Source organism: Pseudophryne corroboree, chromosome 10 (genome assembly GCF_028390025.1).
Source record: "Pseudophryne corroboree isolate aPseCor3 chromosome 10, aPseCor3.hap2, whole genome shotgun sequence".
NCBI lineage: Eukaryota > Metazoa > Chordata > Amphibia > Anura > Myobatrachidae > Pseudophryne > Pseudophryne corroboree.
In genome coordinates, this window is record NC_086453.1 from 295,583,443 (window position 1) to 295,655,531 (window position 72,089).

Here is a 72,089-nt window from a genome sequence, read left to right on the forward strand (position 1 = left end):
TTACGGTTCTTAAGCAAGGGCGACGGCCAGCTGAGGTTTATAGTACAGAGTTTCGGAGGTTGGCTCATGATACCCAGTGGAATGACCCAGCCCTGAGAAACCAGTACCGAAGGGGCCTTTCTGACCAGATAAAGGACCAACTGGTACAATATCCCTCGCCTAATAGCTTAGATCAGCTCATGCAGTTGTCCATCCGGGTGGATAGACGGCTGAGAGAGCATAGGCTTGAAAGGGAGACCGCAGTTTCCTTTTTTCCCAAGGGAACCTCAGACTCTGAGGAATATTCCGAGGAGCCTATGCAGATTGGGGCTACCCGCCTCTCCTCGCGTGAGAAGACGCGGAGGAGACAGCAGGGTTTGTGTTTGTACTGTGGGAATAAAGGTCATGTTGTAGTATCATGCCCAGAAAAACCGGAAAACTTCAGGGCCTGAGGGTGATGGGAAATATCCTGTCAGGCCAGAAGTCAGAATTTCCTAAAAATACTTTTCTCATTCCGGTGACTTTGGAGATCCTCGGTCAAACTGTCAAGACTGAGGCCTTTGTTAACAGTGGGGCCGATGAAGTTTTCATGGACCGTCAATTCGCCCTGGAACACTCTGTTCCCTCAGTACCTTTGGCATCAGAGATTGAGATCTGTGGGTTAAACGGGGAACCATTGTCCCAGGGTAAAATTACCTCCTGCACCAGCCAAATTCCTTTGTTTATTGGAGCCACACACTCTGAAAAATTGTCTTTTTATGTGACTGTCTGTTCTTTTGCCCCATTGGTTTTGGGGTTACCCTGGTTAAGGGCCCATAACCCTCAAATTGACTGGGTCTCTGGGGAGATTCTTAGTTGGGGTAGTGATTGTTTCAGGAGTTGCTTGAGCCTTCCAGTCAGGCTCTCGCAGCTAAGTTTGCCAGGATTGCCAGGATGTTATGCAGATTTTGCGGATGTGTTCTCCAAAAAAGTTGCGGAGGTACTACCTCCCCATCGCCCCTATGACTGTGCCATTGATTTGTTGCCGGATGCTAAGCTTCCCAAGAGCAGGTTGTACTCCCTGTCACGTCCTGAGACTCAGGCTATGGCAGAGTACATTCAGGAGAACTTGGCTAAGGGATTTATCAGACCCTCACAGTCCCCAGTTGGGTCGGGGTTCTTTTTCGTGGGTAAAAAGGACGGTTCGTTGCGACCCTGCATCGACTTCAGGGAATTGAACCGTATCACGATTAAAAACTCGTACCCACTGCCTCTCATTTCGGTTTTGTTTGACCAGCTTCGTACTGCCACCATTTTTTCTAAGATTGACCTACGCGGTGCTTACAATCTAATCCGAATAAGAGAGGGGGATGAATGGAAGACTGCCTTTAATACCCACTCAGGGCATTATGAATATTTGGTGATGCCTTTTGGGCTCTCTAATGCCCCGGCAGTCTTCCAGGAATTCATGAACGATGTGCTCAGGGAATATTTGGATAGATTCTTAGTTGTTTATCTAGATGACATCCTAATCTTCTCTCATTCCCTGGAGGAACATCGGAAGCATGTACGCTTAGTCCTCCAGAAACTCAGAGACCACCAGCTTGGGGCGAAGCTGGAGAAGTGCGAGTTTGAAGTCCAGCAAATCGCATTTCTAGGGTATATTAGCTCCTCAGAAGGTTTCCAAATGGAGGGTTCTAAGGTACAGGCAGTCCTGGATTGGGTGCAGCCCACTAGTTTGAAGGCGCTTCAGCGTTTTCTGGGATTTGCAAATTTTTATAGACGGTTTATCGCTGGATTTTCGTCTATAGTGGCCCCCTTGGTGGCACTCACTAAGAAAGGGGCGGATGTTGCTCACTGGTCTTGTGAGGCCAAAGCGGCCTTTGCCCGTCTCAAAAGGGCATTTGTCTCGGCCAAGGTGCTGCGACACCCAGATCCAGAGCGTCCTTTTGTGGTAGAAGTGGATGCCTCTGAGATAGGTATTGGGGCAGTGCTCTCTCAGATGGGGGTGTCTGATAATCGCCTTCATCCCTGTGCTTACTTTTCTCGTAAATTTTCGTCTGCCGAGATGAATTATGATGTGGGTAACCGGGAATTGTTGGCTATAAAGGATGCACTTGGGGAGTGGAGACACTGGCTTGAGGGGGCTAAGTTTGTGGTCTCAATTCTCACCGACCATAAGAATCTGGCATATTTAGAGTCAGCGAAGCGGCTCAATGCCAGGCAGGCACGATGGGCTTTGTTTTTTGCTCGCTTTAATTTTTTGATAACATATCGCCCTGGGTCAAAAAACATCAAGGCTGATGCGCTCTCGCGGAGTTTTGCTCCAGTTCAAGAGACCACCGAGGAGCCATTGCCCATTGTGTCCCCATCATGTATTAAAGTGGGCATTACCCAGGACCTCTTGTCATTAGTCCTTAGAGCACAGGAGCAGGCTCCTCCAGACCTTCCGGTAGGTCTCTTGTTTGTGCCTCCTAGGTTAAGACAGCGAGTGTTCCTGGAATTCCATGCCAAGAGGTCGGCAGGGCATCCGGGTATTGCCAGAACTCGGGAGTTGCTGTCTAGGGCGGTGTGGTGGCCCTCGGTGGCTAGGGATGTGGATCAGTGGGTTCAGGCATGTGACGTTTGTGCCCGAAATAAAACTCCTAGAGGGGTTCCTGTCGGCCCATTACATCCACTCTCTATTCCGTCTAAGCCATGGACCCACATTTCCATGGATTTTGTGGTGGACTTGCCCAAATCCTCAGGGATGACAGCCATTTGGGTTGTCGTTGACAGGTTTTCGAAGATGGCGCATTTCGTTCCACTGGTTGGGTTGCCATCGGCCAGACGCCTGTCTGAGTTATTTATGCAGCATGTTGTGCGCCTCCACGGGTTGCCACTTGATGTGGTCTCTGACCGTGGATCCCAGTTTGTGGCCAAATTCTGGAGGGCATTTTGTTCTGATCTCCAGATTTCTGTGAGCTTGTCGTCAGGCTACCATCCACAGTCTAATGGGCAGACTGAGAGGGTGAACCAGTCCTTGGAGCAGTTCCTCAGGTGTTATGTCTCCAAGTGTCATACTGACTGGGTTGCTCATCTGTCCATGGCGGAGTTTGCCTATAACAACGCGGCTCACTCTGCTACAGGGATCTCTCCCTTCCTTTGTGTGTATGGGCATCATCCTAAGGCCAATTCTTTTGACCCCCTGGATTCCACGCCTGGTGGATCCTCTGTTGTTTCGGTTCTTAGGGGTATTTGGAGGAAAGTGAAGAAAGCCCTTGTGTCTGTGTCATTAGTGACCAAAAGGGTTTTTGATAAGTGGAGAAGACCCTGCAGCTTCAAATTAGGAGACTTCATCTGGTTGTCCACCAAGAATTTGAAGCTGAGACAGCCATCTCATAAGTTTGGCCCCCGGTTCATCGGCCCTTATAAGATCACCAGGGTTATCAATCCGGTGGCATTTCAGTTAGATCTGCCCTGTTCATTGGGTATCAATAAAACATTTCATTGTTCCCTTTTAAAACTGGCGGTTAGTAATCCTTCTTCCAGTGGAAGACCTTTTCCTCTTCTGATACGGGGTCAGAGGGAGTTTGTGGTTGAAAGGGTTCTTGACTCCAAGATGGTTCGGGGTCGGCTGTCATTTTTGGTGCACTGGAAGGGGTATGGCCCGGAGGAGCGGTCGTGGGTGCGCAGTTGTGATCTTCATGCCCCCAGACTGATACGCTCTTTCTTCTCGTAGTTCCCCGATAAACCCGGTGGTAGGGGTTCTTTGACCCCTCGTCAGAGGGGGGGTACTGTTAGGATCTCCTGCTCTGTGCTGCCACGTCGCCATGGCAACCGGGAGGCAAGTGTTAGCGAAGTAACCTGAGCGCAGCTGATACTCCGGTCCGGGAATCCGGCGCTGGTTTTGTGCTCATAGTCTGTGAGGTCTGAGTGGGGCGTGGACAGCACCTGCTATATAAACCATCCTCTCAGGCTAGGCAAATGCTGCTGAATCTTTGTTTGTTAGTCAGTTCCAGAGAGTTAGCTAGTACTGTGTGACTTTGTATTTACTTGTTGCTTACTGCGAATAGGCCTTGGGATTCGGTACTTCATTCTGCCAATCCGGACCTAGCAGTAAGACTGGAGTCAGTTGTTTGACCTGCTGGGGTTCTTTTGCTATTCTGTGAACCCAGCAGGTTTGCGGCTGTACTCTCAGACCTGCTTGCTTAATCCTCCCTCACTGTGCATGGCGTCCAGGTGTCAGTTTAGTGGCAGTAAGCTGAACCTGTGCCCTGCAAGTGGGGGTTAGGACTGTGGATACTCTCCTTGTGTCTATATTTCTATCTCTGACCAAGGAGTTTATTCCCACACCCGTTGGTAACCCTTTGGGGTTTTTTCTGTTGCTCTTAGCAACATCATTTCAGGTGCTCCACATGTTAAATCACTACACATCGCTTCATTGTCCGCTCTATTCCATCTGAGCATTCCTGACACTAGGGAGACACCCAATTCCTGAGCCTTTGGGCTTCTCTTTGTGTTTATTAGTTATTCCATCACCTCCTGTGTATGTTATGTTATACTGTCTGTGAGTTCGTTTGCTTCGCTTCCCTCTCTGTTCATACACCGGTATACTCCTGTTAGCACTGGTGTGCGTAACACCCTGTTTGTGGTCCCGAAACCGGACGGTTCGGTCAGACCCATTTTAAATATAAAATCCCTGAACCTATACTTGAAAAGGTTCAAGTTCAAGATGGAATCACTCAGAGCGGTCATCGCCAGCCTGGAAGGGGAGGATTTTATGGTATCCCTAGACATAAAGGATGCGTACCTTCATGTTCCAATATATCCCCCTCATCAGGCGTACCTGCGATTTGCGGTACAGGATTGTCATTACCAATTTTAGACGTTGCCGTTTGGGCTTTCCACGGCCCCGAGGATTTTCACCAAGGTAATGGCGGAAATGATGGTGCTCCTGCGCAAGCAAGGTGTCACAATTATCCCATACTTGGACGATCTCCTCATAAAAGCGAGCTCTCGAGAGAAATTACTGAACAGCGTGTCACTTTCATTGAAGGTGTTACAGCAACACGGCTGGATTCTCAATATCCCGAAGTCGCAGCTGGTTCCTACGACTCGTCTGACCTTCTTGGGCATGATTCTGGACACAGACCAGAAAAGGGTTTTTCTTCCAATGGAAAAAGCTCAGGAACTCATGACTCTGGTCGGGAACCTATTGAAGCCAAAACAGGTGTAAGTGCATCACTGCACTTGAGTCCTGGGGAAGATGGTGGCATCATACGAAGCCATTCCCTTCGGCAGGTTCCATGCGAGTACCTTCCAATGGGACCTACTGGACAAGTGGTCCGGGTCACATCTACAAATTCATCAGCGGATCACCCTGTCCCCCAGAGCCAGGGTATCTCTCCTGTGGTGGCTGCAGAGTGCTCACCTCCTAGAGGGCCGCAGGTTCGGCATTCAGGACTGGATCCTGGTGACCACGGACGCAAGCCTCCGAGGTTGGGGAGCAGTCACACAGGGAAGAAATTTCCAAGGTCTTTGGTCAAGTCTAGAGACTTGTCTCCACATCAACGTCCTGGAGTTGAGGGCCGTATACAACGCCCTACGTCAAGCGGAGGCATTACTTCGCGACAAACCAGTTCTGATCCAGTCAGACAATGTCACCGCAGTAGCTCATGTAAACCGCCAAGGCGGCACAAGGAGCAGAGTGGCAATGGCGGAAGCCGCCAGGATTCTTCGCTGGGCGGAGAATCATGTAAGCGCACTGTCAGCAGTGTTGATTCCGGGAGTGGACAACTGGGAAGCAGACTTCCGCAGCAGACACGATCTGCATCCGGGAGAGTGGGGACTTCATCAGGACGTCTTCGCGCAGACTGCAAGTCCGTGGGGACTGCCCCAAATAGACATGATGGCGTCCCGTCTCAACAAGAAGCTAAAAAGGTGTTGCGCCAGGTCAAGAGATCTTCAGGCGGTAGCTGTGGACGCCCTGGTGACACCGTGGGTGTTCCGGTCGGTCTATGTATTTCCTCCTCTTCCTCTCATACCCAAGGTGTTGAGAATAATAAGACAAAGTGGAGTGAGAACAATCCTCATTGTTCCAGATTGGCCACGAAGGACAATGGTATCCGGATCTGCAGGTGATGCTTACAGAAGATCCGTGGCCTCTTCCTCTAAGACAGGACCTGCTGCAACAGGGGCCCTGTCTGTTCCAAGACTTATCGCGGCTGCGTTTGACGGCATGGCGGTTGAACACCGGATCCTAGCGGAAAAAGGTATTCCAGATGAGGTCATTCCTAGACTAATAAAGGCTAGGAAGGACGTGACATCAAAACATTATCACCGAATATGGCGAAAATATGTTTCTTGGTGTGAGGCCAGGAATGCTCCTGCGGAAGAATTCCATCTGGGCCGCTTCCTTCACTTCCTACAAACTGGAGTAAATTTGGGCTTAAAATTAGGATCTATTAAGGTTCAGATTTTGGCCTTATCCATTTTCTTTCAAAAGGAATTGGCCTCTCTTCCAGAAGTACAGACGTTTGTGAAGGGAGTACTGCATATTCAGCCTCCTTTTGTACTTCCGGTGGCGCCTTGGGACCTTAACGTGGTGTTAAGTTTCCTTAAGTCACACTGGTTTGAACCACTCAAAACGGTGGAGTTAAAATATCTCACTTGGAAGGTGGTCATGTTGTTAGCCTTAGCTTCGGCTAGGCGAGTTTCAGAATTAGCGGCTTTATCACATAAAAGCCCCTATCTGGGTTTTCATGTGGATAGGGCGGAATTGCGGACTCGTCCTCAATTCCTACCTAAAGTGGTCTCGTCCTTTCATATGAACCAACCTATTGTCGTGCCTGTGGCTACGCGTGACTTGGAGGATTCCGAGTCCCTTGATGTGGTCAGGGCTTTGAAAATTTACGTGGCCAGAACGGCTAGAGTCAGGAAGACAGAAGCACTGTTTGTCCTGTATGCAGCCAACAAGGTTGGCGCTCCCGCTTCAAAGCAGACTATTGCTCGCTGGATCTGTAACACGATTCAGCAAGCGGATTCTACGGCAGTATTGCCGTTACCTAAATCGGTTAGGGCCCATTCCACTAGGAAGGTGGGCTCTTCTTGGGCGGCTGCCCGAGGGGTCTCGGCACTACAGCTGTGCCGAGCTGCTACATGGTCGGGGTCAAACACATTTGCAAAATTCTATAAGTTTGATACCCTGGCTGAGGAGGACCTCCTGTTTGCTCAACCGGTGCTGCAGAGTCATCCGCACTCTCCCACCCGTTTGGGAGCTTTGGTATAATCCCCATAGTCCTTACGGAGTCCCCAGCATCCTGTAGGACGTTTTAAACCTACCGGTAAATCTTTTTCTCGTAGTCCGTAGAGGATGCTGGGCGCCCGTCCCAAGTGCGGACTACTTCTGCAAGACTTGTATATAGTTTTTGCTTACATAAGGGTTATGTTATAGTTTCATCGGTTTTGGACCTATGCTATGTTGTTTTTTCATACCGTTAACTAGATAGTTTATCACAAGTTATACGGTGTGATTGGTGTGGCTGGTATGAATCTTGCCCTTGGATTAACTAAAATCCTTTCCTCGTACTGTCAGTCTCCTCTGGGCACAGTTTCTCTAACTGAGGTCTGGAGGAGGGGCATAGATGGAGGAGCCAGGGCACACCCAGATCCAAAGACTTTCTTAAAGTGCCCATATCTCCTGCGGAGTCCGTCTATCCCCATGGTCCTTACGGAGTCCCCAGCATCCTCTACGGACTACGAGAAAAAGATTTACGGGTAGGTTTAAAATCTTATTATATATATATATATATATATGTTAATTAGAAATGAGCGGGTTAGGATTTACTTGGTTCTTTACGCCAGAATTATCGCCATTTCTTATATTCTGGATTTTTCTTATTGGCTATCTAAAACACGTGACGTCCGATAGCCAATAAGGAGATTTGGGTAAATCCGAGTAAAACCGAACCCACTCATCTCTAATGTTAATGAAGGGTACTATTATGCAGTGTAATGAGGTTAAGGGTGCACTACTGTGTAGCATACTTTAGTTTTGATTTTTTTTTTAGTTTTTTTATAATTTTTTTTATTTTATTTTGCGTGTGTGTGTGTTGGGTGTGTGTTTGTGTGTGTGTTAATTACTGCCTTGCCCCGGGTGCCGAAAATCCTACTTTCAGCCCTGAAATCACTGAAACATATCTGTAATGTGTGGGCACAGATTTGTGGATTGGGGAATCTTGAACTCTGGGGAAATAATCTCAGAATCTGCAGATTGTTGTTTTTGTGATTGCTGATGTAAATATACACCAGTAATTGATTGGGGCAAATTGTGGTTTTGCAGATGATTGTGCAAATAAATCTGCAATGTATGGGGTTCACAGATCGGGGATTCTGACCAAAAATCAATTGGGATTGTTAAATTGGGTTGTCCAGGTTGCTGGATTTCACAGATCAATCGGAACTGTAGGTTGCTAGTGTATGGCCAACAATCAGCAGATTTGCAGACCGTTTCTAGAAAACTGATGAGTCTTCAAAAATGGCAAGATCAGTATATGCTGAAAATGATCTGCAAATTGCTGAAAAATATCTGTAATGTGTGGGCGCAGGTTGGTGGATTGGGGAATCTTTAAATCTGGGCAAAAAATATCAGAATCTGCTAATAGTTTTTATGTAATTGCTGATGTTTGGGGGTCTTAAGGCACAGGAGACTTGTGACATTTATGCTCATTGATTTAAAAGGGGCCAAGGGCTCTGATCATGAATGTGTACAAGACATTTATATCATGTTGTAGTTTATGTTTTCAAAATATGTTCCATGCGCAGCAATTTACTGTATACTGACAGCCGAAAGTGACTGTCAACGTCAGCAGCATTACTAAATCTTTGTAGGGAGTATTTGGCTGGCAGGATGCCAACTGCTCTTCTGGTTATTTCCTTTGTGGCGGCTCGGAGGACCCTGCTCACAAAGGACAGCTGGAGCTTGAAAGGGAATTATGAAGGAAATCAATACAATGATATTATGCAGATGAGTCCATTCATGTCCTTGGCAGTTTGGCTGTTGTGTTTTCTGACAGAGCTATGCAAGTCAGTAAGCAGGCTTGACTATAAGATATCGCTAAGTCGTCCTTTCTCATCTCATTGTGGGCACAGTAAATATAACTTTGGGCCTGATTCAGAGGTGGACGCAATTATGATATTTTTGCAGTAGGTCGATGTACACTCCAGCCACACCCTCTCTGCATCCAACCACACCCACTGACACTCCAACTATACTCCCACAACACTCCAAACACACTCCCATGACACTCCAACCACATTCTTATGACACTCCAAATGCACTTTCACTACACTCCAGCCACACCATCTCTGCATCCAACCACACCCACTGACACTCCAACTATACTCCCACAACACTCCAACCACACTCCCTCTGCATCCAACCACACCCACTGACACTCCAACTATACTCCCACAACACTCCAAACACACTCCCTCTGCATCCAACCACACCCACTGACACTCCAACTATACTCCCACAACACTCCAAACACACTCCCTCTGCATCCAACCACACCCACTGACACTCCAACTATACTCCCACAACACTCCAAACACACTCCCTCTGCATCCAACCACACCCACTGACACTCCAACTATACTCCCACAACACTCCAAACACACTCCCTCTGCATCCAACCACACCCACTGACACTCCAACTATACTCCCACAACACTCCAAACAAACTCCCTATGCATCCAACCACACCCACTGACACTCCAACTATACTCCCACAACACTCCAAACACACTCCCATGACACTCCAACCACATTCTTATGACACTCCAAATGCACTTTCACTACACTCCAGCCACACCCTCTCTGCATCCAACCACACCCACTGACACTCCAAATATACTCCCACAACACTCCAAACACATTCCCATGACACTCCAACCACATTCTTATGACACTCCAAATGCACTTTCACTACACTCTAGCCACACTCCCCCTATACTCCAACTACACCGTATGACACTCCAACCACATTCTTATGACACTCCTACCACACTCCCCCTACACTACACTCCCCGTACATTCCAACCACACCCAATGACACTCCAACCACAATCCCACAACACTCCAGTGGTGGGATTCAGCCGGTTCGCACCGGTTCTTCAGAACCGATACCTAAAGATAGGTATGGTTCTTAGAACCGGTTGCTAATTGCGTGGGTGCTCCCGGGCCCGAGCACCCATGGACCGTGAGGAGCACCCATGGAACCCGCCGCTGCCCCCGCAGTAGATTGAGATGCGCTGGGGGCTGCGGAAGTGCTTCTGTACCATAGCAATGTAAAAAAAAATAAAAAAAATGGCCGCCACCAAGGAGGAGACAAATGCTAGAGGTCACATTTGACCTCTAGCGCCTGTCTCCTCGGTGGCGGGCATTTTAAGAGGGTGTTTTTTTTTACACTGCTGTGACTGCTATGGTACAGAAGCGCTTCCGCAGCCCCCAGCGCATCTCAATCTACTGCGGGGGCTGCGGGGGCTAGCAGTAACCAATGAAGATCGCACCCACCCTTCTTAACTTTACTGGGGCAGCGGCCAGGAGATACCTGGCAACACGCAGGAAACCCCTGACAACGCACAGGAGACCCCTAGCAACGCGCATGAAACCCCTGGCAATGCACAGGAGACCCCTAGAAACATGCATGAAACCCCTGGCAACGCACAGGATACCCCTAACAACGCGCATGAAACCCCTGGCAACGCACAGGAGACCCCTAGCAACATGCATGAAACCCCTGGCAACGCACAGGAGACCCCTAGCAACACGCATGAAACCCCTGGCAACGCACAGGAGACCCCAGGCAATGTAAGTGGCATTATTGTGTGTGGGCATAAAATGGTGTCAGGACCATAACTGTGTGTATCATAATATGTAATTGGCATTACAGTGTGTGGCATAACGCATAATGGGTGTTATTTGAGTATTAAATGCATGCATTATTAAACTACCTTTCGGTATACTTAAAATGGTCATTAGGACATAGAACCCGTTGTTAATTTATTTGAATCCGACCACTGCAACACTCCGACGACAGGAGGTGTCAAAGGTGACACTTGTACCGGGCCCCAAGTATCAGAGGGGCCCCAAGGATACACCACTTAGTGCACAGCAGGGATGTGAGCAGTCTTGTCCAAATAGGGCAGCGAGCTGTAGGCGGTGTGGGAGCAGCCTCAGAGTGACAGTTCTCCCAGGGGTAAGAGTGGCTTTCTGAGGGGACACAGGGCTTTGAGATGGGTGGAGGAGCTTGGAATGCAGCATGGAGTCATTGGGGAGAGACAGACTGTGGGGTGAGTGGGGGAGGAAGGAGAGATATACTGTACATATTTATATATATGTGTATATATATATATATATATATATATATATATATATATATAAACAGTTTCTTATATAGTACAGCAAATTCCATTACGCATACACATATATGTATATATATATATATATATATATATATATACCAACAAATATAAAACCACAGCACTCACCACCCCAGAAGCGGGGTGCAGTGTCTGCACTCGCCACTCATAGGGTGGGGTGCATGTAGCCCATGGCCACCTACTTACAAATATACAAACAGAAAGTTCAGCACTCACCAAAGCAAGCTCACTTATTTACACAACATCAATAAACAAATGATGGGGGTTTAGTTAGTGAATTGGCCAATGCACGGAAGCCTGCAAACCGCTCGCCAAGGTACCCCATCTTCATGCAGGTCCTACACTATCACAGAGTCTCAAAAATTAAAACCTAGCAACTGTATCACATAATATAACTGCAAATATACCCACTTGGTTTACTGTGTATCTGCCAAATACTCCATGGCTTTTAAAGGTACACTAGTCACCTGACACTGGCTGATAAATTACTAAAGAACAGCTGACTCAGGTTTAAGATAATTGGGCTTGCATAGGGGTGCATGAACAAAGCTTGTGGCCACAGTTAATATGAGTTAACCAAAGATTAACCCTTCAATAAGTGAGCTTGCTTTGGTGAGTGCTGAACTTTCTGTTTGTATATATATATATATATATATATAATCTGAGGGGGCCCCAGAGGTATCGCTGTACAGCAGTGACGTGCGGTGGGGTGAGGCAGGTGAGGCAGAGCTTTTCCTGTCATACTTACGTTTGTGCCAGAATTTTTACTTTATTAAGTATATGAAAAATACAAAAAATATGTTTGAAATATCTTCTTTGCATTATTCTAATAATTTTTATAGACAAAACTCTGGAGTAAAAAGTCTATGGCAGGTGAGGCAGTGCCTCACCTGTGTATCTTTTCCGCACATCTCTGATCAAAACTCACCAGATTTCCAGGAGTTTATACTGCTGCACCTGTGTATAATGCCCAGATGTACCTTTTGGCTCATATATTGCATGTAAATCTGGCTCTGAGGCTAGCCAGTGCCTCCTGAGCCATTTAGCTCACCGCACGTCCCTGCTGTACAGGGCCCCAAGATTTCTGTTGCTGGCCCTGAACACTCCAACCATACTCCTATGACATTCCAACTACACTCTGATGGCACTCCAACCACACTCCCCCTATACTCCAAACACGCTCCCACTACACTCCATCCACACTCCTATGGCACTCTAACAACTCAGGACACTGATGGTTAGTGTCACAAATATACCTCTCTCTGCTGGTCAGTGTAACAGATATACCTCTCTCTGCTGGTCAGTGTAACAGATATACCTCTCTCTGCTGATCAGTGTAACAGATATACCTCTCTCTGCAGGCTGATAATGGAGACAACACATAATCCTCCCCCCCCCCCCTGCCCTGCGCTGTCTGCTGTCCTCCGAGTCCCGGCTCCCGCCCGTGCTCATTTCTAGACAGTAGACAGAGTAGTGGGTGCCCTGCTCTGCCGCCCTGTCATTTTCGACCGCTGGAGGACAGTAGTCTCATCCTCCTGCCCGAGCCTGCCCTTCAGAATGTGAGTGAGAAACTCACTCACTGTCCCTGTGTGCACCAGGGCAAAGTTCAGGCCAGGCGGGGGTGGGGTTGGGATAAAATTTTGTACAGGAACATAAAGGGTTATTATTATTACTATATATATAGAGAGAGAGAGAGAGAGAGAGAGAGAGAGAGAGAGAGAACAAGTAAAGCGGCACTCTAAGTCTGTCAAAAGTCAAATGTATTTCACACACAAAGTGATCCGACGTTTCGGGGTCCAAGCGCCCCTTTGTCAGGGCAGGAAGAGTTAAGGAGAACTCAAAACGCGTTGGCGGCATTTGGAGATCCATCTACCTGCATTCATAATAACGGGAGAATCTTACCGGGTCCAGTGGCCAGCAGATCACGTGGAGGGAGGAGGGAGGAATTCCGGAACCTTCCATATATATACTCTTTTCACTGCTCCTTGCTGGGAGCTTGGCACGGTACGGTTCCAATTTTTTACTTTAAAGTGAAGCTGTCACTTTTAATTGGATAAAAGTATTTTTAATGTGCTTTATTTGAATAAAATTGTTAAATTCTTTGACGTACAACACTATATACGTTATCTTCTTTTTTTATATGATGAACATCTTCATATAAGGAGAATTGGAAGTGCACTGAAATTGGAAAGAACAAAATTCAAAAGAAGAAATATTGTCAGTGAAAGAAAGTTTCATTGGGACATTTGATCAGGACTATCACGTGACATTTGTTTGTAAGGTGGTAGCGCCTAAGGTGTATTCAAAATTATTTGTTTTTCCATTAATGTTTCTGGTGATTTGGAATCACTAGAATACATCTGGGCGGCTTTTCTTCCACCAAGCGCTATTTTCTGTTCCACATATATATCTTACATGTTATATGCTTGTCCACCTCATCTTAGTAGGACGCTCCAGTCCATATACAGGTCAACGTTTCATTTAATTGCATTACATTTTGTCAAGACATACAAAATTTTATGTAATGAAATGTTGACCTGTATATGGACTGGAGTGTCCTGCTAATGTGAGGTGAATAAGCCTATATGTGAAGAAAAAGGAATAACCCAAGGTACTCGGGCGCTTAGATATGAGGTGCTGTGCCGAGCAGCAGCCGTAAAAACCGGGAAGTCACTCCCACAGTATAGGTACAAAAGAAAGGTATGGCTGCGCTAAATTTTAGCATAGAATAACAATATCATCTGATAATAGAAATTTTTAATATTAGAAGTGAATTCACTATAGTATAAAAATATAGACCATTAATGGTAAGTTCCAAATAATAAACATTAAAAAATGTACATAATACAATAAATGAAACTGGGGTTACCCAATAGGCCAGGAGTGGAAATGTTGAAATAAAGAAGTCCGTTCCAAATTTGTTCCCCAACGTTAGATATGTCCAGCAGTTTGTTGATATAAAGGAGGTGTGTAAATAGCCAATTGTGTGGCTTTGCCGCTAGAGGTTATGGTGCTCCAAGATGATAAATAGTGAGCTCCTCATGCAGTGCGGTGGGCAGGATTCAGCAGTTCAGCCAAGGTATAAACATCCTCCTATTGGAATCTTGTGCTGGAAGTTTGTAGGGGATGGTCCGGACTTTCAAGTGCAAATTCCTGGCGAGGGTCCCAAAAGACTGACGCGTTTCGCTGCACTCATGTGGCAGCTTTTTCAAATTTGGAACGGACTTCTTTATTTCAACATTTCCACTCCTGGCCTATTGGGTAACCCCAGTTTCATTTATTGTATTATGTACATTTTTTAATGTTTATTATTTGGAACTTACCATTAATGGTCTATATTTTTATACTATAGTGAATTCACTTCTAATATTACAAATTTCTATTATCAGATGATATTGTTATTTTATGCTAAAATTTAGCGCATACCTTTCTTTTGTGAATAAGCCTATAACCTGCTTATGTATTACGAGACCTGTAAGTGCCGCAGCCTTTCACTGACTATATTACTGAATGCACCCAGGTATAATTAATGTTGTGGAATATGGAGTCCTATTCATTTTCTGTGTGTGTGTGTGTGTATATATGTATGTGTAACCCTCATTTTTTTTTCTTTGAAGGGACATGCAGCAGGACTGTCAACGCAGTACTAGCAGGAGCAGGAGGTCCAGCCAATCCTGCGCCTCTTCTCACCTTTTCTTCTCTCTGATGCTGTTGCCCGACGTCACAATCCAATGGAAACCAGAAGAGGGGAACCGCTGCTGCCAGTGCTGAAAGGGGCAACCGCCGCTGCCTAAGGTACCCAGTGCCTCTTGTACTGAAGGGACACACACACGGTGTGATGCTTGTACTAGGGGGTACAGGGTCAAAACGAGGTACACAGTAACCACCTGTACCCCCTCTCTCTCTACCCTGACCCCCTCTCTCAACCCTCTGTCTCAACTCTTTTTTTTTCTTTTTTTTTAATATTTAGTTTGCATTGACTGCTAATATACGGTGCTAGGCACACCCAGTAGGCGGGGCTAGGCAGCCACTCCAGTCGTGCACCCCCTAATAAAATGTGCTGCGCACGCCTATGGGGACAGCTCACCGCATTGCAGGAATCATGGCTGACAGAGCTATGTTTTTATACACAATTGCATCTTTAACCCCTTCAGTGGCGAGTTCTCAATTTAAAAACACACCCTGGGGGTGTGTTTTTAAATTGGCGTGGGAGTGGTGGGAAAGGTGTAGGGTGGGCGAGCGACAGGGCAAGGTTATCGCCTGGTGATTGCCTGGGGACAGTACCCGCAGGGATCGCAAGCCCCAGCGCTGATTTGCAGCCACCTTGTGGCGCCCGGGAATCAGCTTAAGCTATTATACAGCTAAGCCCACACCCCTGCCAGAAGGAGTCATGAGGGCGGGCTTAACTCCATAATGGAGTATGCTGATTCCCGGGCGCCGTGCATGCTGCACTTATATCACCAGGGAATCAGCAGGTAGAATGCACGGAAATCTTCCGGGGGTTGCCAGCACTGGCAGTGCTGGCTACCCTGGAAGATTTCCGGGCATACCACTGAAGGGGCTAACTGCTCCAGTAACATATCTCCCAACTGTCCCGATTTTCGTGGGACAGTCCTGTTTTTTTGGGGCCGCAGTGTCCCTTGGTTGGGGGGGGGGGGGGGGGGAGGGGTGGTGCAGCTCGGAGGCTTCTGTCACTGCTGCTCTGCTTATCATATTCACAGGTGACAGAGGTGGCATGCCAGCAGCTCAGAGAGTGCTGGGCATGCCCGCTCGGTGATGGAACAAAGGGGTGTGACTCGTGATTGCGGCTCTGCCCCCTATCATATAGGCCATGCCCCCTTTCCGGGCACATGCGCATTTAGCACGCGCCAAGGTCCCTCTTTCTACTTTTAATAAGTTGGGGGGTATACAGTAAGCTGCCTAGCAATCTCTGCCACACCCCTAATTCTTACTAGCTCTAATTGTTAATGCTCTGTGTTCTCTCCTGTGTAGCAGGGCTCAGGCTGCTGACATCATCAAGGCACACAAAGAACAGCCAATCAGCACTTTTACATGAATGCAGGGTTGAATAACCCGTGTTGGACACTTTAGAGTGCATATTGACCCGGATCCAACCCGTGTCTAATACCCCTCTCACACCACACAAATAACCCGGTATCGACCCGGCATATTGCCTGGTCGACACGGGTCAGTGTGCGGTGTGAAAGCGCCAACTCCGAATTCCTGGGTCGCCTGACCCGGTAATTCAACCCGGGTTATAAGCAGTGTTATTCCCGGGTTGAATACCGGGTCAGTGGCTGCATGAATGGATTCGACCCGGGACCCGTTTACTAGATAGGGAGAGGCGGCGCGGAGATGAGCTCATCTCCCAGCACCGCCTCCACCTCTGCCCCCGCCACCAGCTCCACCCCCTGCCGCTATGGCAACCGACCCGGCATATTGCCTGGTCGGACAGCCAGCGAAAGGGGTAGGGAGAGTCTCCAATGTCGGATCCCACCCGGGAAGGACCCGTTTCCAATTCCCGAGTGGGATCCGGCATTGGAGATATGAAAGGGGTATAACACTGCTTTTATACCTGGTTGAAATGCAGGGTTACTCAACCCAGGATATTGAAAAGTGGTGTTTTTAGACTGCACCTCGACCTAGCAATATCCGTGATATATTTGCAGTGTGAAAGGGGTATAACAGATATACCTCTCTCTGCTGGTCAGTGTCACAGATAATGATATACCTCTCTCTGCTGGGCAGTGTAACGGATATACCTCTCTCCGCTGGGCAGTGTAACAGATGTACCTCTCTCTGCTGGGCAGTGTAACGGATATACCTCTCTCCGCTGGGCAGTGTAACAGATGTACCTCTCTCGGCTGGGCAGTGTAATGGATATACCTCTCTCCGCTGGGCAGAGTAACAGATATATCTCTCTCTGCTGGTCAGTGTAATGGATATACCGCTCTCTGCTGGGCAGTGTAACGGATATACCTCTCTCTGCTGGGCAGTGTAATGGATATACCTCTCTCTGCTGGGCAGTGTAACGGATATACCTCTCTCTGCTGGGCACGGCAGTGTAACGGATATAACTCTCTCCGCTGGGCAGTGTAACAGATATATTTCTGCTGGTGAGTGTAACAGATATATATCTCTCTGCTGATCAGTGTAATGGATATACTTCTCTCTGCTGGGCAGTGTAACGGGTATGCCTCTCTCTGCTGGGCAGTGTAACGGATATACCTCTCTCCGCTGGGCAGTGTAACGGATATACCTGTCCCTGCTGGACAGTGTAACATATATATCTCTCTCTGCTGATCAGTGTAACGGATATACCTCTCTCTGCTGGGCAGTGTAACGGATATACCTCTCTCTGCTGGGCAGTGTAACGGATATACCTCTCTCTGCTGGGCAGTGTAACAGATATACCTCTCTCTGCTGATCAGTGTAACGGATATACCTCTCTCTGCTGGGCAGTGTAATGGATATACCTCTCTCTGCTGGGCAGTGTAACAGATATACCTCTCTCTGCTGGGTAGTGTAACGGATATATCTCTCTCTGCTGATCAGTGTAACGGATATACCTCTCTCTGCTGATCAGTGTAAGGGATATACCTCTCTCTGCTGGGCAGTGTAACGAACATATCTCTCTCTGCTGATCAGTGTAACGGATATACCTCTCTCTGCTGGGCAGCGTAACGGATATACCTCTCTCTGCTGGGCAGTGTAACGGATATACCTCTCTCTGCTGGGCAGTGTAACGGATATACCTCTCTCTGCTGGGCAGTGTAATGGGTATACCTCTCTCTGCTGGGCAGTGTAACGGATATACCTCTCTCTGCTGAGCTGTGTAACAGATATACCTCTCTCTGCTGGGCAGTGTAACGGATATACCTCTCTCCGCTGGGCAGTGTAACAGATATATCTCTGCTGGACAGTGTAATGGAGTTATCTCTCTCTCTCTACTGGTCAGTGTAACGGATATACCTCTCCCTGCTGGGCAGTGTAATGGATATACCTCTCTCTGCTGGGAAGTGTAACGGATATACCTCTCTCTGCTGGTCAGTTTAATGGATATACCTCTTTCTGCTGGGCAGTGTAACGGATATACCTCTTTCTGCTTGGCAGTGTAACGGATATACCTCTCTCTGCTGGGCAGTGTAACGGATATACCTCTCTCTGCTGGGCAGTGTAACGGATATATCTCTCTCTGCTGATCAGTGTAACGGATATACCTCTCTCTACTGGGCAGTGTAACTGTTATACCTCTCTCTGCTGGGCAGTGTAACGGGTATACCTCTCTCTGCTGGGCAGTGTAACGGATATACCTCTCTCTGCTGGGCAGTGTAATGGATATATCTCTCTCTGCTGATCAGTGTAACGGATATACCTCTCTCTACTGGGCAGTGTAACGGTTATACCTCTCTCTGCTGGGCAGTGTAACGGGTATACCTCTCTCTGCTGGGCAGTGTAACGGATATATCTCTCTCTGCTGATCAGTGTAACGGATATACCTCTTTCTGCTGATCAGTGTAAGGAATATATCTCTCTTTGCTGGGCAGTGTAACGGGTATACCTCTCTCTGCTGGGCAGTGTAACGGATATACCTCTCTCCGCTGGGCAGTGTAACGGATATACCTGTCCCTGCTGGACAGTGTAACATATATATCTCTCTCTCTGCTGATCATTGTAACGGATATACCTCTCTCTGCTGGGCAGTGTAACGGATATACCTCTCTCTGCTGGGCAGTGTAACAGGTATACCTCTCTCTGCTGGGCAGTGTAATGGATATATCTCTCTCTGCTGGTAGTGTAACGGATATATCTCTCTCTGCTGGTCAGTGTAATGGATATACCGCTCTCTGCTGGGCAGTGTAACGGATATACCTCTCTTTGCTGGGCAGTGTAATGGATATACCTCTCACTGCTGGGCAGTGTAACGGATATACCTCTCTCTGCTGGGCAGTGTAACGGATATAACTCTCTCCGCTGGGCAGTGTAACAGATATATTTCTGCTGGTCAGTGTAACAGATATATCTCTCTCTGCTGATCAGTGTAGTGGATATACTTCTCTCTGCTGGGCAGTGTAACGGGTATGCCTCTCTCTGCTGGGCAGTGTAACGGATATACCTCTCTCCGCTGGGCAGTGTAACGGATATACCTGTCCCTGCTGGACAGTGTAACATATATATCGCTCTCTGCTGATCAGTGTAACGGATATACCTCTCTCTGCTGGGCAGTGTAACGGATATACCTCTCTCTGATGGGCAGTGTAACGGATATACCTCTCTCTGCTGGGCAGTGTAACGGATATACCTCTCTCTGCTGGGCAGTGTAACGGATATACCTCTCTCTGCTGGGCAGTGTAATGGATATACCTCTCTCTGCTGGGCAGTGTAATAGATATACCTCTCTCTGCTGGGCAGTGTAACGGATATATCTCTCTCTGCTGATCAGTGTAACGGATATACCTCTCTCTGCTGATCAGTGTAAGGGATATACCTCTCTCTGCTGGGCAGTGTAACGAACATATCTCTCTCTGCTGATCAGTGTAACGGATATACCTCTCTCTGCTGGGCAGTGTAACGGATATACCTCTCTCTGCTGGGCAGTGTAACGGATATACCTCTCTCTGCTGGGCAGTGTAACGGATATACCTCTCTCTGCTGGGCAGTGTAACGGATATACCTCTCTCTGCTGGGCAGTGTAACGGATATACCTCTCTCTGCTGGGCAGTGTAATGGGTATACCTCTCTCTGCTGGGCAGTGTAACGGATATACCTCTCTCTGCTGAGCTGTGTAACAGATATACCTCTCTCTGCTGGGCAGTGTAACGGATATACCTCTCTCCGCTGGGCAGTGTAACAGATATATCTCTGCTGGACAGTGTAATGGAGTTATCTCTCTCTCTCTACTGGTCAGTGTAACGGATATACCTCTCCCTGCTGGGCAGTGTAATGGATATACCTCTCTCTGCTGGGAAGTGTAACGGATATACCTCTCTCTGCTGGTCAGTTTAATGGATATACCTCTTTCTGCTGGGCAGTGTAACGGATATACCTCTTTCTGCTTGGCAGTGTAACGGATATACCTCTCTCTGCTGGGCAGTGTAACGGATATACCTCTCCCTGCTGGGCAGTGTAATGGATATACCTCTCTCTGCTGGGAAGTGTAACGGATATACCTCTCTCTGCTGGTCAGTTTAATGGATATACCTCTTTCTGCTGGGCAGTGTAACGGATATACCTCTTTCTGCTTGGCAGTGTAACGGATATACCTCTCTCTGCTGGGCAGTGTAACGCAGGGGCGGAACTACTGGCGGGGCAGGCAGTGCATTGCACTGGGGCCCCGCCGCACTCAAGGGCCCACAGCCGCCGTCCGGCATTACATGAATGAGTCACAATGACTCATTGTATGTCATGCCGCAGCCGCACACCAGTGCTCCCGTGACCCGCCCGTCATAAGGAACGATTCTGGCCACCCGCACACGAAGGAGGGAGGAGGGTCCGTCCCTCCCTCCCTCATATACAAACAGGTCACAGTCTCTCAGTGAAGGAGAGAGCCGCAGCAGCGCTTTGTTACTGGTGGAGGCGCTGCTGCTGCTGCTGCTCCTCTGCTTCACTATAGGCTGTCTCTGAGAACAGCCTATAGGGAAGCAGAGGGGCAGCAGCAGCAGCGCCTCCACCAGTAACACAGCGCTGCTGCGGCTCCCTCCTTCACCTCCCTCCTCCTTCTTCTCTACTGCCCGGGAAGCTGCACCGAGGAGCCTGAGCCAACAGAGAGGGTAAGTATAATTTTTCTTTCTTTCTTTTTCTTTCTTTCTTTCTTTCTTTCTTTCTTTCTTTCTTTCTTTCTTTCTTTCTTTCTTTCTTTCTTTCTCTTTCTTTTTTTATTTGTTGGGACTGCCTGCCGCAATGTGTAAAAAGGGGGGACTGCCTGCCGCTATGTATAAAAATGGGGAATCTGCCTGCCGCAATGTAAAAAATGGGGAATCTGCCTGCCGCAATGTAAAAATGGGGAATCTGCCTGCCGCAATGTAAAAATGGGGAATCTGCCTGCCGCAATGTGTAAAAATGGGGAATCTGCCTGCCGCAATGTAAAAATGGGGAATCTGCCTGCCGCAATGTGTAAAAATGGGGAATCTGCCTGCCGCTATGTATAAAAATGGGGAATCTGCATGCCGCTATGTATAAAAATGGGGAATCTGCCTGCCGCTGTGTGTAAAAAGGTAGAATCTGCCTGCCGTAATGTGTAAAAAGGGCACGCTATCTGCCGTTATGTGTAAAAGTGTATGGTGTCTGCCGTAATGTGTAAAATGGGGACGCTGTCTGCCGTAATGTGTAAAATGGGGACGCTGTCTGCCATAATGTGTAAAAAGTGCACGCTGTCTGCCGCTATGTGTAACGAGGGCACGCTGTCTGCCGCTATGTGTAACGAGGGCACGCTGTCTGCCATTGTGTAAAAAGTGTATGCTGTCTGCCGCTATGTGTAACGAGGGCACGCTGTCTGCCGTTATGTGTAAAAAGTGCACACTGTCTGCCGTTATGTGTAAAAAGGAGAATCTGTTCGCTGTAAGGAGTAAAAGGGTCTCTACCTGGTGTAGTGGTGCTACTGTGCGGCGTAATTTGAAGAATGGAGACTACTGTGCACCGTTTTATGAATTGGTATTATTTTGTGGACACACCCCTTCCCCACGAAGCCACGCCACTATGTATTTTTGCGCGCGCCTACGGCGCGCACTGCCCATGGGGTTGACTTAGATGGGATGGGGGGGCCCAAAGCATTTTGTTGCACCTGGGCCCACCGCTTGCTTGTTCTGCCACTGGTGTAACGGATATACCTCTCTCTGCTGGGCAGTGTAACGGATATATCTCTCTCTGCTGATCAGTGTAACGGATATACCTCTCTCTACTGGGCAGTGTAACGGTTATACCTCTCTCTGCTGGGCAGTGTAACAGTTAAACCTCTCTCTGCTGGGCAGTGTAACGGGTATACCTCTCTCTGCTGGGCAGTGTAACGGATATATCTCTCTCTGCTGATCAGTGTAACGGATATACCTCTTTCTGCTGATCAGTGTAAGGAATATATCTCTCTTTGCTGGGCAGTGTAACGGGTATACCTCTCTCTGCTGGGCAGTGTAACGGATATACCTCTCTCCGCTGGGCAGTGTAACGGATATACCTGTCCCTGCTGGACAGTGTAACATATATATCTCTCTCTGCTGATCAGTGTAACGGATATACCTCTCTCTGCTGGGCAGTGTAACGGATATACCTCTCTCTGCTGGGCAGTGTAACAGGTATACCTCTCTCTGCAGGGCAGTGTAATGGATATATCTCTCTCTGCTGGCAGTGTAACGGATATATCTCTCTCTGCTGGTCAGTGTAATGGATATACCGCTCTCTGCTGGGCAGTGTAAAGGATATACCTCTCTTTGCTGGGCAGTGTAATGGATATACCTCTCACTGCTGGGCAGTGTAACGGATATACCTCTCTCTGCTGGGCAGTGTAACGGATATAACTCTCTCCGCTGGGCAGTGTAACAGATATATTTCTGCTGGTTAGTGTAACAGATATATCTCTCTCTGCTGATCAGTGTAGTGGATATACTTCTCTCTGCTGGGCAGTGTAACGGGTATGCCTCTCTCTGCTGGGCAGTGTAACGGATATACCTCTCTCCGCTGGGCAGTGTAACGGATATACCTGTCCCTGCTGGACAGTGTAACATATATATTGCTCTCTGCTGATCAGTGTAACGGATATACCTCTCTCTGCTGGGCAGTGTAACGGATAATTATACCTCTCTCTGATGGGCAGTGTAACGGATATACCTCTCTCTGCTGGGCAGTGTAACGGATATACCTCTCTCTGCTGATCAGTGTAACGGATATACCTCTCTCTGCTGGGCAGTGTAATGGATATACCTCTCTCTGCTGGGCAGTGTAACAGATATACCTCTCTCTGCTGGGCAGTGTAACGGATATATCTCTCTCTGCTGATCAGTGTAACGGATATACCTCTCTCTGCTGATCAGTGTAAGGGATATACCTCTCTCTGCTGGGCAGTGTAACGAACATATCTCTCTCTGCTGATCAGTGTAACGGATATACCTCTCTCTGCTGGGCAGTGTAACGGATATACCTCTCTCTGCTGGGCAGTGTAACGGATATACCTCTCTCTGCTGGGCAGTGTAATGGGTATACCTCTCTCTGCTGGGCAGTGTAACGGATATACCTCTCTCTGCTGAGCTGTGTAACAGATATACCTCTCTCTGCTGGGCAGTGTAACGGATATATCTCTCTCTGCTGATCAGTGTAACGGATATACCTCTCTCTACTGGGCAGTGTAACGGTTATACCTCTCTCTGCTGGGCAGTGTAACGGTTATACCTCTCTCTGCTGGGCAGTGTAACGGGTATACCTCTCTCTGCTGGGCAGTGTAACGGATATATCTCTCTCTGCTGATCAGTGTAACGGATATACCTCTTTCTGCTGATCAGTGTAAGGAATATATCTCTCTTTGCTGGGCAGTGTAACGGGTATACCTCTCTCTGCTGGGCAGTGTAATGGATATACCTCTCTCCGCTGGGCAGTGTAACGGATATACCTGTCCCTGCTGGACAGTGTAACATATATATCTCTCTCTGCTGATCAGTGTAACGGATATACCTCTCTCTGCTGGGCAGTGTAACGGATATACCTCTCTCTGCTGGGCAGTGTAACAGGTATACCTCTCTCTGCTGGGCAGTGTAATGGATATATCTCTCTCTGCTGGGAGTGTAACGGATATATCTCTCTCTGCTGGTCAGTGTAATGGATATACCGCTCTCTGCTGGGCAGTGTAACGGATATACCTCTCTTTGCTGGGCAGTGTAATGGATATACCTCTCACTGCTGGGCAGTGTAACGGATATACCTCTCTCTGCTGGGCAGTGTAACGGATATAACTCTCTCCGCTGGGCAGTGTAACAGATATATTTCTGCTGGTCAGTGTAACAGATATATCTCTCTCTGCTGATCAGTGTAGTGGATATACTTCTCTCTGCTGGGCAGTGTAACGGGTATGCCTCTCTCTGCTGGGCAGTGTAATGGATATACCTCTCTCCGCTGGGCAGTGTAACGGATATACCTCTCTCTGCTGATCAGTGTAACGGATATACCTCTCTCTGCTGGGCAGTGTAATGGATATACCTCTCTCTGCTGGGCAGTGTAACAGATATACCTCTCTCTGCTGGGCAGTGTAACGGATATATCTCTCTCTGCTGATCAGTGTAACGGATATACCTCTCTCTGCTGATCAGTGTAAGGGATATACCTCTCTCTGCTGGGCAGTGTAACGAACATATCTCTCTCTGCTGATCAGTGTAACGGATATACCTCTCTCTGCTGGGCAGTGTAACGGATATACCTCTCTCTGATGGGCAGTGTAACGGATATACCTCTCTCTGCTGGGCAGTGTAACGGATATACCTCTCTCTGCTGATCAGTGTAACGGATATACCTCTCTCTGCTGGGCAGTGTAATGGATATACCTCTCTCTGCTGGGCAGTGTAACAGATATACCTCTCTCTGCTGGGCAGTGTAACGGATATATCTCTCTCTGCTGATCAGTGTAACGGATATACCTCTCTCTGCTGATCAGTGTAAGGGATATACCTCTCTCTGCTGGGCAGTGTAACGAACATATCTCTCTCTGCTGATCAGTGTAACGGATATACCTCTCTCTGCTGGGCAGTGTAACGGATATACCTCTCTCTGCTGGGCAGTGTAACGGATATACCTCTCTCTGCTGGGCAGTGTAATGGGTATACCTCTCTCTGCTGGGCAGTGTAACGGATATACCTCTCTCTGCTGAGCTGTGTAACAGATATACCTCTCTCTGCTGGGCAGTGTAACGGATATATCTCTCTCTGCTGATCAGTGTAACGGATATACCTCTCTCTACTGGGCAGTGTAACGGTTATACCTCTCTCTGCTGGGCAGTGTAACGGTTATACCTCTCTCTGCTGGGCAGTGTAACGGGTATACCTCTCTCTGCTGGGCAGTGTAACGGATATATCTCTCTCTGCTGATCAGTGTAACGGATATACCTCTTTCTGCTGATCAGTGTAAGGAATATATCTCTCTTTGCTGGGCAGTGTAACGGGAATACCTCTCTCTGCTGGGCAGTGTAACGGATATACCTCTCTCCGCTGGGCAGTGTAACGGATATACCTGTCCCTGCTGGACAGTGTAACATATATATCTCTCTCTGCTGATCAGTGTAACGGATATACCTCTCTCTGCTGGGCAGTGTAACGGATATACCTCTCTCTGCTGGGCAGTGTAACAGGTATACGTCTCTCTGCTGGGCAGTGTAATGGATATATCTCTCTCTGCTGGGAGTGTAACGGATATATCTCTCTCTGTTGGTCAGTGTAATGGATATACCGCTCTCTGCTGGGCAGTGTAACGGATATACCTCTCTTTGCTGGGCAGTGTAATGGATATACCTCTCACTGCTGGGCAGTGTAACGGATATACCTCTCTCTGCTGGGCAGTGTAACGGATATAACTCTCTCCGCTGGGCAGTGTAACAGATATATTTCTGCTGGTCAGTGTAACAGATATATCTCTCTCTGCTGATCAGTGTAGTGGATATACTTCTCTCTGCTGGGCAGTGTAACGGGTATGCCTCTCTCTGCTGGGCAGTGTAATGGATATACCTCTCTCCGCTGGGCAGTGTAACGGATATACCTCTCTCTGCTGATCAGTGTAACGGATATACCTCTCTCTGCTGGGCAGTGTAATGGATATACCTCTCTCTGCTGGGCAGTGTAACAGATATACCTCTCTCTGCTGGGCAGTGTAACGGATATATCTCTCTCTGCTGATCAGTGTAACGGATATACCTCTCTCTGCTGATCAGTGTAAGGGATATACCTCTCTCTGCTGGGCAGTGTAACGAACATATCTCTCTCTGCTGATCAGTGTAACGGATATACCTCTCTCTGCTGGGCAGTGTAACGGATATACCTCTCTCTGCTGGGCAGTGTAACGGATATACCTGTCCCTGCTGGACAGTGTAACATATATATATCTCTCTGCTGATCAGTGTAACGGATATACCTCTCTCTGCTGGGCAGTGTAACGGATATACCTCTCTCTGATGGGCAGTGTAACGGATATACCTCTCTCTGCTGGGCAGTGTAACGGATATACCTCTCTCTGCTGATCAGTGTAACGGATATACCTCTCTCTGCTGGGCAGTGTAATGGATATACCTCTCTCTGCTGGGCAGTGTAACAGATATACCTCTCTCTGCTGGGCAGTGTAACTGATATATCTCTCTCTACTGATCAGTGTAACGGATATACCTCTCTCTGCTGATCAGTGTAAGGGATATACCTCTCTCTGCTGGGCAGTGTAACGAACATATCTCTCTCTGCTGATCAGTGTAACGGATATACCTCTCTCTGCTGGGCAGTGTAACGGATATACCTCTCTCTGCTGGGCAGTGTAACGGATATACCTCTCTCTGCTGGGCAGTGTAACGGATATACCTCTCTCTGCTGGGCAGTTTAATGGGTATACCTCTCTCTGCTGGGCAGTGTAACGGATATACCTCTCTCTGCTGAGCTGTGTAACAGATATACCTCTCTCTGCTGGGCAGTGTAACGGATATACCTCTCTCCGCTGGGCAGTGTAACAGATATATCTTTGCTGGACAGTGTAATGGAGTTATCTCTCTCTCTCTACTGGTCAGTGTAACGGATATACCTCTCCCTGCTGGGCAGTGTAATGGATATACCTCTCTCTGCTGGGAAGTGTAACGGATATACCTCTCTCTGCTGGTCAGTTTAATGGATATACCTCGTTCTGCTGGGCAGTGTAACGGATATACCTCTTTCTTCTTGGCAGTGTAATGGATATACCTCTCTCTGCTGGGCAGTGTAACGGATATACCTCTCTCTGCTGGGCAGTGTAATGGATATCTCTCTCTCTGCTGATCAGTGTAGCGGATATACCTCTCTCTGCTGGGCAGTGTAACGGATATACCTCTCTCTGCTGGGCAGTGTAACAGGTATACCTCTCTCTGCTGGGCAGTGTAACGGACATACCTCTCTCTGCTGGGCAGTGTAACAGATATACCTCTCTCTGCTGGGCAGTGTAACGGATATACCTCTCTCCGCTGGGAAGTGTAACAGATATATCTCTGCTGGTCAGTGTAACAGATATACCTCTCTCTGCTGGACAGTGTAATGGATTTATCTCTCTCTACTGGTCAGTGTAACGGATATACCTTTCTCTGCTGGGCAGTGTAATGGATATACCTCTCACTGCTGGGCAGTGTAACGGATATACCTCTCTCTGCTGGTCAGTGTAACGGATATCTCTCTCTCTCTGCTGATCAGTGTAACGGATATACCTCTCTCTGCTGGGCAGTGTAACGGGTATACCTCTCTCTGCTGGGCAGTGTAACGGGTATACCTCTCTCTGCTGGGCAGTGTAACGGATATATCTCTCTCTCTACTGGTCAGTGTAAAGGATATACCTCTCTCTGCTGGACAGTGTAACCGATATTTCTCTCTCTCTACTGGTCAGTATAACAGATATACCTCTCTCTGCTGGACAGTGTAACCGATATTTCTCTCTCTCTACTGGTCAGTGTAACAGATATACCTCTCTCTGCTGGACAGTATAACAGATATATCTATCTCTCTACTGGTCAGTGTAACGGAAATACCTCTCTCTGCTGGGCAGTGTAACGGATATACCTCTCTCTGCTGGGCAGTGTAATGGATATCTCGCTCTCTCTGCTGGGCAGTGTAACGGATATACCTCTCTCTGCTGGGCAGTGTAACGGATATATGTCTTTCTGCTGATCAGTGTAACGGATATACCTTTCTCTGCTGGGCAGTGTAACGGATATACCTCTCTCTGCTAGGCAGCATAACGGATATACCTCTCTCTGCTGGGCAGTGTAACGGGTATACCTCTCTCTGCTGGGCAGTGTAACGGATATACCTCTCTCTGCTGATCAGTGTAACAGATATACCTCTCTCTGCTGGGCAGTGTAATGGATATACCTCTCTCTGCTGGGCAGTGTAACAGATATACCTCTCTCTGCTGGGCAGTGTAACTGATATATCTCTCTCTGCTGATCAGTGTAACGGATATACCTCTCTCTGCTGATCAGTGTAAGGGATATACCTCTCTCTGCTGGGCAGTGTAACGAACATATCTCTCTCTGCTGATCAGTGTAACGGATATACCTCTCTCTGCTGGGCAGTGTAACGGATATACCTCTCTCTGCTGGGCAGTGTAACGGATATACCTCTCTCTGCTGGGCAGTGTAACGGATATACCTCTCTCTGCTGGGCAGTTTAATGGGTATACCTCTCTCTGCTGGGCAGTGTAACGGATATACCTCTCTCTGCTGAGCTGTGTAACAGATATACCTCTCTCTGCTGGGCAGTGTAACGGATATACCTCTCTCCGCTGGGCAGTGTAACAGATATATCTCTGCTGGACAGTGTAATGGAGTTATCTCTCTCTCTCTACTGGTCAGTGTAACGGATATACCTCTCCCTGCTGGGCAGTGTAATGGATATACCTCTCTCTGCTGGGAAGTGTAACGGATATACCTCTCTCTGCTGGTCAGTTTAATGGATATACCTCGTTCTGCTGGGCAGTGTAACGGATATACCTCTTTCTTCTTGGCAGTGTAATGGATATACCTCTCTCTGCTGGACAGTGTAACGGATATACCTCTCTCTGCTGGGCAGTGTAATGGATATCTCTCTCTCTGCTGATCAGTGTAGCGGATATACCTCTCTCTGCTGGGCAGTGTAACGGATATACCTCTCTCTGCTGGGCAGTGTAACAGGTATACCTCTCTCTGCTGGGCAGTGTAACGGATATACACCTCTCTGCTGGGCAGTGTAACAGATATACCTCTCTCTGCTGGGCAGTGTAACGGATATACCTCTCTCCGCTGGGAAGTGTAACAGATATATCTCTGCTGGTCAGTGTAACAGATATACCTCTCTCTGCTGGACAGTGTAATGGATTTATCTCTCTCTACTGGTCAGTGTAACGGATATACCTTTCTCTGCTGGGCAGTGTAATGGATATACCTCTCACTGCTGGGCAGTGTAACGGATATACCTCTCTCTGCTGGTCAGTGTAACGGATATCTCTCTCTCTCTGCTGATCAGTGTAACGGATATACCTCTCTCTGCTGGGCAGTGTAACGGGTATACCTCTCTCTGCTGGGTAGTGTAACGGGTATACCTCTCTCTGCTGGGCAGTGTAACGGATATATCTCTCTCTCTACTGGTCAGTGTAAAGGATATACCTCTCTCTGCTGGACAGTGTAACCGATATTTCTCTCTCTCTACTGGTCAGTATAACAGATATACCTCTCTCTGCTGGACAGTGTAACCGATATTTCTCTCTCTCTACTGGTCAGTGTAACAGATATACCTCTCTCTGCTGGACAGTATAACAGATATATCTATCTCTCTACTGGTCAGTGTAACGGAAATACCTCTCTCTGCTGGGCAGTGTAACGGATATACCTCTCTCTGCTGGGCAGTGTAATGGATATCTCTCTCTCTCTGCTGGGCAGTGTAACGGATATACCTCTCTCTGCTGGGCAGTGTAACGGATATATGTCTTTCTGCTGATCAGTGTAACGGATATACCTCTCTCTGCTGGGCAGTGTAACGGATATACCTCTCTCTGCTAGGCAGCATAACGGATATACCTCTCTCTGCTGGGCAGTGTAACGGGTATACCTCTCTCTGCTGGGCAGTGTAATGGGTATACCTCTCTCTACTGGGCAGTGTAACGGATATACCTCTCTCTGCTGAGCTGTGTAACAGATATACCTCTCTCTGCTGGGCAGTGTAACGGATATACCTCTCTCCGCTGGGCAGTGTAACAGATATATCTCTGCTGGACAGTGTAATGGAGTTATCTCTCTCTCTCTACTGGTCAGTGTAAGGGATATACCTCTCTCTGCTGGGCAGTGTAACGAACATATCTCTCTCTGCTGATCAGTGTAACGGATATACCTGTCCCTGCTGGACAGTGTAACATATATATATCTCTCTGCTGATCAGTGTAACGGATATACCTCTCTCTGCTGGGCAGTGTAACGGATATACCTCTCTCTGATGGGCAGTGTAACGGATATACCTCTCTCTGCTGGGCAGTGTAACGGATATACCTCTCTCTGCTGATCAGTGTAACGGATATACCTCTCTCTGCTGGGCAGTGTAATGGATATACCTCTCTCTGCTGGGCAGTGTAACAGATATACCTCTCTCTGCTGGGCAGTGTAACTGATATATCTCTCTCTGCTGATCAGTGTAACGGATATACCTCTCTCTGCTGATCAGTGTAAGGGATATACCTCTCTCTGCTGGGCAGTGTAACGAACATATCTCTCTCTGCTGATCAGTGTAACGGATATACCTCTCTCTGCTGGGCAGTGTAACGGATATACCTCTCTCTGCTGGGCAGTGTAACGGATATACCTCTCTCTGCTGGGCAGTGTAACGGATATACCTCTCTCTGCTGGGCAGTTTAATGGGTATACCTCTCTCTGCTGGGCAGTGTAACGGATATACCTCTCTCTGCTGAGCTGTGTAACAGATATACCTCTCTCTGCTGGGCAGTGTAACGGATATACCTCTCTCCGCTGGGCAGTGTAACAGATATATCTCTGCTGGACAGTGTAATGGAGTTATCTCTCTCTCTCTACTGGTCAGTGTAACGGATATACCTCTCCCTGCTGGGCAGTGTAATGGATATACCTCTCTCTGCTGGGAAGTGTAACGGATATACCTCTCTCTGCTGGTCAGTTTAATGGATAACCTCGTTCTGCTGGGCAGTGTAACGGATATACCTCTTTCTTCTTGGCAGTGTAATGGATATACCTCTCTCTGCTGGGCAGTGTAACGGATATACCTCTCTCTGCTGGGCAGTGTAGCGAACATATCTCGCTCTGCTGATCAGTGTAACGGATAAACCTCTCTCTGCTGGGCAGTGTAACGGATATACCTCTCTCTGCTGGGCAGTGTAACGGATATACCTCTCTCTGCTGGGCAGTGTAACGGATATACCTCTCTCTGCTGGGCAGTGTAATGGGTATACCTCTCTCTGCTGGGCAGTGTAACGGATATACCTCTCTCCGCTGGGAAGTGTAACGGATATACCTCTCTCTGCTGGGAAGTGTAACAGATATATCTCTGCTGGTCAGTGTAACAGATATACCTCTCTCTGCTGGACAGTGTAATGGATTTATCTCTCTCTACTGGTCAGTGTAACGGATATACCTTTCTCTGCTGGGCAGTGTAATGGATATACCTCTCACTGCTGGGCAGTGTAACGGATATACCTCTCTCTGCTGGTCAGTGTAACGGATATCTCTCTCTCTCTGCTGATCAGTGTAACGGATATACCTCTCTCTGCTGGGCAGTGTAACGGGTATACCTCTCTCTGCTGGGCAGTGTAACGGGTATACCTCTCTCTGCTGATCAGTGTAACGGATATATCTCTCTCTCTACTGGTCAGTGTAAAGGATATACCTCTCTCTGCTGGACAGTGTAACCGATATTTCTCTCTCTCTACTGGTCAGTGTAAAGGATATACCTCTCTCTGCTGGACAGTGTAACCGATATTTCTCTCTCTCTACTGGTCAGTGTAACAGATATACCTCTCTCTGCTGGACAGTATAACAGATATATCTATCTCTCTACTGGTCAGTGTAACGGAAATACCTCTCTCTGCTGGGCAGTGTAACGGATATACCTCTCTCTGCTGGGCAGTGTAACGGATATACCTCTCTCTGCTGATCAGTGTAACGGATATACCTCTCTCTGCTGGGCAGTGTAATGGATATACCTCTCTCTGCTGGGCAGTGTAACAGATATACCTCTCTCTGCTGGGCAGTGTAACGGATATATCTCTCTCTGCTGATCAGTGTAACGGATATACCTCTCTCTGCTGATCAGTGTAAGGGATATACCTCTCTCTGCTGGGCAGTGTAGCGAACATATCTCGCTCTGCTGATCAGTGTAACGGATATACCTCTCTCTGCTGGGCAGTGTAACGGATATACCTCTCTCTGCTGGGCAGTGTAACGGATATACCTCTCTCTGCTGAGCTGTGTAACAGATATACCTCTCTCTGCTGGGCAGTGTAACAGATATACCTCTCTCCGCTGGGCAGTGTAACAGATATATCTCTGCTGGACAGTGTAACAGATATACCTCTCTCTGCTGGACAGTGTAATGGATTTATCTCTCTTTACTGGTCAGTGTAACGGATATACCTTTCTCTGCTGGGCAGTGTAATGGATATATCTCTCACTGCTGGGCAGTGTAACGGATATACCTCTCTCTGCTGGTCAGTGTAACGGATATCTCTCTCTCTCTGCTGATCAGTGTAACGGATATACCTCTCTCTGCTGGGCAGTGTAACGGGTATACCTCTCTCTGCTGGGCAGTGTAACGGATATACCTCTCTCTGCTGGGCAGTGTAACGGATATACCTCTCTCTGCTGATCAGTGTAACGGATATACCTCTCTCTGCTGGGCAGTGTAATGGATATACCTCTCTCTGCTGGGCAGTGTAACAGATATACCTCTCTCTGCTGGGCAGTGTAACGGATATATCTCTCTCTGCTGATCAGTGTAACGGATATACCTCTCTCTGCTGATCAGTGTAAGGGATATACCTCTCTCTGCTGGGCAGTGTAGCGAACATATCTCTCTCTGCTGATCAGTGTAACGGATATACCTCTCTCTGCTGGGCAGTGTAATGGGTATACCTCTCTCTGCTGGGCAGTGTAATGGGTATACCTCTCTCTGCTGGGCAGTGTAACGGATATACCTCTCTCCGCTGGGCAGTGTAACAGATATATCTCTGCTGGACAGTGTAATGGAGTTATCTCTCTCTCTCTCTACTGGTCAGTGTAACGGATATACCTCTCCCTGCTGGGCAGTGTAATGGATATACCTCTCTCTGCTGGGAAGTGTAACGGATATACCTCTCTCTGCTGGTCAGTTTAATGGATATACCTCGTTCTGCTGGGCAGTGTAACGGATATACCTCTTTCTTCTTGGCAGTGTAATGGATATACCTCTCTCTGCTGGGCAGTGTAACGGATATACCTCTCTCTGCTGGGCAGTGTAACAGATATACCTCTCTCTGCTGGGCAGTGTAACGGATATACCACTCTCCGCTGGGAAGTGTAACAGATATATCTCTGCTGGTCAGTGTAACAGATATACCTCTCTCTGCTGGACAGTGTAATGGATTTATCTCTCTCTACTGGTCAGTGTAACGGATATACCTTTCTCTGCTGGGCAGTGTAATGGATATATCTCTCACTGCTGGGCAGTGTAACGGATATACCTCTCTCTGCTGGTCAGTGTAACGGATATCTCTCTCTCTCTGCTGATCAGTGTAACGGATATACCTCTCTCTGCTGGGCAGTGTAACGGGTATACCTCTCTCTGCTGGGCAGTGTAACGGATATATCTCTCTCTCTACTGGTCAGTGTAAAGGATATACCTCTCTCTGCAGTGCTGGACAGTGTAACCGATATTTCTCTCTCTCTACTGGTCAGTGTAACAGATATACCTCTCTCTGCTGGACAGTATAACAGATATATCTATCTCTCTACTGGTCAGTGTAACGGAAATACCTCTCTCTGCTGGGCAGTGTAACGGATATACCTCTCTCTGCTGGGCAGTGTAATGGATATCTCTCTCTCTCTGCTGGGCAGTGTAACGGATATACCTCTCTCTGCTGGGCAGTGTAACGGATATACCTCTCTCTGCTAGGCAGCATAACGGATATACCTCTCTCTGCTGGGCAGTGTAACGGGTATACCTCTCTCTGCAGGGCAGTGTAATGGATATACCTCTTTCTGCTGGGCAGTGTAACGGATATACCTCTTTCTGCTGGGCAGTGTAACGGATATACCTCTCTCTGCTGGGCAGTGTAACGGATATACCTCTCTCTGCTGATCAGTGTAACGGATATAACTCTTTCTGCTGATCAGTGTAAGGAATATATCTCTCTTTGCTGGGCAGTGTAACGGGTATACCTCTCTCTGCTGGGCAGTGTAACGGATATACCTCTCTCCGCTGGGCAGTGTAACGGATATACCTGTCCCTGCTGGACAGTGTAACATATATATCTCTCTCTGCTGATCAGTGTAACGGATATACCTCTCTCTGCTGGGCAGTGTAACGGATATACCTCTCTCTGCTGGGCAGTGTAACAGGTATACCTCTCTCTGCTGGGCAGTGTAATGGATATATCTCTCTCTGCTGGCAGTGTAACGGATATATCTCTCTCTGCTGGTCAGTGTAATGGATATACCGCTCTCTGCTGGGCAGTGTAACGGATATACCTCTCTTTGCTGGGCAGTGTAATGGATATACCTCTCACTGCTGGGCAGTGTAACGGATATACCTCTCTCTGCTGGGCAGTGTAACGGATATAACTCTCTCCGCTGGGCAGTGTAACAGATATATTTCTGCTGGTCAGTGTAACAGATATATCTCTCTCTTCTGATCAGTGTAATGGATATACTTCTCTCTGCTGGACAGTGTAACGGGTATGCCTCTCTATGCTGGGCAGTGTAACAGATATACCTCTCTCCGCTGGGCAGTGTAACGGATATACCTGTCCCTGCTGGACAGTGTAACATATATATCTCTCTCTGCTGATCAGTGTAACGGATATACCTCTCTCTGCTGGGCAGTGTAACGGATATACCTCTCTCTGATGGGCAGTGTAACGGATATACCTCTCTCTGCTGGGCAGTGTAACGGATATACCTCTCTCTGCTGGGCAGTGTAATGGATATACCTCTCTCTGCTGGGCAGTGTAACAGATATACCTCTCTCTGCTGGGCAGTGTAACGGATATATCTCTCTCTGCTGATCAGTGTAACGGATATACCTCTCTCTGCTGATCAGTGTAAGGGATATACCTCTCTCTGCTGGGCAGTGTAGCGAACATATCTCTCTCTGCTGATCAGTGTAACGGATATACCTCTCTCTGCTGGGCAGTGTAACGGATATACCTCTCTCTGCTGGGCAGTGTAACGGATATACCTCTCTCTGCTGGGCAGTGTAATGGGTATACCTCTCTCTGCTGGGCAGTGTAACGGATATACCTCTCTCTGCTGAGCTGTGTAACAGATATACCTCTCTCTGCTGGGCAGTGTAACAGATATACCTCTCTCCGCTGGGCAGTGTAACAGATATATCTCTGCTGGACAGTGTAATGGAGTTATCTCTCTCTCTCTACTGGTCAGTGTAACGGATATACCTCTCCCTGCTGGGCAGTGTAATGGATATACCTCTCTCTGCTGGGAAGTGTAACGGATATACCTCTCTCTGCTGGTCAGTTTAATGGATATACCTCGTTCTGCTGGGCAGTGTAACGGATATTAGAGATGAGCGGGTTCGGTTTCTCTGAATCCGAACCCGCCAGAACTTCATGTTTTTTTTCACGGGTCCGAGCGACTCGAATCTTCCCGCCTTGCTCGGTTAACCCGAGCGCGCCCGAACGTCATCATGGCGCTGTCGGATTCTCGCGAGGCTCGGATTCTATCGCGAGACTCGGATTCTATATAAGGAGCCGCGCGTCGCCGCCATTTTCACACGTGCATTGAGATTGATAGGGAGAGGACGTGGCTGGCGTCCTCTCCATTTAGATTATAAGAGACTGAGAGAGATTTACTGGAGCTGACTAGGAGGAGTACTGTTACTGTAGAAGTGTAGAGACTGAGTGGAGAGAGTTTACTAGTGAGGACAGTGCAGTTTACTTTATAATCCGTTCTCTGCCTGAAAAAAGCGATACACAGCACACAGTGACTCAGTCACATACCATATCTGTGTGCACTGCTCAGGCTCAGGCCAGTGTGCTGCATCATCTATTATCTATATATAATATTATATATATCTGTCTGACTGCTCAGCTCACACAGCTTATAATTGTGGGGGAGACTGGGGAGCACTACTGCAGTGCCAGTTATAGGTTATAGCAGGAGCCAGGAGTACATAATATATTATATAGTGAGTGACCACCAGACACACAGTGCAGTTTATTTAATATATCCGTTCTCTGCATGAAAAAAGCGATACACACAGTGACTCAGTCAGTCACATACCATATCTGTGTGCACTGCTCAGGCTCAGGCCAGTGTGCTGCATCATCTATTATCTATATATAATATTATATATATCTGTCTGACTGCTCAGCTCACACAGCTTATAATTGTGGGGGAGACTGGGGAGCACTACTGCAGTGCCAGTTATAGGTTATAGCAGGAGCCAGGAGTACATAATATATTATATAGTGAGTGACCACCAGACACACAGTGCAGTTTATTTAATATATCCGTTCTCTGCCTGAAAAAAGCGATACACACAGTGACTCAGTCAGTCACATACCATATCTGTGTGCACTGCTCAGGCTCAGGCCAGTGTGCTGCATCATCTATTATCTATATATAATATTATATATATCTGTCTGACTGCTCAGCTCACACAGCTTATAATTGTGGGGGAGACTGGGGAGCACTACTGCAGTGCCAGTTATAGGTTATAGCAGGAGCCAGGAGTACATAATATATTATATAGTGAGTGACCACCAGACACACAGTGCAGTTTATTTAATATATCCGTTCTCTGCCTGAAAAAAGCGATACACACAGTGACTCAGTCAGTCACATACCATATCTGTGTGCACTGCTCAGGCTCAGGCCAGTGTGCTGCATCATCTATTATCTAATATCTATATATAATATTATATATATCTGTCTGACTGCTCAGCTCACACAGCTTATAATTGTGGGGGAGACTGGGGAGCACTACTGCAGTGCCAGTTATAGGTTATAGCAGGAGCCAGGAGTACATAATATATTATATAGTGAGTGACCACCAGACACACAGTGCAGTTTATTTAATATATCCGTTCTCTGCCTGAAAAAAGCGATACACACAGTGACTCAGTCAGTCACATACCATATCTGTGTGCACTGCTCAGGCTCAGGCCAGTGTGCTGCATCATCTATTATCTATATATAATATTATATATATCTGTCTGACTGCTCAGCTCACACAGCTTATAATTGTGGGGGAGACTGGGGAGCACTACTGCAGTGCCAGTTATAGGTTATAGCAGGAGCCAGGAGTACATAATATATTATATAGTGAGTGACCACCAGACACACAGTGCAGTTTATTTAATATATCCGTTCTCTGCCTGAAAAAAGCGATACACACAGTGACTCAGTCAGTCACATACCATATCTGTGTGCACTGCTCAGGCTCAGGCCAGTGTGCTGCATCATCTATTATCTATATATAATATTATATATATCTGTCTGACTGCTCAGCTCACACAGCTTATAATTGTGGGGGAGACTGGGGAGCACTACTGCAGTGCCAGTTATAGGTTATAGCAGGAGCCAGGAGTACATATTATATTAAAATTAAACAGTGCACACTTTTGCTGCAGGAGTGCCACTGCCAGTGTGACTGACCAGTGACCTGACCACACTGACCACCAGTATAGTTAGTAGTATACTTATATTGTGATTGCCTGAAAAAGTTAAACACTCGTCGTGTGACTTCACTTGTGTGTTTTTTTTTTTTTTATTCTATAAAAATAAAACTCATTCTGCTGACAGACAGTGTCCAGCAGGTCCGTCATTATATAATATATAATATATACCTGTCCGGCTGCAGTAGTGATATATATATATTTTTTATATCATTTATCATCCAGTCGCAGCAGACACAGTACGGTAGTTCACGGCTGTGGCTACCTCTGTGTCTCTGCTCTCGGCAGGCAGTCCGTCCATAATTGTAATACCACCTAACCGTGGATTTTTTTCATTCTTCTTTATACATACATAGTTACATAGACATCTTCTCTTTATCAACCAGTCTATATTAGCTGCAGACACAGTACAGTACGGTAGTTCACGGCTGTGGCTACCTCTGTGTCTGCACTCGGCAGGCAGTCCGTCCATAATTGTATACCACCTAACCGTGGTTTTTTTTCATTCTTCTTTATACATACATAGTTACATAGACATCTTCTCTTTATCAACCAGTCTATATTAGCTGCAGACACAGTACAGTACGGTAGTTCACGGCTGTGGCTACCTCTGTGTCTGCAGTCGGCAGGCAGTCCATAATTGTATACTAGTATCCATCTCCATTGTTTACCTGAGGTGCCTTTTAGTTGTGCCTATTAAAATATGGAGAACAAAAATGTTGAGGTTCCAAAATTAGGGAAAGATCAAGATCCACTTCCACCTCGTGCTGAAGCTGCTGCCACTAGTCATGGCCGAGACGATGAAATGCCAGCAACGTCGTCTGCCAAGGCCGATGCCCAATGTCATAGTACAGAGCATGTCAAATCCAAAACACCAAATATCAGAAAAAAAAGGACTCCAAAACCTAAAATAAAATTGTCGGAGGAGAAGCGTAAACTTGCCAATATGCCATTTACCACACGGAGTGGCAAGGAACGGCTGAGGCCCTGGCCTATGTTCATGGCTAGTGGTTCAGCTTCACATGAGGATGGAAGCACTCATCCTCTCGCTAGAAAAATGAAAAGACTCAAGCTGGCAAAAGCAGCACAGCAAAGAACTGTGCATTCTTCGAAATCCCAAATCCACAAGGAGAGTCCAATTGTGTCGGTTGCGATGCCTGACCTTCCCAACACTGGACGTGAAGAGCATGCGCCTTCCACCATTTGCACGCCCCCTGCAAGTGCTGGAAGGAGCACCCGCAGTCCAGTTCCTGATAGTCAGATTGAAGATGTCAGTGTTGAAGTACACCAGGATGAGGAGGATATGGGTGTTGCTGGCGCTGGGGAGGAAATTGACCAGGAGGATTCTGATGGTGAGGTGGTTTGTTTAAGTCAGGCACCCGGGGAGACACCTGTTGTCCGTGGGAGGAATATGGCCGTTGACATGCCAGGTGAAAATACCAAAAAAATCAGCTCTTCGGTGTGGAGGTATTTCACCAGAAATGCGGACAACAGGTGTCAAGCCGTGTGTTCCCTTTGTCAAGCTGTAATAAGTAGGGGTAAGGACGTTAACCACCTCGGAACATCCTCCCTTATACGTCACCTGCAGCGCATTCATAATAAGTCAGTGACAAGTTCAAAAACTTTGGGTGACAGCGGAAGCAGTCCACTGACCAGTAAATCCCTTCCTCTTGTAACCAAGCTCACGCAAACCACCCCACCAACTCCCTCAGTGTCAATTTCCTCCTTCCCCAGGAATGCCAATAGTCCTGCAGGCCATGTCACTGGCAATTCTGACGAGTCCTCTCCTGCCTGGGATTCCTCCGATGCATCCTTGCGTGTAACGCCTACTGCTGCTGGCACTGCTGTTGTTGCCGCTGGGAGTCGATGGTCATCCCAGAGGGGAAGTCGTAAGCCCACTTGTACTACTTCCAGTAAGCAATTGACTGTTCAACAGTCCTTTGCGAGGAAGATGAAATATCACAGCAGTCATCCTACTGCAAAGCGGATAACTGAGGCCTTGACAACTATGTTGGTGTTAGACGTGCGTCCGGTATCCGCCGTTAGTTCACAGGGAACTAGACAATTTATTGAGGCAGTGTGCCCCCGTTACCAAATACCATCTAGGTTCCACTTCTCTAGGCAGGCGATACCGAGAATGTACACGGACGTCAGAAAAAGACTCACCAGTGTCCTAAAAAATGCAGTTGTACCCAATGTCCACTTAACCACGGACATGTGGACAAGTGGAGCAGGGCAGGGTCAGGACTATATGACTGTGACAGCCCACTGGGTAGATGTATGGACTCCCGCCGCAAGAACAGCAGCGGCGGCACCAGTAGCAGCATCTCGCAAACGCCAACTCTTTCCTAGGCAGGCTACGCTTTGTATCACCGCTTTCCAGAATACGCACACAGCTGAAAACCTCTTACGGCAACTGAGGAAGATCATCGCGGAATGGCTTACCCCAATTGGACTCTCCTGTGGATTTGTGGCATCGGACAACGCCAGCAATATTGTGTGTGCATTAAATATGGGCAAATTCCAGCACGTCCCATGTTTTGCACATACCTTGAATTTGGTGGTGCAGAATTTTTTAAAAAACGACAGGGGCGTGCAAGAGATGCTGTCGGTGGCCAGAAGAATTGCGGGACACTTTCGGCGTACAGGCACCACGTACAGAAGACTGGAGCACCACCAAAAACTACTGAACCTGCCCTGCCATCATCTGAAGCAAGAAGTGGTAACGAGGTGGAATTCAACCCTCTATATGCTTCAGAGGTTGGAGGAGCAGCAAAAGGCCATTCAAGCCTATACAATTGAGCACGATATAGGAGATGGAATGCACCTGTCTCAAGTGCAGTGGAGAATGATTTCAACGTTGTGCAAGGTTCTGATGCCCTTTGAACTTGCCACACGTGAAGTCAGTTCAGACACTGCCAGCCTGAGTCAGGTCATTCCCCTCATCAGGCTTTTGCAGAAGAAGCTGGAGGCATTGAAGAAGGAGCTAAAAGGGAGCGATTCCGCTAGGCATGTGGGACTTGTGGATGCAGCCCTTAATTCGCTTAACAAGGATTCACGGGTGGTCAATCTGTTGAAATCAGAGCACTACATTTTGGCCACCGTGCTCGATCCTAGATTTAAAGCCTACCTTGGATCTCTCTTTCCGGCAGACACAAGTCTGCTGGGGTGCAAAGACCTGCTGGTGACAAAATTGTCAAGTCAAGCGGAACGCGACCTGTCAACATCTCCTCCTTCACATTCTCCCGCAACTGGGGGTGCGAGGAAAAGGCTCAGAATTCCGAGCCCACCCGCTGGCGGTGATGCAGGGCAGTCTGGAGCGACTGCTGATGCTGACATCTGGTCCGGACTGAAGGACCTGACAACGATTACGGACATGTCGTCTACTGTCACTGCATATGATTCTCTCAACATTGATAGAATGGTGGAGGATTATATGAGTGACCGCATCCAAGTAGGCACGTCACACAGTCCGTACTTATACTGGCAGGAAAAAGAGGCAATTTGGAGGCCCTTGCACAAACTGGCTTTATTCTACCTAAGTTGCCCTCCCACAAGTGTGTACTCCGAAAGAGTGTTTAGTGCCGCCGCTCACCTTGTCAGCAATCGGCGTACGAGGTTACATCCAGAAAATGTGGAGAAGATGATGTTCATTAAAATGAATTATAATCAATTCCTCCGCGGAGACATTGACCAGCAGCAATTGCCTCCACAAAGTACACAGGGAGCTGAGATGGTGGATTCCAGTGGGGACGAATTGATAATCTGTGAGGAGGGGGATGTACACGGTGATATATCGGAGGGTGAAGATGAGGTGGACATCTTGCCTCTGTAGAGCCAGTTTGTGCAAGGAGAGATTAATTGCTTCTTTTTTGGGGGGGGTCCAAACCAACCCGTCATATCAGTCACAGTCGTGTGGCAGACCCTGTCACTGAAATGATGGGTTGGTTAAAGTGTGCATGTCCTGTTTTGTTTATACAACATAAGGGTGGGTGGGAGGGCCCAAGGACAATTCCATCTTGCACCTCTTTTTTCTTTTATTTTTCTTTGCATCATGTGCTGATTGGGGAGGGTTTTTTGGAAGGGACATCCTGCGTGACACTGCAGTGCCACTCCTAGATGGGCCCGGTGTTTGTGTCGGCCACTAGGGTCGCTAATCTTACTCACACAGTCAGCTACCTCATTGCGCCTCTTTTTTTCTTTGCGTCATGTGCTGTTTGGGGAGGGTTTTTTGGAAGGGACATCCTGCGTGACACTGCAGTGCCACTCCTAGATGGGCCCGGTGTTTGTGTCGGCCACTAGGGTCGCTAATCTTACTCACACAGCTACCTCATTGCGCCTCTTTTTTTCTTTGCGTCATGTGCTGTTTGGGGAGGGTTTTTTGGAAGGGCCATCCTGCGTGACACTGCAGTGCCACTCCTAGATGGGCCCGGTGTTTGTGTCGGCCACTAGGGTCGCTAATCTTACTCACACAGCTACCTCATTGCGCCTCTTTTTTTCTTTGCGTCATGTGCTGTTTGGGGAGGGTTTTTTGGAAGGGACATCCTGCGTGACACTGCAGTGCCACTCCTAGATGGGCCCGGTGTTTGTGTCGGCCACTAGGGTCGCTAATCTTACTCACACAGTCAGCTACCTCATTGCGCCTCTTTTTTTCTTTGCGTCATGTGCTGTTTGGGGAGGGTTTTTTGGAAGGGACATCCTGCGTGACACTGCAGTGCCACTCCTAGATGGGCCCGGTGTTTGTGTCGGCCACTAGGGTCGCTAATCTTACTCACACAGCTACCTCATTGCGCCTCTTTTTTTCTTTGCGTCATGTGCTGTTTGGGGAGGGTTTTTTGGAAGGGCCATCCTGCGTGACACTGCAGTGCCACTCCTAGATGGGCCCGGTGTTTGTGTCGGCCACTAGGGTCGCTAATCTTACTCACACAGCTACCTCATTGCGCCTCTTTTTTTCTTTGCGTCATGTGCTGTTTGGGGAGGGTTTTTTGGAAGGGACATCCTGCGTGACACTGCAGTGCCACTCCTAGATGGGCCCGGTGTTTGTGTCGGCCACTAGGGTCGCTTATCTTACTCACACAGCGACCTCGGTGCAAATTTTAGGACTAAAAATAATATTGTGAGGTGTGAGGTATTCAGAATAGACTGAAAATGAGTGTAAATTATGGTTTTTGAGGTTAATAATACTTTGGGATCAAAATGACCCCCAAATTCTATGATTTAAGCTGTTTTTTAGTGTTTTTTGAAAAAAACACCCGAATCCAAAACACACCCGAATCCGACAAAAAAAATTCGGTGAGGTTTTGCCAAAACGCGTTCGAACCCAAAACACGGCCGCGGAACCGAACCCAAAACCAAAACACAAAGGCCCTCATTCCGAGTTGTTCGCTCGGTATTTTTCATCGCATCGCAGTGAAAATCCGCTTAGTACGCATGCGCAATGTTCGCACTGCGACTGCGTCAAGTAACTTTACTATGAAGAAAGTAATTTTACTCACGGCTTTTTCTTCGCTCCGGCGATCGTAATGTGATTGACAGGAAATGGGTGTTACTGGGCGGAAACACGGCGTTTCAGGGGCGTGTGGCTGAAAACGCTACCGTTTCCGGAAAAAACGCAGGAGTGGCCGGGGAAACGGTGGGAGTGCCTGGGCGAACGCTGGGTGTGTTTGTGACGTCAACCAGGAACGACAAGCACTGAAATGATCGCACAGGCAGAGTAAGTCTGGAGCTACTCAGAAACTGCTAAGTAGTTAGTAATCGCAATATTGCGAATACATCGGTCGCAATTTTAAGATGCTAAGATACACTCCCAGTAGGCGGCGGCTTAGCGTGTGTAACTCTGCTAAATTCGCCTTGCGACCGATCAACTCGGAATGAGGGCCAAAACCCGAAAAATTTCAGGCGCTCATCTCTAACGGATATACCTCTTTCTTCTTGGCAGTGTAATGGATATACCTCTCTCTGCTGGGCAGTGTAACGGATATACCTCTCTCTGCTGGGCAGTGTAACAGATATACCTCTCTCTGCTGGGCAGTGTAACGGATATACCACTCTCCGCTGGGAAGTGTAACAGATATATCTCTGCTGGTCAGTGTAACAGATATACCTCTCTCTGCTGGACAGTGTAATGGATTTATCTCTCTCTACTGGTCAGTGTAACGGATAAACCTTTCTCTGCTGGGCAGTGTAATGGATATATCTCTCACTGCTGGGCAGTGTAACGGATATACCTCTCTCTGCTGATCAGTGTAACGGATATCTCTCTCTCTCTGCTGATCAGTGTAACGGATATACCTCTCTCTGCTGGGCAGTGTAACGGGTATACCTCTCTCTGCTGGGCAGTGTAACGGATATACCTCTCTCTGCTGGGCAGTGTAACGGATATACCTCTCTCTGCTGATCAGTGTAACGGATATACCTCTCTCTGCTGGGCAGTGTAATGGATATACCTCTCTCTGCTGGGCAGTGTAACAGATATACCTCTCTCTGCTGGGCAGTGTAACGGATATATCTCTCTCTGCTGATCAGTGTAACGGATATACCTCTCTCTGCTGATCAGTGTAAGGGATATACCTCTCTCTGCTGGGCAGTGTAGCGAACATATCTCTCTCTGCTGATCAGTGTAACGGATATACCTCTCTCTGCTGGGCAGTGTAACGGATATACCTCTCTCTGCTGGGCAGTGTAACGGATATACCTCTCTCTGCTGGGCAGTGTAATGGGTATACCTCTCTCTGCTGGGCAGTGTAACGGATATACCTCTCTCTGCTGAGCTGTGTAACAGATATACCTCTCTCTGCTGGGCAGTGTAACAGATATACCTCTCTCCGCTGGGCAGTGTAACAGATATATCTCTGCTGGACAGTGTAATGGAGTTATCTCTCTCTCTCTACTGGTCAGTGTAACGGATATACCTCTCCCTGCTGGGCAGTGTAATGGATATACCTCTCTCTGCTGGGAAGTGTAACGGATATACCTCTCTCTGCTGGTCAGTTTAATGGATATACCTCGTTCTGCTGGGCAGTGTAACGGATATACCTCTTTCTTCTTGGCAGTGTAATGGATATACCTCTCTCTGCTGGGCAGTGTAACGGATATACCTCTCTCTGCTGGGCAGTGTAACAGATATACCTCTCTCTGCTGGGCAGTGTAACGGATATACCACTCTCCGCTGGGAAGTGTAACAGATATATCTCTGCTGGTCAGTGTAACAGATATACCTCTCTCTGCTGGACAGTGTAATGGATTTATCTCTCTCTACTGGTCAGTGTAACGGATATACCTTTCTCTGCTGGGCAGTGTAATGGATATATCTCTCACTGCTGGGCAGTGTAACGGATATACCTCTCTCTGCTGGTCAGTGTAACGGATATCTCTCTCTCTCTCTGCTGATCAGTGTAACGGATATACCTCTCTCTGCTGGGCAGTGTAACGGGTATACCTCTCTCTGCTGGGCAGTGTAACGGATATATCTCTCTCTCTACTGGTCAGTGTAAAGGATATACCCAGTGCTTAAAGTGGTCCTAAAGAGGTGGTGGAACTCACCCCCCCAACCCTGTGCGTGCCCCCTAACCACTCCCACCTGGCATATGTCATAGCCCTAGCCCCTCCCACCAGACAGATGCCACACCCCTAGTCCCTCCCCTATATGAGTAAATTCATCGGTTTATAATCAAAATTATACTAGTCAAAAAATTAAAAATGATTTGATCAACATAGCCCACTCCAACACAGGTGGGGAAGATGTGCATAACTGCTGACTGCTGAATAATGTAAGAGAACACAAGATAAAAATCCTCAGCAGTAGTACAGAGCTAACTAATTATTATTTACTTAATGCAGCAGTGCTGTAAGTAGACATTTTGGTGTCCAGCGGCAGAAAAAGAATTGATGCCCTCTCTTCCACCACACAGAAATAAGGGACAGTGCGCGCCGAAGGCGCGCAGCAAAAATATAGGGTTGTGGCTTTATGGGGAAGGGGCGTGTCCACATAATAGTACCAATTCACATTACACCACACAGTAGCACCCCTTACACCATAGTAGAGCTCCTGATACACATTATGCTAGGTAGGGCCCCTGATACACATTATGCCAGATAGAACCCGATACACATTATGCCAGGTAGAGCCACTGATACTCATGAGAGCGAGAGAAAGTGTGTGTGTCTGTTCATCATAACACCCCACCCCGAGAGCACATTGGCTCACACAAAACACGATGCATCAGACGGAACAGCGCTGCCCACCTGCAACGAGTAGTCCTGAAGCCTCATGGACAACACACTACGCAGCCTGTCTGTAACATGTAGCCTCATGCACCCAAAATTAGTGAAACCAGGTGGCGCAACCTTATCACAACAAGATTTAAATGGTCAAAAAAAAGGCTTACACAATAAATATGATAGAATGGTTCCAGCTCCAGATTGATTAACAATGGGCTAAAAAAATAATGAGAAAATACAACACATAGTGTATTCCGCTTGAATGAAAGTGTGATTTTATTACTCAATGGTCCCACTCACATAGTATAGCTGGTAAATTTGCATGTAGTAGGCAGAATCTCATTCTGGCTGGTTTTACTTCTTAAATGTGTTACGATACCGTTCCCATACGGAGCTTGAATAAAGAATAATGATAGTGCAATACCGTCTGTGTATTTGATTTAAAATAAATTTAATACAAGACACACTCACAAACAAAGGTTAAAAAACAGCATATAACAACAGGTGTCCAGAAGGCTGCAGCGGACAGTGTGGAGATATAGTCACCCAAAGTCCCGGTTACTGAAGGTGTCCCAAAACTGCCGAGTATGTCCTCCGGATCCTCCGTCAATGCGCACAGATAGGTCCCACAGGCTTAAGCGCTTTCGGATCGTTTATCCTTCTTCACACGCTTCTGAAGAAGGATAAACGATCCGAAAGCGCTTAAGCCTGTGGGACCTATCTGTGCGCATTGACGGAGGATCCGGAGGACATACTCGGCAGTTTTGGGACACCTTCAGTAACCGGGACTTTTGGTGACTATATCTCCACACTGTCCGCTGCAGCCTTCTGGACACCTGTTGTTATATGCTGTTTTTTAACCTTTGTTTGTGAGTGTGTCTTGTATTAAATTTATTTTAAATCAAATACACAGACGGTATTGCACTATCATTATTTTTTATTCAAGCTCCGTATGGGAACGGTATCGTAACACATTTAAGAAGTAAAACCAGCCAGAATGAGATTCTGCCTACTACATGCAAATTTACCAGCTATACTATGTGAGTGGGACCATTGAGTAATAAAATCACACTTTCATTCAAGCGGAATACACTATGTGTTGTATTTTCTCATTATTTTTTTAGCCCATTGTTAATCAATCTGGAGCTGGAACCATTCTATCATATTTATTGTGTAAGACTTTTTTTTGACCATTTAAATCTTGTTGTGATAAGGTTGCGCCACCTGGTTTCACTAATTTTGGGTGCATGATTCTATATTAAAACCACGGTGAAGGTTTTTTGTGTGACCAAGGGCTGCCACATATTTATAAGCGCAATTAGGATCGTCTATTTTCGCTTTGTAACACGTAGCCACCAGCAGCGCCTACCTACCACTGGAAGCCAGAAAGACCACAGGCTGCACCCACCATACTACAGCACTGCTCCACTGTCTAACAACTAGCCACTTGCAGGATCCACTTTTCTGTAAACCCCTCTCAAAATGTATAATATCAAGAATCAAAGTAGTCAACTATTCCAAACAAATTAACAAAAAAAATGTTGCACTGGCAATCTATCTAAATTAATATAATTAGCATGAAAATGTGATCACTAAACAGGCCATATTAAAATATAATCATTCATCAACCATAGAATTCATTACGTTATAGAACAAATACTGCATTGCAATTGCATGGGTTTTTACATTATAGGGACTCTCAGTCTCCGTCCAAACACTCTGCTAGGTACTCAGTCAGCGCGGATCCTCTCTTCCCTGTAGATGTAGACGCGCGATGACGTCATATTTACCGCCTGCGGCACAGGGTCTGGACGAGGCGGGTTGGGGTAATCAATCATTCTCGCCGACGCCGCCCACCCACACATGGAATCCAGGGCTGGAATTTAAAGCCAGCGAGAGGGAAAGCTGAGCGCTGTTACGCGGGCTGTGTGTGTGTGCTAGTGACAGCCTGCAGCCCGCAGCAGAACAGATGCAGAGGCGGAGCACCAGTCTGTCTGCTCTACTCCTTTTCCTGACTCAGTGCTTAGGCTGCCTGTGTCTAGTTAAGGTGGGCGGGCGGAGGCGGAACTGGTTCCGCCTCCAATTTGAAGTGACGGAACGCAGTTCCGCCCCGTTCCGGCCCACTTTAACCCCTGGATATACCTCTCTCTGCTGGACAGTGTAACCGATATTTCTCTCTCTCTACTGGTCAGTGTAACAGATATACCTCTCTCTGCTGGACAGTATAACAGATATATCTATCTCTCTACTGGTCAGTGTAACGGAAATACCTCTCTCTGCTGGGCAGTGTAACGGATATACCTCTCTCTGCTGGGCAGTGTAATGGATATCTCTCTCTCTCTGCTGGGCAGTGTAACGGATATACCTCTCTCTGCTGGGCAGTGTAACGGATATACCTCTCTCTGCTAGGCAGCATAACGGATATACCTCTCTCTGCTGGGCAGTGTAACGGGTATACCTCTCTCTGCAGGGCAGTGTAATGGATATACCTCTTTCTGCTGGGCAGTGTAACGGATATACCTCTTTCTGCTGGGCAGTGTAACGGATATACCTCTCTCTGCTGGGCAGTGTAACGGATATACCTCTCTCTGCTGGGCAGTGTAACGGATATCTCTCTCTCTGCTGATCAGTGTAACGGATATAACTCTTTCTGCTGATCAGTGTAAGGAATATATCTCTCTTTGCTGGGCAGTGTAACGGATATACCTCTCTCTGCTGGGCAGTGTAACGGGTATACCTCTCTCTGCAGGGCAGTGTAATGGATATACCTCTTTCTGCTGGGCAGTGTAACGGATATACCTCTTTCTGCTGGGCAGTGTAACGGATATACCTCTCTCTGCTGGGCAGTGTAACGGATATACCTCTCTCTGCTGGGCAGTGTAACGGATATCTCTCTCTCTGCTGATCAGTGTAACGGATATAACTCTTTCTGCTGATCAGTGTAAGGAATATATCTCTCTTTGCTGGGCAGTGTAACGGGTATACCTCTCTCTGCTGGGCAGTGTAACGGATATACCTCTCTCCGCTGGGCAGTGTAACGGATATACCTGTCCCTGCTGGACAGTGTAACATATATATCTCTCTCTGCTGATCAGTGTAACGGATATACCTCTCTCTGCTGGGCAGTGTAACGGATATACCTCTCTCTGCTGGGCAGTGTAACAGGTATAACTCTCTCTGCTGGGCAGTGTAATGGATATATCTCTCTCTGCTGGCAGTGTAACGGATATATCTCTCTCTGCTGGTCAGTGTAATGGATATACCGCTCTCTGCTGGGCAGTGTAACGGATATACCTCTCTTTGCTGGGCAGTGTAATGGATATACCTCTCACTGCTGGGCAGTGTAACGGATATACCTCTCTCTGCTGGGCAGTGTAACGGATATAACTCTCTCCGCTGGGCAGTGTAACAGATATATTTCTGCTGATCAGTGTAACAGATATATCTCTCTCTGCTGATCAGTGTAATGGATATACTTCTCTCTGCTGGACAGTGTAACGGGTATGCCTCTCTATGCTGGGCAGTGTAACAGATATACCTCTCTCCGCTGGGCAGTGTAACGGATATACCTGTCCCTGCTGGACAGTGTAACATATATATCTCTCTCTGCTGATCAGTGTAACGGATATACCTCTCTCTGCTGGGCAGTGTAACGGATATACCTCTCTCTGATGGGCAGTGTAACGGATATACCTCTCTCTGCTGGGCAGTGTAACGGATATACCTCTCTCTGCTGATCAGTGTAACGGATATACCTCTCTCTGCTGGGCAGTGTAATGGATATACCTCTCTCTGCTGGGCAGTGTAACAGATATACCTCTCTCTGCTGGGCAGTGTAACGGATATATCTCTCTCTGCTGATCAGTGTAACGGATATACCTCTCTCTGCTGGGCAGTGTAACGGATATACCTCTCTCTGCTGGGCAGTGTAACGGATATACCTCTCTCTGCTGGGCAGTGTAATGGGTATACCTCTCTCTGCTGGGCAGTGTAACGGATATACCTCTCTCTGCTGAGCTGTGTAACAGATATACCTCTCTCTGCTGGGCAGTGTAACGGATATACCTCTCTCCGCTGGGCAGTGTAACAGATATATCTCTGCTGGACAGTGTAATGGAGTTATCTCTCTCTCTCTACTGGTCAGTGTAACGGATATACCTCTCCCTGCTGGGCAGTGTAATGGATATACCTCTCTCTGCTGGGAAGTGTAACGGATATACCTCTCTCTGCTGGTCAGTTTAATGGATATACCTCTTTCTGCTGGGCAGTGTAACGGATATACCTCTTTCTGCTTGGCAGTGTAACGGATATACCTCTATCTGCTGGGCAGTGTAACGGATATACCTCTCTCTGCTGGGCAGTGTAACGGATATATCTCTCTCTGCTGATCAGTGTAACGGATATACCTCTCTCTACTGGGCAGTGTAACGGTTATACCTCTCTCTGCTGGGCAGTGTAACAGTTATACCTCTCTCTGCTGGGCAGTGTAACGGGTATACCTCTCTCTGCTGGGCAGTGTAACGTATATATCTCTCTCTGCTGATCAGTGTAACGGATATACCTCTTTCTGCTGATCAGTGTAAGGAATATATCTCTCTTTGCTGGGCAGTGTAACGGGTATACCTCTCTCTGCTGGGCAGTGTAACGGATATACCTCTCTCCGCTGGGCAGTGTAACGGATATACCTGTCCCTGCTGGACAGTGTAACATATATATCTCTCTCTGCTGATCAGTGTAATGGATATACCTCTCTCTGCTGGGCAGTGTAACGGATATACCTCTCTCTGCTGGGCAGTGTAACAGGTATACCTCTCTCTGCTGGGCAGTGTAATGGATATATCTCTCTCTGCTGGCAGTGTAACGGATATATCTCTCTCTGCTGGTCAGTGTAATGGATATACCGCTCTCTGCTGGGCAGTGTAACGGATATACCTCTCTTTGCTGGGCAGTGTAATGGATATACCTCTCACTGCTGGGCAGTGTAACGGATATACCTCTCTCTGCTGGGCAGTGTAACGGATATAACTCTCTCCGCTGGGCAGTGTAACAGATATATTTCTGCTGGTCAGTGTAACAGATATATCTCTCTCTGCTGATCAGTGTAGTGGATATACTTCTCTCTGCTGGGCAGTGTAACGGGTATGCCTCTCTCTGCTGGGCAGTGTAACGGATATACCTCTCTCCGCTGGGCAGTGTAACGGATATACCTGTCCCTGCTGGACAGTGTAACATATATATTGCTCTCTGCTCTTCAGTGTAACGGATATACCTCTCTCTGCTGGGCAGTGTAACGGATATACCTCTCTCTGATGGGCAGTGTAACGGATATACCTCTCTCTGCTGGGCAGTGTAACGGATATACCTCTCTCTGCTGATCAGTGTAACGGATATACCTCTCTCTGCTGGGCAGTGTAATGGATATACCTCTCTCTGCTGGGCAGTGTAACGGATATACCTCTCTCTGCTGGGCAGTGTAACGGATATATCTCTCTCTGCTGATCAGTGTAATGGATATACCTCTCTCTGCTGATCAGTGTAAGGGATATACCTCTCTCTGCTGGGCAGTGTAACGAACATATCTCTCTCTGCTGATCAGTGTAACGGATATACCTCTCTCTGCTGGGCAGTGTAACGGATATACCTCTCTCTGCTGGGCAGTGTAACGGATATACCTCTCTCTGCTGGACAGTGTAATGGGTATACCTCTCTCTGCTGGACAGTGTAACGGATATACCTCTCTCTGCTGATCAGTGTAACGGATATACCTCTCTCTGCTGGGCAGTGTAACGGTTATACCTCTCTCTGCTGGGCAGTGTAACGGTTATACCTCTCTCTGCTGGGCAGTGTAACGGGTATACCTCTCTCTGCTGGGCAGTGTAACGGATATATCTCTCTCTGCTGATCAGTGTAACGGATATACCTCTTTCTGCTGATCAGTGTAAGGAATATATCTCTCTTTGCTGGGCAGTGTAACGGGTATACCTCTCTCTGCTGGGCAGTGTAACGGATATACCTCTCTCTGCTGGGCAGTGTAACAGGTATACCTTTCTCTGCTGGGCAGTGTAATGGATATATCTCTCTCTGCTGGGAGTGTAACGGATATATCTCTCTCTGCTGGTCAGTGTAATGGATATACCGCTCTCTGCTGGGCAGTGTAACGGATATACCTCTCTTTGCTGGGCAGTGTAATGGATATACCTCTCACTGCTGGGCAGTGTAACGGATATACCTCTCTCTGCTGGGCAGTGTAACGGATATAACTCTCTCCGCTGGGCAGTGTAACAGATATATTTCTGCTGGTCAGTGTAACATATATCTCTCTCTGCTGATCAGTGTAGTGGATATACTTCTCTCTGCTGGGCAGTGTAACGGGTATGCCTCTCTCTGCTGGGCAGTGTAATGGATATACCTCTCTCCGCTGGGCAGTGTAACGGATATACCTCTCTCTGCTGATCAGTGTAACGGATATACCTCTCTCTGCTGGGCAGTGTAATGGATCTACCTCTCTCTGCTGGGCAGTGTAACAGATATACCTCTCTCTGCTGGGCAGTGTAACGGATATATCTCTCTCTGCTGATCAGTGTAACGGAAATACCTCTCTCTGCTGATCAGTGTAAGGGATATACCTCTCTCTGCTGGGCAGTGTAACGAACATATCTCTCTCTGCTGATCAGTGTAACGGATATACCTGTCCCTGCTGGACAGTGTAACATATATATATCTCTCTGCTGATCAGTGTAACGGATATACCTCTCTCTGCTGGGCAGTGTAACGGATATACCTCTCTCTGATGGGCAGTGTAACGGATATACCTCTCTCTGCTGGGCAGTGTAATGGATATACCTCTCTCTGCTGATCAGTGTAACGGATATACCTCTCTGCTGGGCAGTGTAATGGATATACCTCTCTCTGCTGGGCAGTGTAACAGATATACCTCTCTCTGCTGGGCAGTGTAACTGATAAATCTCTCTCTGCTGATCAGTGTAACGGATATACCTCTCTCTGCTGATCAGTGTAAGGGATATACCTCTCTCTGCTGGGCAGTGTAACGAACATATCTCTCTCTGCTGATCAGTGTAACGGATATACCTCTCTCTGCTGGGCAGTGTAACGGATATACCTCTCTCTGCTGGGCAGTGTAACGGATATACCTCTCTCTGCTGGGCAGTGTAACGGATATACCTCTCTCTGCTGGGCAGTGTAATGGGTATACCTCTCTCTGCTGGGCAGTGTAACGGATATACCTCTCTCTGCTGAGCTGTGTAACAGATACCGTATATACTCGAGTATAAGCCGACTTTTTCAGCACTTTTTTTTGTGCTGAAAAAGCCACCTCGGCTTATACTCGAGTCAGTGCAGGCAGAGGCAGAGCAGTGTGAAGGAGGGACATGGAGCGCACAGCGCGCGGCGCTCCTGTGTCCCTCCTGCATCTCCGGCGGCAGCAGCGGCGGTTCTATTACAGGAAATACCCGTTCGTGACCTCTGATCACGAACCGGCACTTCCTATAATAGACCCGCCGTGGCCGCCGAAGATGCAGGAGGGACACAGGAGAGCCGCGCACGCTGTGTGCTTCGTGTCCCTCCAGAAGACAGCGCGGGATCGACGGAGGGGTAAGTAACAACACTGTGGGGCATACCTGGCACTTGGGGAGGGAACGTATCTGGCAGCACTGTGGGGGCATATCTGGCAGCACTGTGGGGGCATATCTGGCAGCACTGTGGGGGCATATCTGGCAGCACTGTGGGGGCATATCTGGCAGCACTGTGGGGGCATATCTGGCAGCACTGTGGGGGCATATCTGGCAGCACTGTGGGGGCATAACTGGCAGCACTGTGGGGGCATAACTGGCAGCACTGTGGGGGCATATCTGGCAGCACTGTGGGGGCATATCTGGCAGCACTGTGGGGGCATATCTGGCAGCACTGTGGGGGCATATCTGGCAGCACTGTGGGGGCATAACTGGCAGCACTGTGGGGGCATATCTGGCAGCACTGTGGGGGCATAACTGGCAGCACTGTGGGGGCATAACTGGCAGCACTGTGGGGGCATATCTGGCAGCACTGTGGGGGCATATCTGGCACTATGAGGGCATATCTGGCACTGAGGGCTGTGTACGGCTAGAGCTGCATTTCCCACCCTAGGCTTATACTCGAGTCAATAAGTTTTCCCAGGTTTTTGTGGTAGAATTAGGTGCCTCGGCTTATATTCGGGTCGACTTATACTCGAGTATATACGGTATACCTCTCTCTGCTGGGCAGTGTAACGGATATACCTCTCTCCGCTGGGCAGTGTAACAGATATATCTCTGCTGGACAGTGTAATGGAGTTATCTCTCTCTCTCTACTGGTCAGTGTAACGGATATACCTCTCCCTGCTGGGCAGTGTAATGGATATACCTCTCTCTGCTGGGAAGTGTAACGGATATACCTCTCTCTGCTGGTCAGTTTAATGGATATACCTCGTTCTGCTGGGCAGTGTAACAGATATACCTCTTTCTTCTTGGCAGTGTAATGGATATACCTCTCTCTGCTGGGCAGTGTAACGGATATACCTCTCTCTGCTGAGCAGTGTAACGGATATCTCTCTCTCTGCTGATCAGTGTAGCGGATATACCTCTCTCTGCTGGGCAGTGTAACGGATATACCTTTCTCTGCTGGGCAGTGTAATGGATATACCTCTCTCTGCTGGGCAGTGTAACGGATATACCTCTCTCTGCTGGTCAGTGTAACGGATATCTCTCTCTCTCTGCTGATCAGTGTAACGGATATACCTCTCTCTGCTGGGCAGTGTAACGGGTATACCTCTCTCTGCTGGGCAGTGTAACGGATATATCTCTCTCTCTACTGGTCAGTGTAAAGGATATACCTCTCTCTGCTGGACAGTGTAACCAATATTTCTCTCTCTCTACTGGTCAGTGTAACAGATATATCTTTAGAGATGAGCGCCTGAAATTTTTCGGGTTTTGTGTTTTGGTTTTGGGTTCGGTTCCGCGGCCGTGTTTTGGGTTCGAACGCGTTTTGGCAAAACCTCACCGAATTTTTTTTGTCGGATTCGGGTGTGTTTTGGATTCGGGTGTTTTTTTCAAAAAACACTAAAAAACAGCTTAAATCATAGAATTTGGGGGTCATTTTGATCCCAAAGTATTATTAACCTCAAAAACCATAATTTACACTCATTTTCAGTCTATTCTGAATACCTCACACCTCACAATATTATTTTTAGTCCTAAAATTTGCACCGAGGTCGCTGTGTGAGTAAGATAAGCGACCCTAGTGGCCGACACAAACACCGGGCCCATCTAGGAGTGGCACTGCAGTGTCACGCAGGATGTCCCTTCCAAAAAACCCTCCCCAAACAGCACATGACGCAAAGAAAAAAAGAGGCGCAATGAGGTAGCTGTGTGAGTAAGATTAGCGACCCTAGTGGCCGACACAAACACCGGGCCCATCTAGGAGTGGCACTGCAGTGTCACGCAGGATGGCCCTTCCAAAAAACCCTCCCCAAACAGCACATGACGCAAAGAAAAAAAGAGGCGCAATGAGGTAGCTGTGTGAGTAAGATTAGCGACCCTAGTGGCCGACACAAACACCGGGCCCATCTAGGAGTGGCACTGCAGTGTCACGCAGGATGGCCCTTCCAAAAAACCCTCCCCAAACAGCACATGACGCAAAGAAAAAAAGAGGCGCAATGAGGTAGCTGTGTGAGTAAGATTAGCGACCCTAGTGGCCGACACAAACACCGGGCCCATCTAGGAGTGGCACTGCAGTGTCACGCAGGATGTCCCTTCCAAAAAACCCTCCCCAAACAGCACATGACGCAAAGAAAAAAAGAGGCGCAATGAGGTAGCTGTGTGAGTAAGATTAGCGACCCTAGTGGCCGACACAAACACCGGGCCCATCTAGGAGTGGCACTGCAGTGTCACGCAGGATGTCCCTTCCAAAAAACCCTCCCCAAACAGCACATGACGCAAAGAAAAAAAGAGGCGCAATGAGGTAGCTGTGTGAGTAAGATTAGCGACCCTAGTGGCCGACACAAACACCGGGCCCATCTAGGAGTGGCACTGCAGTGTCACGCAGGATGTCCCTTCCAAAAAACCCTCCCCAAACAGCACATGACGCAAAGAAAAAAAGAGGCGCAATGAGGTAGCTGACTGTGGGAGTAAGATTAGCGACCCTAGTGGCCGACACAAACACCGGGCCCATCTAGGAGTGGCACTGCAGTGTCACGCAGGATGTCCCTTCCAAAAAAAACCTCCCCAATCAGCACATGATGCAAAGAAAAAGAAAAGAAAAAAGAGGTGCAAGATGGAATTGTCCTTGGGCCCTCCCACCCACCCTTATGTTGTATAAACAAAACAGGACATGCACACTTTAACCAACCCATCATTTCAGTGACAGGGTCTGCCACACGACTGTGACTGATATGACGGGTTGGTTTGGACCCCCCCCAAAAAAGAAGCAATTAATCTCTCCTTGCACAAACTGGCTCTACAGAGGCAAGATGTCCACCTCATCTTCACCCTCCGATATATCACCGTGTACATCCCCCTCCTCACAGATTATCAATTCGTCCCCACTGGAATCCACCATCTCAGCTCCCTGTGTACTTTGTGGAGGCAATTGCTGCTGGTCAATGTCTCCGCGGAGGAATTGATTATAATTCATTTTAATGAACATCATCTTCTCCACATTTTCTGGATGTAACCTCGTACGCCGATTGCTGACAAGGTGAGCGGCGGCACTAAACACTCTTTCGGAGTACACACTTGTGGGAGGGCAACTTAGGTAGAATAAAGCCAGTTTGTGCAAGGGCCTCCAAATTGCCTCTTTTTCCTGCCAGTATAAGTACGGACTGTGTGACGTGCCTACTTGGATGCGGTCACTCATATAATCCTCCACCATTCTATCAATGTTGAGAGAATCATATGCAGTGACAGTAGACGACATGTCCGTAATCGTTGTCAGGTCCTTCAGTCCGGACCAGATGTCAGCATCAGCAGTCGCTCCAGACTGCCCTGCATCACCGCCAGCGGGTGGGCTCGGAATTCTGAGCCTTTTCCTCGCACCCCCAGTTGCGGGAGAATGTGAAGGAGGAGATGTTGACAGGTCGCGTTCCGCTTGACTTGACAATTTTGTCACCAGCAGGTCTTTCAACCCCAGCAGACCTGTGTCTGCCGGAAAGAGAGATCCAAGGTAGGCTTTAAATCTAGGATCGAGCACGGTGGCCAAAATGTAGTGCTCTGATTTCAACAGATTGACCACCCGTGAATCCTTGTTAAGCGAATTAAGGGCTGCATCCACAAGTCCCACATGCCTAGCGGAATCGCTCCCTTTTAGCTCCTTCTTCAATGCCTCCAGCTTCTTCTGCAAAAGCCTGATGAGGGGAATGACCTGACTCAGGCTGGCAGTGTCTGAACTGACTTCACGTGTGGCAAGTTCAAAGGGCATCAGAACCTTGCACAACGTTGAAATCATTCTCCACTGCACTTGAGACAGGTGCATTCCATCTCCTATATCGTGCTCAATTGTGTAGGCTTGAATGGCCTTTTGCTGCTCCTCCAACCTCTGAAGCATATAGAGGGTTGAATTCCACCTCGTTACCACTTCTTGCTTCAGATGATGGCAGGGCAGGTTCAGTAGTTTTTGGTGGTGCTCCAGTCTTCTGTACGTGGTGCCTGTACGCCGAAAGTGTCCCGCAATTTTTCTGGCCACCGACAGCATCTCTTGCACGCCCCTGTCGTTTTTAAAAAAATTCTGCACCACCAAATTCAAGGTATGTGCAAAACATGGGACGTGCTGGAATTTGCCCATATTTAATGCACACACAATATTGCTGGCGTTGTCCGATGCCACAAATCCACAGGAGAGTCCAATTGGGGTAAGCCATTCCGCGATGATCTTCCTCAGTTGCCGTAAGAGGTTTTCAGCTGTGTGCGTATTCTGGAAAGCGGTGATACAAAGCGTAGCCTGCCTAGGAAAGAGTTGGCGTTTGCGAGATGCTGCTACTGGTGCCGCCGCTGCTGTTCTTGCGGCGGGAGTCCATACATCTACCCAGTGGGCTGTCACAGTCATATAGTCCTGACCCTGCCCTGCTCCACTTGTCCACATGTCCGTGGTTAAGTGGACATTGGGTACAACTGCATTTTTTAGGAGACTGGTGAGTCTTTTTCTGACGTCCGTGTACATTCTCGGTATCGCCTGCCTAGAGAAGTGGAACCTAGATGGTATTTGGTAACGGGGGCACACTGCCTCAATAAATTGTCTAGTTCCCTGTGAACTAACGGCGGATACCGGACGCACGTCTAACACCAACATAGTTGTCAAGGACTCAGTTATCCGCTTTGCAGTAGGATGACTGCTGTGATATTTCATCTTCCTCGCAAAGGACTGTTGAACAGTCAATTGCTTACTGGAAGTAGTACAAGTGGGCTTACGACTTCCCCTCTGGGATGACCATCGACTCCCAGCGGCAACAACAGCAGCGCCAGCAGCAGTAGGCGTTACACGCAAGGATGCATCGGAGGAATCCCAGGCAGGAGAGGACTCGTCAGACTTGCCAGTGACATGGCCTGCAGGACTATTGGCATTCCTGGGTAAGGAGGAAATTGACACTGAGGGAGTTGGTGGGGTGGTTTGCGTGAGCTTGGTTACAAGAGGAAGGGATTTACTGGTCAGTGGACTGCTTCCGCTGTCACCCAAAGTTTTTGAACTTGTCACTGACTTATTATGAATGCGCTGCAGGTGACGTATAAGGGAGGATGTTCCGAGGTGGTTAACGTCCTTACCCCTACTTATTACAGCTTGACAAAGGGAACACACGGCTTGACACCTGTTGTCCGCATTTCTGGTGAAATACCTCCACACCGAAGAGCTGATTTTTTTGGTATTTTCACCTGGCATGTCAACGGCCATATTCCTCCCACGGACAACAGGTGTCTCCCCGGGTGCCTGACTTAAACAAACCACCTCACCATCAGAATCCTCCTGGTCAATTTCCTCCCCAGCGCCAGCAACACCCATATCCTCCTCATCCTGGTGTACTTCAACACTGACATCTTCAATCTGACTATCAGGAACTGGACTGCGGGTGCTCCTTCCAGCACTTGCAGGGGGCGTGCAAATGGTGGAAGGCGCATGCTCTTCACGTCCAGTGTTGGGAAGGTCAGGCATCGCAACCGACACAATTGGACTCTCCTTGTGGATTTGGGATTTCAAAGAACGCACAGTTCTTTGCGGTGCTTTTGCCAGCTTGAGTCTTTTCAGTTTTCTAGCGAGAGGCTGAGTGCTTCCATCCTCATGTGAAGCTGAACCACTAGCCATGAACATAGGCCAGGGCCTCAGCCGTTCCTTGCCACTCCGTGTGGTAAATGGCATATTGGCAAGTTTACGCTTCTCCTCCGACAATTTTATTTTAGGTTTTGGAGTCCTTTTTTTACTGATATTTGGTGTTTTGGTTTTGACATGCTCTGTACTATGCCATTGGGCATCGGCCTTGGCAGACGACGTTGCTGGCATTTCATCGTCTCGGCCATGACTAGTGGCAGCAGCTTCAGCACGAGGTGGAAGTGGATCTTGATCTTTCCCTAATTTTGGAACCTCAACATTTTTGTTCTCCATATTTTAATAGGCACAACTAAAAGGCACCTCAGGTAAACAATGGAGATGGATGGATTGGATACTAGTATACAATTATGGACGGGCTGCCGAGTGCCGACACAGAGGTAGCCACAGCCGTGAACTACCGCACTGTACTGTGTCTGCTGCTAATATATAGACTGGTTGATAAAGAGATAGTATACTCGTAACTAGTATGTATGTATAAAGAAAGAAAAAAAAACCACGGTTAGGTGGTATATACAATTATGGACGGGCTGCCGAGTGCCGACACAGAGGTAGCCACAGCCGTGAACTACCGCACTGTACTGTGTCTGCTGCTAATATATAGACTGGTTGATAAAGAGATAGTATACTCGTAACTAGTATGTATGTATAAAGAAAGAAAAAAAAACCACGGTTAGGTGGTATATACAATTATGGACGGGCTGCCGAGTGCCGACACAGAGGTAGCCACAGCCGTGAACTACCGCACTGTACTGTGTCTGCTGCTAATATATAGACTGGTTGATAAAGAGATAGTATACTCGTAACTAGTATGTATGTATAAAGAAAGAAAAAAAAACCACGGTTAGGTGGTATATACAATTATGGACGGGCTGCCGAGTGCCGACACAGAGGTAGCCACAGCCGTGAACTACCGCACTGTACTGTGTCTGCTGCTAATATATAGACTGGTTGATAAAGAGATAGTATACTCGTAACTAGTATGTATGTATAAAGAAAGAAAAAAAAACCACGGTTAGGTGGTATATACAATTATGGACGGGCTGCCGAGTGCCGACACAGAGGTAGCCACAGCCGTGAACTACCGCACTGTACTGTGTCTGCTGCTAATATATAGACTGGTTGATAAAGAGATAGTATACTCGTAACTAGTATGTATGTATAAAGAAAGAAAAAAAAACCACGGTTAGGTGGTATATACAATTATGGACGGGCTGCCGAGTGCCGACACAGAGGTAGCCACAGCCGTGAACTACCGCACTGTACTGTGTCTGCTGCTAATATATAGACTGGTTGATAAAGAGATAGTATACTCGTAACTAGTATGTATGTATAAAGAAAGAAAAAAAAACCACGGTTAGGTGGTATATACAATTATGGACGGGCTGCCGAGTGCCGACACAGAGGTAGCCACAGCCGTGAACTACCGCACTGTACTGTGTCTGCTGCTAATATATAGACTGGTTGATAAAGAGATAGTATACTCGTAACTAGTATGTATGTATAAAGAAAGAAAAAAAAACCACGGTTAGGTGGTATATACAATTATGGACGGGCTGCCGAGTGCCGACACAGAGGTAGCCACAGCCGTGAACTACCGCACTGTACTGTGTCTGCTGCTAATATATAGACTGGTTGATAAAGAGATAGTATACTCGTAACTAGTATGTATGTATAAAGAAAGAAAAAAAAACCACGGTTAGGTGGTATATACAATTATGGACGGGCTGCCGAGTGCCGACACAGAGGTAGCCACAGCCGTGAACTACCGCACTGTACTGTGTCTGCTGCTAATATATAGACTGGTTGATAAAGAGATAGTATACTCGTAACTAGTATGTATGTATAAAGAAAGAAAAAAAAACCACGGTTAGGTGGTATATACAATTATGGACGGGCTGCCGAGTGCCGACACAGAGGTAGCCACAGCCGTGAACTACCGCACTGTACTGTGTCTGCTGCTAATATATAGACTGGTTGATAAAGAGATAGTATACTCGTAACTAGTATGTATGTATAAAGAAAGAAAAAAAAACCACGGTTAGGTCACTGGTATATACAATTATGGACGGGCTGCCGAGTGCCGACACAGAGGTAGCCACAGCCGTGAACTACCGCACTGTACTGTGTCTGCTGCTAATATAGACTGGTTGATAAAGAGATAGTATACTACTAATATTATATACTGGTGGTCAGGTCACTGGTCACTAGTCACACTGGCAGTGGCACTCCTGCAGCAAAAGTGTGCACTGTTTAATTTTAATATAATATTATGTACTCCTGGCTCCTGCTATAACCTATAACTGGCACTGCAGTAGTGCTCCCCAGTCTCCCCCACAATTATAAGCTGTGTGAGCTGAGCAGTCAGACAGATATATAATATATATAGATGATGCAGCACACTGGCCTGAGCCTGAGCAGTGCACACAGATATGGTATGTGACTGAGTCACTGTGTGCTGTGTATCGCTTTTTTCAGGCAGAGAACGGATTATAAATAAAAGTGGTGGTCACTGGTCACTATCAGCAAAACTCTGCACTGTACACAACTGAGTACTCCTAATGCTCCCCAAAATTAGTAAATCAAGTGTCTCTCTAATCTATTCTAATTCTAAACGGAGAGGACGCCAGCCACGTCCTCTCCCTATCAATCTCAATGCACGTGTGAAAATGGCGGCGACGCGCGGCTCCTTATATAGAATCCGAGTCTCGCGATAGAATCCGAGCCTCGCGAGAATCCGACAGCGTCATGATGACGTTCGGGCGCGCTCGGGTTAACCGAGCAAGGCGGGAAGATCCGAGTCGCTCGGACCCGTGAAAAAAAACATGAAGTTCTGGCGGGTTCGGATTCAGAGAAACCGAACCCGCTCATCTCTAATATCTATCTCTCTACTGGTCAGTGTAACGGAAATACCTCTCTCTGCTGGGCAGTGTAACGGATATACCTCTCTCTGCTGGGCAGTGTAATGGATATCTCTCTCTCTCTCTGCTGGGCAGTGTAATGGATATATGTCTTTCTGCTTATCAGTGTAACGGATATACCTCTCTCTGCTGGGCAGTGTAACGGATATACCTCTCTCTGCTAGGCAGCATAACGGATATACCTCTCTCTACTGGGCAGTGTAACGGGTATACCTCTCTCTGCAGGGCAGTGTAACGGATATACTTCTTTCTGCTGGGCAGTGTAACGGATATACCTCTTTCTGCTGGGCAGTGTAACGGATATACCTCTCTCTTTTGGGCAGTGTAACGGATATACCTCTCTCTGCTGGGCAGTGTAACGGATATATCTCTCTCTGTTGATCAGTGTAACGGATATACCTCTCTCTGTAGGGCAGTGTAACGGGTATACCTCTCTCTGCTGGGCAGTGTAAGGGATTTACCTCTCTCTGCTGGGCAGTGTAACAGATACACCTCTCTCTGCTGGGCAGTGTAACGGATATACCTCTCTCCGCTGGGCAGTGTAACAGATATATCTCTGCTGGTCAGTGTAACAGATATACCTCTCTCTGCTGGACAGTGTAACGGATATCTCTCTCTTTCTCTACTGGTCAGTGTAACGGATATACCTCTCTCTGCTGGGCAGTGTAACGGATATACCTCTCTCTGCTGGGCAGTGTAACGGATATACCTCTCTCTGCTGGGCAGTGTAACGGATATACCAGTGGCGGAACTACCGAGCGGTGGGCCCATGTGCATCAAAATGCTTTGGGCCCCCCCCATCTAAGTCCACCGCCTCACCCCTGGAGAGGATCTGGTGAGGGGGACCTGCTCAGGGCCAGGGAAATGGATACCTAGCAACAGTGCCGTAATTAGTCATTTTAGTGCTGTGTGCAAGAAACGGCATCGGAGCCCCACTCCTCTATGCAAAACAGGGGCAGTGCCGCCGCAGGCGCGCAAAAAAAATAGGGGAGTGGCTTCATGGGGAAGGGGTGTGGACACAAAATAATACCAATTCATATAACGGTGCACAGTAGTCTCTATTATTCAAATTACGCCGCACGGTACTACCACTACACCAGGTAGAGACCCTTTTACACATTATGGCGGACAGCTTCCCCTTTTTAACACATTACGGCAGACAGCGTCCCCCTTTTTACACATTACGGCAGACAGTGTCCCCTTTTTACACATTACGGCAGACAGCATCCCTTTTTTACACATTACAGCAGACAGCGTCCCCTTTTTACACATTACGGCAGACAGCGTCCCATTTTTTGCACATTACGGCAGACAACGTCCCATTTATTACACATTACGGCAGACAGCGTCCCATTTATTACACATTACGGCAGACAGCGTCCCATTTTTTGCACATTACAGCAGACAGCGTCCCATTTTTACACATTACAGCAGACAGCGTCCCATTTATTACACATTACGGCAGACAGCGTCCCTTTTTTTGCACAGTACGGCAGACAGCGTCCCATTTTTTGCACATTACGGCAGACAACGTCCCATTTATTACACATTACGGCAGACAGCGTTCCATTTTTTGCACATTACGGCAGACAGCGTCCCATTTTTTGCACATTACGGCAGACAGCGTCCCATTTATTACACATTACGGCAGACAGCGTCCCATTTATTACACATTACGGCAGACAGCGTCCCATTTTTTGCACATTACAGCAGACAGCGTCCCACTTTTTGCACATTACGGCAGACAATGTCCCCTTTTTACACATTACGGCACACAGCGTCCCATTTTTTGCACATTACAGCAGACAGCGTCCCATTTTTTGCACATTACGGCAGACAGCGTCCCATTTTTTACACATTACGGCAGACAGCGTCCCATTTTTTGCACATTACGGCAGACAACGTCCCATTTATTACACATTACGGCAGACAGCGTCCCATTTTTTGCACATTACGGCAGACAGCGTCCCATTTTTTGCACATTACGGCAGACAACGTCCCATTTATTACACATTACGGCAGACAGCGTCCTATTTTTTACACATTACGGCAGACAACGTCCCCTTTTTACACATTACGGCACACAGCGTCCCATTTTTTGCACATTACAGCAGACAGCGTCCCATTTTTTGCACATTACGGCAGACAGCGTCCCATTTTTTACACATTACGGCAGACAGCGTCCCATTTTTTGCACATTACGGCAGACAACGTCCCATTTATTACACATTACGGCAGACAGCGTCCCATTTTTTGCACATTACGGCAGACAGCGTCCCATTTTTTGCACATTACGGCAGACAACGTCCCATTTATTACACATTACGGCAGACAGCGTCCCATTTTTTGCACATTACGGCAGACAGCGTCCCATTTTTTGCACATTACGGCAGACAGCGTCCCATTTTTTACACATTACGACAGACAGCGTCCCATTTTTTGCACATTACGGCAGACAACGTCCCATTTATTACACATTACGGCAGACAGCGTCCCATTTTTTGCACATTACGGCAGACAGCGTCCCATTTTTTGCACATTACGGCAGACAACGTCCCATTTATTACACATTACGGCAGACAGCGTCCCATTTTTTGCACATTACGGCAGACAGCGTCCCACTTTTTGCACATTACGGCAGACAACGTCCCCTTTTTACACATTACGGCACACAACGTCCCATTTTTTGCACATTACGGCAGACAGCGTCCCATTTTTTGCACATTACGGCAGACAACGTCCCATTTTATTACACATTACGGCAGACAGCGTCCCATTTTTTGCACATTACGGCAGACAGCGTCCCATTTTTTGCACATTACGGCAGACAACGTCCCATTTATTACACATTATGGCACACAGCGTCCCATTTTTTGCACATTACGGCAAACAGCGTCCCACTTTTTGCACATTACGGCAGACAACGTCCCCTTTTTACACATTACGGCAGACAGCGTCCCATTTTTTGCACATTACGGCAGACAACGTCCCATTTATTACACATTACGGCAGACAGCGTCCCATTTTTTGCACATTACGGCAGACAGCGTCCCATTTTTTGCACATTACGGCAGACAGCGTCCCATTTTTTGCACATTACGGCAGACAGCGTCCCATTTTTTGCACATTACGGCAGACAGCGTCCCATTTTTTGCACATAACGGCAGACAGCATCCCATTTTTTACACATTACGGCAGACAGCGTCCCATTTTTTGCACATTACGGCAGACAGCGTCCCATTTATTACACATTATGGCAGACAGCGTCCCATTTTTTGCACATTACAGCAGACAACGTCCCATTTTTTGCACATTACGGCAGACAGCGTCTCATTTATTACACATTACGGCAGACAGCGTCCCATTTTTTGCACATTACGGCAGACAGCGTCCCATTTTTTGCACATTACGGCAGACAGCGTCCCATTTTTTACACATTATGGCAAACAGGATAGATAGATAGACAGATAGACAGACAGACAGACAGACAGACAGACAGATAGAATAGGTATACTTGCCGCTTCCGCTGGCTCAGGCTCCTCGGTTGTGTCTATGTTGCCTTCGTGCAAAAGACCTGGACGTACGCAAGGCTCCAGGCTCCTCTTGCAGCTTCTGGCAGGGGAGAAGAAGGAGGAGGGGGGGTGGAGGAGGGAGCCGCAGCAGCACTGTGTCATTGGTAGAAGCGCTGCTGCTGCTGGCCCTCTCCTTTACCATAGGCTGCCCTCCGCCGCTGTGAATGCTGGGACAGTGTAACGGATATATCTCTCTCTGCTGATCAGTGTAACGGATATACCTCTCTCTGCTGGGCAGTGTAACGGGTACACCTCTCTCTGCTGGGCAGTGTAACGGATATATCTCTCTCTGCTGATCAGTGTATCGGATATACCTCTCTATGATGGGCAGTGTAACGGATATACCTCTCTCTGCTGGGCAGTGTAACGGATATACCTCTCTCTGCTGGGCAGTGTAACAGATATACCTCTCTCTGCTGGGCAGTGTAAAGGATATATATCTCTCTGCTGGCAGTGTAATGGATATATCTCTCTCTGCTGGGCAGTGTAATGAATATATCTCTCTCTGCTGGCAGTGTAACGGATATATCTCTCTCTGCTGGTCAGTGTAATGGATATACCTCTCTCTGCTGGGCAGTGTAACGGATATACCTCTCTCTGCTGGGCAGTGTAATGGATATACCTCTCTCTGCTGGGCAGTGTAACGGATATACCTCTCTCTGCTGGGCAGTGTAACGGATATAACTCTCTGCGCTGGGCAGTGTAACAGATATATCTCTGCTGGTCAGTGTAACAGATATATCTCTCTCTGCTGGGCAGTGTAACGAATATACCTCTCTCTGCTGGGCAGTGTAACAGATATATCTCTGCTGGGCAGTGTAACAGATATATCTCTGCTGAGCGATGTAACAGATTTACGTCTTACTGCTGGGCAGTATCACAGATATACCTCTCTCTGCTGGGCAGTGTAACGGATATCTCTCTCTCTGCTGGGCAGTGTAACGGATATACCTCTCTCTGCTGGGCAGTGTAACGGATATCTCTTTCTCTGCTGGGCAGTGTAACGGATATACCTCTCTCTGCTGGGCAGTGTAACGGATATACCTCTCTCTGCTGGGCAGTGTAACGGATATACCTCTCTCTGCTGGGCAGTGTAACGGATATACCTCTCTCTGCTGGGCAGTGTAACGGATATACCTCTCTCTGCTGGGCAGTGTAACGGATATACCAGTGGCGGAACTACCGAGCGGTGGGCCCATGTGCAACAAAATGCTTTGGGCCCCCCCCCCATCTAAGTCCACCGCCTCACCCCTGGAGAGGATCTGGTGAGGGGGACCTGCTCAGGGCCAGGGAAATGGATACCTAGCAACAGTGCCGTAATTAGTCATTTTAGTGCTGTGTGCAAGAAACGGCATCAGAGCCCCACTCCTCTATGCAAAACAGGGGCAGTGCGCGCCGCAGGCGCGCAAAAAAAATAGGGGAGTGGCTTCGTGGGGAAGGGGTGTGGCCACAAAATAATACCAATTCATATAACGGTGCACAGTAGTCTCTATTATTCAAATTACGCCGCACGGTACTACCACTACACCAGGTAGAGACCCTTTTACACATTATGGCGGACAGCTTCCCCTTTTTAACACATTACGGCAGACAGCGTCCCCCTTTTTACACATTACGGCAGGCAGTGTCCCCTTTTTACACATTACGGCAGACAGCGTCCCTTTTTTACACATTACAGCAGACAGCGTCCCCTTTTTACACATTACGGCAGACAGCGTCCCATTTTTTGCACATTACGGCAGACAGCGTCCTATTTTTACACATTACAGCAGACAGCGTCCCATTTATTACACATTACGGCAGACAGCGTCCCATTTTTTTGCACAGTACGGCAGACAGCGTCCCATTTTTTGCACATTACGGCAGACAACGTCCCATTTATTACACATTACGGCAGACAGCGTCACATTTTTTGCACATTACGGCAGACAGCGTCCCATTTTTTGCACATTACGGCAGACAGCGTCCCATTTATTACACATTACGGCAGACAGCGTCCCATTTTTTGCACATTACGTCAGACAACGTCCCATTTATTACACATTACGGCAGACAGCGTCCCATTTTTTGCACATTACGGCAGACAGCGTCCCACTTTTTGCACATTACGGCAGACAACGTCCCCTTTTTACACATTACGGCAGACAGCGTCCCATTTTTTGCACATTACGGCAGACAACGTCCCATTTATTACACATTACGGCAGACAGCGTCCCATTTTTTGCACATTACAGCAGACAGCGTCCCATTTTTTGCACATTACGGCAGACAGCGTCCCATTTTTTACACATTACGGCAGACAGCGTCCCATTTTTTGCACATTACGGCAGACAACGTCCCATTTATTACACATTACGGCAGACAGCGTCCCATTTTTTGCACATTACGGCAGACAGCGTCCCATTTTTTGCACATTACGGCAGACAACGTCCCATTTATTACACATTACGGCAGACAGCGTCCCATTTTTTGCACATTACGGCAGACAGCGTCCCACTTTTTGCACATTACGGCAGACAACGTCCCCTTTTTACACATTACGGCAGACAGCGTCCCATTTTTTGCACATTACGGCAGACAGCGTCCCATTTTCTGCACATTACGGCAGACAACGTCCCATTTTATTACACATTACGGCAGACAGCGTCCCATTTTTTGCACATTACGGCAGACAGCGTCCCATTTTTTGCACATTACGGCAGACAGCGTCCCATTTATTACACATTACGGCAGACAGCGTCCCATTTTTTGCACATTACGGCAGACAGCGTCCCATTTTTTGCACATTACGGCAGACAACGTCCCCTTTTTACACATTACGGCAGACAGCGTCCCATTTTTTGCACATTACGGCAGACAACGTCCCATTTATTGCACATTACGGCAGACAGCGTCCCATTTTTTGCACATTACGGCAGACAGCGTCCCATTTTTTGCACATTACGGCAGACAGCGTCCCATTTTTTACACATTACGGCAGACAGCGTCCCATTTTTTGCACATTACGGCATTCAGCGTCCCATTTTTTGCACATTACGGCAGACAGCGTCCCATTTTTTGCACATTACGGCAGACAGCGTCCCATTTTTTGCACATTACGGCAGACAGCGTCCCATTTATTACACATTACGGCAGACAGCGTCCCATTTTTTGCACATTACAGCAGACAACGTCCCATTTTTTGCACATTACAGCAGACAGCGTCTCATTTATTACACATTACGGCAGACAGCGTCCCATTTTTTGCACATTACGGCAGACAGCGTCCCATTTTTTGCACATTACGGCAGACAGCGTCCCATTTTTTGCACATTACGGCAGACAGCGTCCCATTTTTTGCACATTACGGCAGACAGCGTCCCATTTTTTACACATTATGGCAAACAGGATAGATAGACAGACAGACAGACAGACAGACAGACAGACAGACAGACAGATAGATAGATAGATAGATAGATAGATAGATAGATAGATAGATAGATAGAATAGGTATACTTACCGCTTCCGCTGGCTCAGGCTCCTCGGTTGTGTCTATGTTGCCTTCGTGCAAAAGACCTGGACGTACGCAAGGCTCCAGGCTCCTCTTGCAGCTTCTGGCAGGGGAGAAGAAGGAGGAGGGGGGGTGGAGGAGGGAGCCGCAGCAGCACTGTGTCATTGGTAGAAGCGCTGCTGCTGCTGGCCCTCTCCTTTACCATAGGCTGCCCTCCGCCGCTGTGAATGCTGGGACAGTGTAACGGATATATCTCTCTCTGCTGATCAGTGTAACGGATATACCTCTCTCTGCTGGGCAGTGTAACGGGTACACCTCTCTCTGCTGGGCAGTGTAACGGATATATCTCTCTCTGCTGATCAGTGTATCGGATATACCTCTCTATGCTGGGCAGTGTAACGGATATACCTCTCTCTGCTGGGCAGTGTAACGAATATACCTCTCTCTGCTGGGCAGTGTAACAGATATACCTCTCTCTGCTGGGCAGTGTAACAGATATACCTCTCTCTGCTGGGCAGTGTAAAGGATATATCTCTCTCTGCTAGCAGTGTAACAGATATATCTCTCTGCTGGGCAGTGTAATGGATATATCTCTCTCTGCTGGCAGTGTAACGGATATATCTCTTTCTGCTGGTCAGTGTAATGGATATACCGCTCTCTGCTGGGCAGTGTAACGGATATACCTCTCTCTGCTGGGCAGTGTAATGGATATACCTCTCTCTGCTGGGCAGTGTAACGGATATACCTCTCTCTGCTGGGCAGTGTAACGGATATAACTCTCTGCGCTGGGCAGTGTAACAGATATATCTCTGCTGGTCAGTGTAACAGATATATCTCTCTCTGCTGGGCAGTGTAACGAATATACCTCTCTCTGCTGGGCAGTGTAACAGATATATCTCTGCTGGGCAGTGTAACAGATATATCTCTGCTGGGCAGTGTAACAGATTTACGTCTTACTGCTGGGCAGTACCACAGATATACCTCTCTCTGCTGGGCAGTGTAACGGATATCTCTCTCTCTGCTGGGCAGTGTAACGGATATACCTCTCTCTGCTGGGCAGTGTAACGGATATCTCTTTCTCTGCTGGGCAGTGTAACGGATATACCTCTCTCTGCTGGGCAGTGTAACGGATATACCTCTCTCTGCTGGGCAGTGTAACGGATATACCTCTCTCTGCTGGGCAGTGTAACGGATATACCTCTCTCTGCTGGGCAGTGTAACGGATATACCTCTCTCTGCTGGGCAGTGTAACGGATATACCAGTGGCGGAACTACCGAGCGGTGGGCCCATGTGCAACAAAATGCTTTGGGCCCCCCCCCCCATCTAAGTCCACCGCCTCACCCCTGGAGAGGATCTGGTGAGGGGGACCTGCTCAGGGCCAGGGAAATGGATACCTAGCAACAGTGCCGTAATTAGTCATTTTAGTGCTGTGTGCAAGAAACGGCATCAGAGCCCCACTCCTCTAAGCAAAACAGGGGCAGTGCGCGCCGCAGGCGCGCAAAAAAAATAGGGGAGTGGCTTCGTGGGGAAGGGGTGTGGCCACAAAATAATTCCAATTCATATAACGGTGCACAGTAGTCTCTATTATTCAAATTACGCCGCACGGTACTACCACTACAGCAGGTAGAGACCCTTTTACACATTATGGCGGACAGCTTCCCCTTTTTAACACATTACGGCAGACAGCGTCCCCCTTTTTACACATTACGGCAGGCAGTGTCCCCTTTTTACACATTACGGCAGACAGCGTCCCTTTTTTACACATTACAGCAGACAGCGTCCCCTTTTTACACATTACGGCAGACAGCGTCCCATTTTTTGCACATTACGGCAGACAGCGTCCTATTTTTACACATTACAGCAGACAGCGTCCCATTTATTACACATTACGGCAGACAGCGTCCCATTTTTTTGCACAGTACGGCAGACAGCGTCCCATTTTTTGCACATTACGGCAGACAACGTCCCATTTATTACACATTACGGCAGACAGCGTCACATTTTTTGCACATTACGGTAGACAGCGTCCCATTTTTTGCACATTACGGCAGACAGCGTCCCATTTATTACACATTACGGCAGACAGCGTCCCATTTTTTGCACATTACGTCAGACAACGTCCCATTTATTACACATTACGGCAGACAGCGTCCCATTTTTTGCACATTACGGCAGACAGCGTCCCACTTTTTGCACATTACGGCAGACAACGTCCCCTTTTTACACATTACGGCAGACAGCGTCCCATTTTTTGCACATTACGGCAGACAACGTCCCATTTAATACACATTACGGCAGACAGCGTCCCATTTTTTGCACATTACAGCAGACAGCGTCCCATTTTTTGCACATTACGGCAGACAGCGTCCCATTTTTTACACATTACGGCAGACAGCGTCCCATTTTTTGCACATTACGGCAGACAACGTCCCATTTTTTGCACATTACAGCAGACAGCGTCTCATTTATTACACATTACGGCAGACAGCGTCCCATTTTTTGCACATTACGGCAGACAGCGTCCCATTTTTTGCACATTACGGCAGACAGCGTCCCATTTTTTGCACATTATGGCAAACAGGATAGATAGAC